This window comes from Maylandia zebra, linkage group LG19 (assembly GCF_041146795.1).
Source record: "Maylandia zebra isolate NMK-2024a linkage group LG19, Mzebra_GT3a, whole genome shotgun sequence".
In the NCBI taxonomy this organism is placed as follows: domain Eukaryota; kingdom Metazoa; phylum Chordata; class Actinopteri; order Cichliformes; family Cichlidae; genus Maylandia; species Maylandia zebra.
The window spans coordinates 25,294,029-25,348,604 of NC_135185.1; the positions used below are offsets into that span (position 1 = coordinate 25,294,029).

General features: G+C 40.9%; 1 protein-coding gene across 1 annotated transcript; it reads right to left on the bottom strand.

Moving 5' to 3' along the window:
• Positions 1–41,459: 41,459 nt before the first annotated feature.
• Positions 41,460–44,666, bottom strand: LOC106675121 (uncharacterized). The gene is made up of 5 exons (XM_024806330.2): positions 44,390–44,666; positions 43,855–43,948; positions 43,571–43,726; positions 42,612–42,704; positions 41,460–42,248 (listed from the first exon to the last, which is right to left on the bottom strand). Exons 2-5 carry the CDS (start codon positions 43,861–43,863, stop codon positions 41,868–41,870), a joined length of 639 nt encoding a protein of 212 aa, XP_024662098.2. The 5' UTR covers positions 43,864–43,948; positions 44,390–44,666; the 3' UTR covers positions 41,460–41,867.
• Between the last annotated feature and the right edge of the window lie 9,910 nt (positions 44,667–54,576).

Below are 54,576 nucleotides of genomic sequence, written 5' to 3' on the forward strand. Positions count from 1 at the left end.
TGAGGTGGAGATGGGAAGACTGAAAGGCTGAATGACAGAAGAGATTTAAAGCACATGGAAGAGAGGCTAAATGGCTCACAGAGGGCAGGCAAGAAAGTGACTGGACCATGGAGAGTGGGAAAAGGTGAAGTGATGTAAAGAGTAGGTTAGCAAAAATTGCACTATGTAGATTTAACCTGATTCTTTTCTGGTTGGCACTTCCTGTGCATAATGTCCACCTTGCAGTAAATGTAATGGGATGCACACTCTTCTTCTTTTCAAAACTAGTGGCTTCCATACTGGACTGGCCCCTGTTTTTAATGCAAGCTCTGAAAAAAAATCAAGAACAACACAATAATGGAAGACTACAGCACAGGGCAGACAACAGATATAAATCTTTAGGAAGTTGATCAAACATGTGGCAAAGAGATAAAGTAGCTGTGAGGAAGATCATGATCTCCTTTGTGCATCCGTATCGCAAAGTTTCTAATTAAATGCATCAGTGCCAGATCATATTGACAGTCTGACTGATGCAGCTCTTCCAGTAGACCATAATAAAGCCATAACCCAAGCAAACAGTTGACCCTGAAATCTTCAGCCTGAAACATTTTAATGAGAGTTTTTGCTTGAAACTGCAGTCATTGTGTGCTGGCTAAATAAATATCAGCAGAAAAGTGATGAATTTGCAGCTAATATGAACCTATCTAATAAAATATACACAATGTAATGAGTGGGAAAGTTATTCACCTGCTTCCTAAACACAGTAACTAATCTAAGCAGCTCCGAGCAGTTCCTCAAATTTCTCCCTATAAAAAGCGACAGTGTTAGCATGTTTATCTTATTTGAATTATTTATATTATGTATTTAAACAAATAGTCCAAAGGGCTTTTTCACAGGAGTATGTGACAGTTTAATAAATGCTTTTTGTATTTATTTAAAAAATGCTACTTTTCAAGTGTGCAGTGTATTAGTACAGCCACAGAGATTATGATTGTGAATGAAAGTAATTAGTCTACATTTATAGTTTTCCAGTAGCCTCATTTTGCCTGTATTGTATGCACGTCAGCAGCTCCAGCAGTATATTAGCCGTCCATTCACACTTTCTGGGTCGTCATAAAAAAAAGAAAGGTTTCATAAAGCCTTTAAAAGCAGGGCTCTAGAGTGCGACCAATTTGGTCGCAAATGCGACCAAATTTTTCAGTGGTGCGACTAAAAATAAATATTTGGTCGCACAGGTGCGACCAACTGTTCCGGTAACAAAAAAAAAAATCTCTGTAACTCTCCGTGTGGTCAACAACAGACACACATTATGCCCCTATCGTGGACTAAACCAATCAGAGATAGTCAGGGGCGGGACCTCTCTGATTGGCCGTGGTCCAGTTGAAAGTGCAGGTGGAAGAGAGAGGTGAGTAGCTTGAATAAAGCGATATCAATTCATTAACGGATTCCACACAAAGACCTAAACACGGAGCGGACCCAACACATCAGAATCAGCTTCGTCTTTCTCGGCTTTCTCACCCGACGGCCTGAACACGGACACGCTGTCGGAGCTTAGTGATTCTTCGGGTCCGCGCTGTGTTTACGTCTTTTTGCGCTGATTCTGAGCTGCAGGTTTTGCCTCTCTCCAACCAAAATTCACCGAGCCTGCAGCAAAAGAAGCAGCAAACTGCGCTTCACATTTGATCAATGTCGTCATGAATTGCCTCTGACTTTTGCTGTTTTGCTTCCACCACGATAAAAATCACACTTCCTGCACAGCTCTCTCTCTCTCTGTACTTCAGGAACAGTTTCCCGTCTCAAATCTGTTTTCTGCATTATTCATTCGCTTATTACCCACCAGTCTAGCGTTGTTTACAGCGCTTTTTCTTTTTTCACTTAAATGACCTCGGACAAGAAAGCCTAATTTCTGCTGTTCAATACTGAAGAAATTTAAATTTCTTAAAATTATGCAAAATTGCAGAATATTTTTAAGGTTATCTGCTATAAAAAGCCAGACCAGGAAAATCTCCTTCATGTTTTCCTGTGTTTTATTCTCAGTTACTTTCACACAAAGGCATCTGCTGTGATTTTCACAATTCTGATGAAGTCTCATGTGTATCAGTACTGATAAATGATCAGAATTATAATATTTCTGACTGTCTGAGGCTAAATTGAATCAAATCAGGACTTTGAGAACCGGAATTGAATGGATTATAGAAATCAGTGATGATACTCAGCCCTAGTGAGCAGCCTAGGCCTGAGAGAAGTGGATGTACTGTAGCTGTGGGTAATAAGAAAAGATGAAAAGAACTATTGATAACTTTTTTGTTAAGTTAAGGCCTGATCTGTCTGAAATTCATAGCCAGTGCTCTGACACGGTGCCATCAATATTTGAATGCTGAAAAAGCACAGTGTATCCAGAAAACACATTATATGCTGCAGTAAATGCACTGCCCAAGTGTCCCCTCTCCCCACGGCCTTTCAGCAGCAGACAGCAGCAAACAGGTCGTCAGAGGAGGCCAAGATGATGATTAAGTTTTTAACATTTTCTACAATATTGACAAAGCACTTTAAGCACAAGTTTGTTAGTTAATAATTTAGAAATTAATATTGTCTGTATGGACTTCCCCCCCCCAAAGAAAGTGCACATGTAAAACTGCGGTGTTAAGCGATGCGGTTGAAAAATTTGAGTGCGCCTAACTTTTGTGCCGGTACGCCTAAATTTTTAAAGTTAGGCGTACCGGTGCGCCCATGTCAAAAAGTTAGTCTAGAGCCCTGCTTTAAAAGGCAGATCTCCAGGGTTTTGCTAGCTCATGAAGAGCAGGATGGAGTCCCGCCTGTGCAGCAGCACAGGAGCGAGCCTGCACCGCTTCTCTTCAGGGTGTTAATCTTTCACTGTCCTTGCTATTGTTGCTGTTTGAGAAAGGCTCTCATGACTTCAGCCATGGGAGGCTGAATATCAGGAAAAGCAATCACCATGAAAACAGACGCACCAACACTCACAGTTTTAACTTTGCCTGTTTTGTTTTTCTTTTGTTTTGTTTTTTACAGAAGCATTGAAGGGAGTTAACCTTCCTCCGATTCTGCTCCCCTGTGGCTAGACCACTGGACATGCCTGCCCTGTAAACACTACCTCCACACATTCATACATAAACACACACACAATCAGAAACTGGGAGGAAAATGAAACCACCTCCCTTCCTCTTCTTCCTTGTCTTGTGTCTGATTCATGCTGAAAGTCTTTGTCTCAATATAAAAATAGCTCCTAATCCTGTTTATCTGGAAAGTGTGTGAGTTAATGTTTGTGCACATACTGTACAGGGTGTGTGTGTGTTTGTGTGTTGCTTATGCATATCATGTGCAGGTGTGTTTTCATCAAGGTTCACTTTGAAACAGCTCAGTTCTGTTAGTGTGTGTGTGTGTGTGTGTGTGTGTGTGTGTGTGTGTGTGTGTGTGTGTGTGTGTGAGTGTGTGTGAGCGTTCACCCTGGGAAATGAAAACGCTGACCCAATTTAATACACCTGTTTTTACTTAAAAATCTGAAAATATTTAATTTGAAGCAGGGCATGCGAGAAGTTTCTTTGGGCTGATGCTTCCAAATCAGATTACAGTTTGCATAATTGTGCACAAAACTTGTTTACATTTCATAATGTCAAGTCATTTAAACAAAACGATTCATCTCCAAGCGTGCCCGGGCACAGTAAAGATATTTAATAATGCAGCGTGTATTAACAGTGTACATAAATATATAGCAGAATTAGCAGGTTTAAATGATTGTGGGAACATTTGTTTTCAGATTTATGCTGTTTTATGCGTCTGCTGTTAGGGACGCGCCTCCGTACTGGGTGTGTTTCCCCTCAGGCGGAGCTCCCAGCATACCGAGGAGGTCCCGATGAGATGCTCCTTGCCGGGTGGCCTCACGCTGAGTGGTAAAGCGGTAATGAACTTCCTTCCATACCGCTTTCACTCATCCACGTACGCAGGCATAATCTCATCCACATCCCCGAGGCACAGAGAGATGCCACATTAGCATGGTGCTATCTTTTCTTGAGAGTGTGTGTGCGCGATCGTGCGTGTGTGTGAGAGGAGAGACAAATGACTGCATTGTCCCTGGATTTGTACTTCCTGAGTGTGTCTGTAATTAATATGGGCACGCAGCGGGTGTAAACATTAAAAAGGGCAATCCCCCCCTCCTTTATTTTTTTTCCCTGGGATTAATCTGTCTTGTCAGATCTGCGTCTGCATTAAATCTCAAAACTCTGGCCTGGCAGCAGTCCCATCAGCACACACTTACACACAATAAAGAAGAGATTTAGTGTTTTGCTTTACATCACTTGGTGTCTATGTTTGCCATGTTCTTAGTCATAGTGTCAGACCTCATGGCTTTGTGATAAAGTTGCACTTTTTTCAGTAATTTCTGTAATTTTTGTTAAGAAAATGTTTGCCCTTTTTTTTTAGCTGCCTTTAACTGAATGCACCAAAAGAGGATGTGCGAGTACTCCTTAATTACTCAAGCACGAGTCATACTGGCACTGTGTAAAATGTAAATGGAGGGCCAGTTCAGCACCCGGACTCTTCTTGTCTTCTTGAAATATGCAAGACCTTTCCTGAAAGTAACGTCTGAACAGGGAGTGTATGTTGCTCTGAAACCTGTACATGCTTTTCAGCATTGATGGTCGTTTCCAGATGTGCAATTTGCCTTTACCCATCAGTTGCACTCCCACACCATGAGAAATGCAGGCTTTTGAAGTGTTACAAAGGGCTGAGTCCCATTCCTCTTTAGGTCAGTGGATGTGGGATCCATGTTTTCCTAAAAGAATTTCAAATTTCCATTCATAGAGTCAAAGTGGAAAACTGTTCTGTCTCTGAGCACTTGACAGTTGTTCACTTTGCCTCTGGTTTTAATGCAGCGAGGGTCCAAAGATCACAAGCTGATTGTTAGCCTTGTACTTGCGTACAGAAATTTCTCTAAAATTACTGAATCTGTTGATGACGTTATGTACTGTAACTGATGAAAAAGTCAAAGTCTTCCCAATTTTGCACTGAGAAACTTTTCTGAAATTGAGACCTCTGCCTCGCTAAGATGCTCTCTTTTTAGTTGCCAGTCATGTTATGGACCTGTTAACATTTAACCTAATTATTTGCAAAATCTTCATCCAGCAGTTTCTTTTTAGTGCCACTTACTTTTCCAGGCTTTTGTTGCCACATTCCCAACTTTTAAACACATGTTGCTGCCATCAACGTCAAATTAAGCTATTTTATTTTATCTTTCATGAAATTGTAAAATGTCTCAGTTTAAAGTTTTACATTAATGGGACTGTACTATGATTGCATTTCATTGGCTCTTTTCACCTAACATGGTATCTTTCCTGTATCCTACACTACATACATAACTGCTCTTTTCACTCCCAGTATTTTAGCAAAACCAGTGGAGGGAAACAGGGATACAGCCACAGAGAGGCTGCAGACACTTTTCTGTCTGCAGTCACGTGTACTTTTAACTCTTCCCCCAACCCTTTAGTCCCCGTTTTGCCTAATTTTACCTCTAACTAAGCTCTTCTCTCTAAACGTTCACCTGTCCACAGCTACTCTCTTAACCTCCTCTCACCAGCCATCACACTCTGGCCTTTCCTTCCCCCTAAGCTGCTGCCCTTCAGCCCAAGCGACAACATTTCCTCCCCGTGACCCTCTTCCTCTCCTTTGCCCTTTCTCCAGGCCAGTCTCACTCCTCTGTTCTGAAACATTGTGTCTCTTAATTGAAGCTGACAACCACATCAGTTTCACAGGCTGGTGTAATGTAGCAACAGGCTGCCACTAAACAGGTGAAGCCTCCTAGTGAGTGCATGGAAATGTGTAATATTACCCAGTTAATTATTAGGATCTGGGGTCTAAATCAATACAGCTGTAATTAGCGCAGGAGGGACAAATAATTGTGGCGTAATTAGTGAAATGAGGGAATTTGGAGCTTCATACCTCTTGCTGCGACGGTATTAGGAGGTACTCTGTGATCAGCTTTGATGTCATGGTAACTAATGAAGCATCCATGCTGCATTACCTACGTGTAACATCTGGACGAACTGCTCGGATATTAGCTGGCAGAGACAGAAGCAATGAGACATATTTGAACAAATGGGACAGGAGTTTAGAGAATTGTATTCAATACATCAACATCATAGGAACTATAGTTTACTGATTAGCAAATATAACGTGATTTCAGAGGTTTACTCACATCTGCACAACGTCTCCAGGAATAATAGATTAGTAAAAAAGCAAAAGAAAGAAATTTCCATTAAAACTAATATGTGTTGTCTTTAAACAATCCTAAGTGCATTAAATCAGATCTCACATTACACAAAGACATTATTTGCTTTATGTGCCGGTAAGAAAGGCCAAACCCCGTCCCCTTGGATGCATCAGCAGGGATGATGAGACAGAGTACCGGGCTGTGGTCGACTCCTTTGTCACGTGGTGTGAGCAGAATCATCTGCAGCTCAACGTGGCAAAGACCAAGGAACTGATCGTGGACTTCAGGAAGACCAGGAAACACTTGACCCCTGTTTCAATCCAGGGGGTCAGTGTTGACATTGTGGAGGACTATAAATACCTTGGAGTTCACATTGACAATAAACTGGACTGGGCTAAAAACACCACAGCACTTTACAGGAAGGGCCAGAGTCGTCTCTATTTTTTGAGGCGACTGAGGTCCTTCAACATCTGCCAGAAAATGCTGAGGATTTTCTATGAGTCTGTGGTGGCCAGTGCGATCCTCTATGCTGTTGCATGCTGGGGGAGCAGGCTGAGGGTCGCAGATGCCAACAGACTTAATAAACTGATCCGTAAGGCCAGCAATGTTGTGGGGATGGAGCTGGACTCCCTCAAGGTGGTGTCGGAGAGGCGGATGCTGTAAAGATAAAGACAATGTTGGATAACACCTCCCACCCACTCCATGACATGTTGGTCAGTCACAGGAGCTCGTTCAGTGAGAGACTGAGATTACCGAAAAGCACCACTGAACGACACAGGAAATCATTCCTGCCTGTGGCCATCTCCCTGTACAACGCATCCACTTAACACACTGTTTGCTGCTACAACTACACATGTTTCTTTTCCAAATATTTATTTATAAGTGACTTATGTATGTATGTATGTATATATATGTATATATTGTACTATTCTTAGTTAGCGTATTGTCTGTCTTGTCTTAATGTTGGTTTAAAATGGAGCACTGTAACAAAAAATAATTTCCCCCAGGGATCAATAAAGTATTCTGATTCTGATTCTGATTCTGATTCTAACTCCACTATCAGGTCCTGTAGTGGTATAAAAGTACACATGGAAAGCTGAAACCATGTAGACATAACATGCTGAGTCTGTGTGTATCGATACACATTTCCATGACACCATATAGCGTCAGATGTATTGATTTGTTTGTCAGTTTGAATCTAAATTTGTTGCTTTTTTAATAATTACCATAGTAACAGTTGGAAGTAATTTATTTAACCATTAAGAAATGAAAGACCTCATTTTATGACCTTAGGAGAGACACTTTTATTGCCTGGGAATAAACAAAAACATTACATTTCTTTAAAAAACACGCCCCCAGAGTACTCCGCTGAGCAAAACAGGATATTTGCACCTATTTCCTTTCTCTCGTGATTGTTGGAAGTAAGTCTGGGTTTTCGTCACCTGGGAGACTGAGGCCACAGTGAGCCTTGTACATGTCTGCTCTTATCACAGTCTGCATCTCTGTCTGTCTCCCATTTTGCCCATATCTGCCAATCCAGCTCTTTTTATATCTGCTACAGTACAGCCTGTACAGCAGCTCGGTCTCCCCTCGCTCCTCGACTCCTTTCATATTTTCCACTTCTACACTGTATCACTTTGTCTAATGGAAAGAAGAGGGGAAGACAGACACCACTCCTCCATAAGGGGTGTTTGCTGTCTGTCTGGTTATTCATTTTAAGGCCAAGGATGAAAAAATTGCTTTGATTAATTGGCACTGCTCTGCTTAAAAGAGTGCCAGAGAGTGCATGCACATGTAAACTGGTATTTAGTGCCCAAGGTTAGCTGATTTTATATTACGAAGGCGAGCTTGAGAAATAAAAGGATGAGTCAACCTTGTTCGCACTTCTTGATATATAAACCTCCTGACAGTGTAAGAGAAATTCTTTGGATAAGGCGTATATGGTGTACAGTCTCTTTGGTTTAGCAAAAAAAACCCAAACCCCCCAACAAAACATAAAAATAGGACTCGTCTGAGGCGTGTTTTTGCTGTTCTGCATTATAATAGCCACTCCATCCTATGTATATATATGGATGAATAAATTAGCTACACCCCTCAGGAATTCCCTCTGTTGCTTTATCTGGCATTGCAATAAGGCTACGCTTTAATAATAAAAATCTACAGATGAGGTGAGCTGCGCAAGTGGAAAAAAATCTCTGCGTGAGCACCTCAACAACAGATATTCTTAAGTAGTCTGGAGAAATATTGCCACTTACTAGCTGAGCAGCATCGAAAAGCGTCGTCAAGGTCACGAGAAACCACGTGCGGACGACTGTTTTGCACCAGAAGACATAAAAGAGTTTAATTAATTCTATATTCCTGCTTTGTCTTTGAACAAACTGAATGAAAGATTAATCACATACACAAGATAAGCAGACTTGAGCAATGCCGTGCGTCAGTCTGGATACGGCCTCTGCATCCACGTTGATGTGTAGCTCATAACAAAACACACACACCCAGCGACAAGTAATGATGAATAACTGCAGAAAATAATCAGAACTGACAAAAAGGTAAACAAAAACAAGCAAAGAGGATAGCATCCAGCTCAGAGAGCTTTGTTAAGCACAATATATCGGCCGCCGCCCCCCACAGCCACATGGGCTCAGGACAACTTTTTATTATTGTCTGGGTATTACTTCAAACCCATTAAAATAGGCCTCTCCTAATCTAAATCCAATAATTTGTGCACTTCTCCCTCCCTATACTGGCATCATGCTTTCCTCTGTCTAACCCAACACTAAAAGAAAGGATTCATTATCTCTTGTTTGGACAGGGATTATGCTGATCGGAGCGGCTTAAGGCAGAAGATATAAAGACTCTTAATAAAATTCTTCAGCCGTTGCAGCAATGTGCCATCTAATTTAAAGCCGTCAGACCCCTTAACTCTCTCTCACACACGATCACACATACACACACGCCCCTTTCCATCACCTTCCCCTTGTTTCCTAAATCTCAACATCTCTTCTCATCTCCGTTTCCATCCCGCTCAGATCATCCTCATCATTTGTTACTAAAACCTGCATCGCAATATTAGTCACGAGCAGATTTTGTAATCATGCTGGCTTTCTGCTGTCTGCACACAAATTTTGGTATCAATCTGATACCAAGTGAATGCAGAGCCAATATTGCCGATACCAGAGCCGAGGTGCTTTAGGCTATCAATAAAATAACCATGTCAACACCAAAAGGTCCCACCGCACAAATAAAACAAACAGAACACAATTCAGTGGGCTACTCACCGAACGAAAAGTATCGATCCTATTGCGCTACTGTTGATCCGATACCAATACCAGCATAGGTATCGATATTTAGATCGAACAGCCCACCTCTACCGTTAATCTGCACTTCCCTGTTTTGAAATTAATAAAGACAAAGATGACCATAAAGGCTGTTTGGTGTTTGCTTAAAGCTTCACAGCGCTAATAAACTGATGTTTGAGCTGAAAGCAAGCATATTTATCTTAGCATAGAAACTCAGGGTCAAGGTGCACATGTGATGTTGAACGTTTTTTTAAAGAAAACAAGCTAAAATGAAGATGAGTGCGAGACTGATTCCTTTTATTGTCGTGTAGTTACTGTAGTTCAGGAGCAGCTGGAGTGCCTTTTATTGGTTTCTTTCACTGAGGAGCTGGAGTTAAGGCGTGTGGAATTCAAATGAAGAGTTCATTTCTAAAAACCCTTCAGCACCTGAACTTCATCAGTCAGCGCACAAGTGTTGAACACTCGAAACTGTAGCTTTCGAAAAAACTCTTTTCACTTAGTTAGCAAGAGCCTCGTGTTTAAAGAGTGCCACAGTTTTATTCCACGCAGTCAGTCATTTTTAAAGGTTAGCAGGCACTCTTTTTCAAACGTGCCTATAGGAAAAGAAAAAAAAAAGAAAAAGAAAAAGCAATTTTTTTGTATTATTTTCAAATTGTTGCCAGCAGAGCTCTGAAAGACACCTGCGCTGCTTTTAGATGTGGCCCATTAAGTCCCGAGAGTCGGTATGGATCAACCTATAGAGCGGCACAGCCAGGCAATGGGGCTGGCGGCTCTGCAGATGTTTTCACTGTCATGTAATATAGAAGCAGAGATGAGTCGAGAGAAATGCAAAGTACTTGCATGAAGCATGAGGACAGCTCAGAACGGAGGCTCCGGGGGACGTAGTGCATCCACCCATCCATCAGTGGTCCTCCTCCTCCTCAGAGGGGTAACGATCACAGACCTCAGCACATTGCAGTCCTTTGTAATTCAAACTCCGGTTAATTTCCTGCTGCTGTTTATGTGGCAGCGAAGTTTTTTTTTATGAAGGTATCTGTCTTCTTGATGTCCTCACCCTTTGACAATTCATTGTCACTTCAATTGGTTGCTGAGTGACTGTTATCCATGGTGCTTTACAGAAATAATATCGGAGGATATAATTTTTTTCTGCCTGGCTTTCCCCCCTCCCTCACCTTTATTCACTTGTTATTTACTTGTATGCCATTATGGAAAATAATCTGCTTCATAAATATCTGAGAGTAACAGAGGTGATGCATATATTTGGATTTCCTGCGTATTTAAAGTTTAAGTACAGGAGTAAAATGCAGATGGGGATAAACAAAAGTTATTACTGGAAAACATCATACGGCAGTTTGCAGGCAGCAAATCAGACACACACGCACGCACACACAAACCTGTCCAATTAAGATTTATTAAGTGAGCAGGTTTCTGAGGTGAGCAGGCAGCAGGTGCGCTGTATATCTACTTCAGTCATCATTAATGTTCATTTAAGGGGCAGTCCTCGCTCGAAAACCTGACGAGCGCTGCAGCACAATATCGAAATCTTTAAAACAAATACATAAAATATGACCTGTTCAGAAAGGGAATCAATATTGCATGTTTGTCTGGAGGAAAAGCTGCTGATGCATTTGCTGTGCTGACTTTTCCAATTTCTACATCTGAGATTACCATCGCTTTCGAGTATGCTGCTCATTTTGAAAAACAGAATTTCATTCAGTCGCTGCTGTAGCTCTATGCCCCGAGGCGCTGTGAGAGAGGGAAAGTGTATTAATGAAATGAGAGACAGACAGTGTTATTTAAATCACCTCAACAGCATAACCTGAGGCCTAACACAGGCTCTCTGCTGCTTTCCAGACCTGTTTTCATACCTCAGCCAACTGAACTAAGCTTAATCATACCTAAATAAACTCTGACAAAGACGACCGAACGAAAAGACGGTCACAGTCTTGGCCACACTGAATCCAACCAGACACCATGCCACTCCTGCAAACAGTGAAGGCTTGGTCAGGAACCCCTTCTTGTGATATAACGGTTAACGCTTTGGGATTATTTTTCAATGGATCCAATAAGATTACAGTTCAGGTCCTTTGGTACTCAAACTGTTGGGTAGGCTTGTCTTGGTGAAGAGAGAGCTGATCCTGACCTTATGGTCATTAACTTTAGTTAATCGTGACTAATAGGGTTGCAAATGTATGTTGAGGAATTTGATGTCCTCTATATGGTTAGGTGTTCGGAGACCTGACAGTCCTTCCTGATGAGAGAAGTCATTTGAGATAGTTTTTTAAATCGGCCTCTGAAACAAGATTTTTGTTTCCACCTATTTGGGTGGAGACCAAATCAGGGGCATCCTGATTAGATACCCAGTGTTTGTAATTTTGCCTCTGTACACCAACACACTGGTTTAAATCAAGCAATCAAGATGTGTTCACAGTGCAAACTTTCAGCTTCAACAAAAGTGCTACATTAACCGTTTAGGACACTTTTATAGCATATTTTTTTATACACAGGCCATGATTGTTGGATTTAAATTCCACTCCCAAAATTATAAAAAATGCATCATTCATTCATTCATTCATTCATTTATTTATTCATTTTCAGGCACAACAAATACCTATATTGAACATAAAATACACAAAACAAAAAACAAAACTTGCCTGAAAAAGGAGTGGGACGAAGAAAACTTATTAAATCCCACCCCTATACTCACTCATCAACAAAAAAAAAACAATAAACTTCCCGCAGCTACGCCCATCATTGCATACAGACCCATCAACAGCCCTGGGCAGATACAAGCATCTAAGCGGCAGCTCGCAACCAACAATTAGAGCCTTCATAACTGAATACAGAATATATAAATTATAAATTGCATTACCACAGGTAACAGGCAGTAATAACTACAAGTAACAGACACACATACATATACATACATATATATCTACACACACAAGTACATATATGTACATACATACGCACACTTTATTTTTTATTTTTTATTTTGGAATCCATACCAGCAATGGTAAGAGGACAGACATTACAGAGCACACTAAAACCCATCATTGAGTATACTGTGACCAGACCAACTGTTTGTCCAAAATACTTAGAGATAATAGTATTTATCACATCCGAGAGCTGCACTATGACGTTACTGGGGAGAAAAACATCTGGAATAGCCTGCATAGCCTGCTGCCATGACGACCCAACTTCAGATAATGGAAGAAGATGGATGGATGGGGTGGATGTGTATCTATTTCAGACCTTGAGCGACTGCTATTAAACTTTCTTGGACTACTCTGTATTTTTTTTTAAACTAAACTAAAAATATGTTTAGAATAATTTCCTTTAAGCCAGTTTGTGCTGTTATAACAATATGTCAGACCCACAGTGTGTGTCTGACAAGGTGATTAGCAACACAGGGGCACCACAGGGGACTGTCCTCTCCCCCTTCCTCTTCACCCTCTACACCACAGACTTCAGCCACTGCACAGAGACCTGCCATCTTCAGAAGTTTTCTGATGACTCTGCGGTGGTTGGATGCATCAGCAGGGATGATGAGACAGAGTACCGGGCTGTGGTCGACTCCTTTGTCACGTGGTGTGAGCAGAATCATCTGCAGCTCAACGTGGCAAAGACCAAGGAACTGATCGTGGACTTCAGGAAGACCAGGAAACACTTGACCCCTGTTTCAATCCAGGGGGTCAGTGTTGACATTGTGGAGGACTATAAATAACTTGGAGTACACATTGACAATAAACTGGACTGGGCTAAAAACACCACAGCACTTTACAGGAAGGGCCAGAGTCGTCTCTATTTTTTGAGGCGACTGAGGTCCTTCAACATCTGCCAGAAAATGCTGAGGATTTTCTATGAGTCTGTTGTGGCCAGTGCGATCCTCTATGCTGTTGCATGCTGGGGGAGCAGGCTGAGGGTCGCAGATGCCAACAGACTTAATAAACTGATCCGTAAGGCCAGCAATGTTGTGGGGATGGAGCTGGACTCCCTCAAGGTGGTGTCGGAGAGGCGGATGCTGTCCAAGATAAAGACAATGTTGGATAACACCTCCCACCCACTCCATGACATGTTGGTCAGTCACAGGAGCTCGTTCAGTGAGAGACTGAGATTACCGAAAAGCACCACTGAACGACACAGGAAATCATTCCTGCCTGTGGCCATCTCCCTGTACAACGCATCCACTTAACACACTGTTTGCTGCTACAACTACACGTTTCTTTTCCAAATATTTATTTATAAGTGACTTATGTATGTATGTATGTATATATATGTATATATTGTACTATTCTTAGTTAGCGTATTGTCTGTCTTGTCTTAATGTTGGTTTAAAATGGAGCACTGTAACAAAAAATAATTTCCCCCAGGGATCAATAAAGTATTCTGATTCTGATTCTGATTCTGATGTTTTCCTTCAGATTTTAAAATATTGTGCCACTACTTTTCAAGCTTTTTTGGTTTTAAGAAGAAAAGCAAAGCGGAAATTTCTATTTGATAATATAGATTTAAGGACTATTTTATTTCTGCTTCTGCTTCTCAGACTGTGAGACAAAAATGTGGAAGAACACGCAAAATCCACAGAGCATGGTGCCAGCCAGCCGGCTGGTGGATTTTAAACCCAGGACATTCTTGCTGTGGGGTGACAGTTCTAACCATTGCAAGCAGTGAGCCACCCATGACTAGTTTTAAAATAAAAACCCCCAAAACACACAGATGAGAAGATCTACAGCATTGTAATCTCTGCTCTTTAGCTGTGAGTCACTATTTGGTGACTACAGCCATAAAACTTTTAACTACATATAGATTTAAATTAGCTTTGTCGCCTCATCGGAATGCATCCATGCACCATTCCCAGCAATCCTGCTAAATTTAGATGCTCTGGATCTCGTGTATGACACTTCACAGTAATCTCAAACTTGTGCAGAGAGAACAGCCATAAACTTCTGTCTCGAGCTGGTAAAAACTTTGTGTTATTGCCAAAAAGCTGTGTGACACAGAAGATGTAAATTTGGTCTACAACTTAGAGATCAATCACCAGATTTCAACGGAGGATAACAGCAGATTTTGACACATACTTGTAAATGCATTTAATATAATATGACTCACTGTGTGGATGGCACATGTCTGCAAACTGTGTCGCCTGGATGGTCAGACTTTACAGAGTGACTCAGCTGTGGATCGAGAATCTCTTTGGGCAATTAACAGGAAATCTCAAAGATCTCATCTGGTAAAAGCACATTTTAAAAAGGCACAATATTTGTGTGTGTGTCTTTGTTTGTGTGTGTCTGTGCACGCCTTATGCCAAGGCTTCAGAAGCTACCTGTTCTCCCAGAACAATTAAGCCAAGCCTCTTTACAGTATCTCCACTCCAATTAATTTTAATATTTAAACAGCCATGCAGAGACTTCTGAACCCACTAACGCAAGATTAGAGTAAACTCAATTAAATATTGATGGCCATAAATAAACATTCTAATTTGGAGAGCTGCCATGGTGTGCAGTAAATCAAGAGAAAAAATGGTTTCGGCTGAACCGCTATGCTTATTAGCTGAGCAAATGTTGAACTGGTGGGGGTCACGAAATCCGGTGAAAGGAAGGACAAAGGATTAATGTAGGAGGACGTCGTAGAGAACAAGTGGGAAGGAAAACAGAAGGAGAAGTGCAGGTGTTTTTTGTCTTTATTGAAAATTCACATCAGCTGAATTTGTGTGTATAAACATGACGACTGACTTTCTATAAAAGATTAGCTAATGCTACAGTCTACTGCTTTGCACTGGCAGTAATTTGTAATAACAGCAAACTACCGGAAGCATTGGTCAAATAAAGAATTCTTCTGGAGTTTTCAATATTTGCAGTGACCTTCAAAATCAGCTGAGGGACTCTCTGAAGGGCGGTTTACACTCTTCTGCAACCCCTACTGGCCTTGAGGTGATAGTACAATTCAAAGTCCATTAAAAGCTCCATTTTGCTGCACATAAATTACATAGATGCAGCAGCCAGTTGTGTATTTTTGATCTGGATGGGTCTATAACATGTTGCTGTTGACGCAAAGTACAAGAATGCGTTCACAATCAAAGCTAATATAGGAGCTAATGAGCTAACTAATCAAATGTAGTCAAGATTAGGTTATTATAATATCTTATTAGATTAATATAACCGGAAGTTATTTTCATTGTCAGTTTAAAGGATATGCTGTGCTGCTGCAGAGACGGAAGAATGGTGCAATCTGGACGCTGCGTGTACGCAACTTGTTCATATTTAGTTATGAACAAGTGCCATTAATGCATCCAATTGAACAATTATCCAGCATTTAGCTTAGCAAACCTGGTAAAAATAAACATCAGATAGCAGAAAAAAGCCTTGTTTTCCCTTTCAGGTGGATCCACTTATAATGATGTGATGTCATGTGAACACTAGAGTGTCCACTACTGAGATGGTGCGGATAAAAGCATGCATGGAAGTGGTTTGTGATTCCCCCCACACTTTCCGAGTTGTGCTTTTTTGTTTTCAACTAGATTGAAAGAAATTGATATGAACTCAAATGCTGTTTTTGCAAACTCTGGCGCTGATCTTCATTTTATTTTAAGGCCCACGAGTCAGGCTGTAACAACAACTCATCCATGCCGATGATGTAGGGGATACGTTTGCAAGGTGAAATCTCTTTGCAGACTGCCCAACATCCATGCCTGAAAAATGTTTGGGGCTTCTTTTTTTGAAAAAGTTTTGTTAGTGTGAGCAGAAACAGCATTTGATTTGGAATAAATGGAAAATTTTATGTTTTTCTTCTGTTGATGATCATAAAGCTTACTTGAATCTTTAGAAGGTTTAACAGCAGAACTCGGCTCTTTCGTCTTCAACTGTCAGTGACCTGCAGAGCAGCACCATGGCGAAGGTTTATCAGAGAGAAGTCTTCTGTGATATTATAATATGCCCCCTTCATCTCTCGAGCTCCCGGAATAATTTTGTTTCATCTTAAAAGGCTGGAAGACGTTACAGAACTTCTAGACAGAAAACAAGTCCTTGAGAGGCTGTCCACGTGCTCAGATCTGACTGACAGTGAATCATTCATGGAGCGCAGGAAACATGATGAGAGCCTGATTAAGGACAGGGAGAGATGGGCTCCGATGTTAAATCAGCACAGACTGAGGGCTGATTAGACCAAAACCTTTACATGAAAAAGCGAAGAAACTTAAGAATCTTCTCTGGCTGGTGAATTGGGGTCTTTTTATGTGGTTAAAGTCACATCATGCACATGCTGGCTGCATGTTTATATATCAACTAAAAATTGCACAGACTTGTAAAGATCATTTCTCATCGGTGCCTATTTTCATTTTTGCAGTGTTGTGCTTAACATGTCATCAAAGCTGTGCCACCTACATGCAAATGTATAATCAAAGGTAAACGTGTGTACACACAGACGGCTACACGCACAGTTTTACAGAGATTTTTCTACTTCAAGCTCATGAATTCATAAGACAGTGTGTATGCCAGGCAGAGCAGACTAACATGACAGCCTCCTGACAGCTCCCGTACACAGGCAGCCTGCTTTGTGTTTTAGATATACAGTATATTTTGAAAGTTATTCAAGAGCAAGGGGGCGGAGGGAGCAGAAACACCACATGAATAAATAGAAATCAAACACTCACCGGCTGAGGTTTTGGCACTTTGAGCAGAGATATGGGGGAAGGTGTCAAGGGGTATGGCAACAGGGTTTGACAAGGGGGCCACGACGGGCAGCAGACGCTGTCAGAGAGCCAGGTGGTGATGCGTGAACTGGGGGAAAGGAGATTTTACGCTGTGGATTCCTCTGCCGATTGGTGGGCAGCACCGCAGGCTGCAAAATGCGCTTTTAACACACGTCCACCTGTCAGAGCTCTGTCTGGATTCTCACACGCTCATGCATGTGTGATAGCGGGCATGAAAACTTTGATTGTTGTGGAGGCATAACCGTGCAAGTCATTTGGTAAGCTGTGGTTAAACCGAGCACAGATTCCCAAGGTGTCGTTATGCATACTGGGGAATTGTGCAGCCTGTGATATACAGTACACACGTTCAGCCAACAGGTGTCTCTATATGTAGTGTGGCAGAAATTAGGGGTGCGGCTGTAAGTTAGACCACCTCCCTGTCTGATGTGCTTCCGAAAGGCCAGATTTTATGTCCAGTCAGAAACCTTAAACTTGTATTTTTGCACAAGTGTCAAATACATTTTAGTTGCCTAATCATTTCCTTTGAATTAAAGGACCTGAATTAGATTAAACCTACTGTAGTTACAGTTCTGTGGAAAAGTTTCAAGCAACCACTCATTTCTTTATATTTTGTTTCAGTGAGCTAGACTTTCTTTTACTTTGTAAAACGTCTTTGTCCAATCATGTTCAGTCCAGCCTTTGTTACTGACCTGTGAATCAGTCAAGCATGGAAAAAAGGCACCTACAGAAAACCTAGCAAAGAAACACACTTAAATTGTATCTTTAAGCACATTTTAACGTCTTTCTTTGTGAAAAATGTCAACAATAACACGTTGATAGTATTTTTGCAACAACAAGGTGATTCCCAACAGGCTATTAGACAAAAACTAGAGAAATATACAGTAGGCAAAACCTATGTCTAAGTCACGTCATTAAGAAATAGGAAAAACAATCCAGCAAAGCTGGCATGGGACCTGAGAGATATATCTGGACCTTCAGCTGATCCACCTACTGTTTGCCAAAGCCTCATCAGAAATGATCTCAGCCGATAGGTAGCTGTCAAGAAGCCATTCGTAATGAAGGGAAACAGTGAGAAAAGGCTGAGGTATGCCAAATTACACAAGAGTACTGAGAATCAGTGACAACAGGTCTGACAGAGTGATTAATCCAAATTTTTAAGATTTGGCTGAATACGTACAGACGAGGTCAGCAGACAGATCCAACAGTGAGTGTCTACAGCCATCTGTGAAACAGGATAGAGGCTCTGTCATGGTTCAGGGCTGCATTTCAGTCTGTGGTGTTGGTCATGTTGTTAAAATTGATTCAGTTATGAACACAGAAAGGTCCCACAAGATTTTGATCCATCAAGCAAAACCTTTTGAAAGCCACCTGATTGGCAGTGGCTTCATTTCTCAGCACGATAATGATCCCGAACACTCTGCCAATTCAGTAAAACCATACCTGGATAAAAAAAAAACACGCAGTGGAACACAAACACACATCAGTCATGGATCGGCCCGAACCTGAACATTATTTTAATGGATGAAAAGGCAGCCAACAACCGAAGAAGAAGTTTTGAATGTCCTTCAAGAAGCCTGGAGAACTATTTCTGGAGACCACTTAACCTTTACTTCCATCTGTGTTTGCACACGTTTGAATAAACCGCTGCACCTATTTCCCACCTTTGTCGCATAATATAAAGAAATGAGGGGTGACTCATGACTTTTGAACAGTGCTGTGCATTTGCATGTGAACTAATTCTTTCTTGGGCCCATTGCTGAAACACTGGATTACTATTAAAAATAAGGCCTTCCTTTTTGAGGCAATAAGAAGACTGACAGATGGTTTTTAAAGTAGCACAATTTCTTAAATTGAGAAATATTAAGAAATGAGGGATGACTTCTTAGTGGAAAAATATTTTGTTTTTACACATAATTACATTAGTTTAATTTCATGTTTAGGGAACATTTCACCAAAGGACACTTTGCTGTATCTATAGAGTGGCAGAGGAATCTGACAGAATGACAGTATTCATAATAGGGACAATAGCACATTGGTGTAGTATAGTGCTGCTTTCTTAAGTCTTTGGTTTGGTAACCCAAATAGCAAGGAGGTCTGGCCCGGATCTGGTATCAAGTATCAAGGTCTGGCAATGATGCCACTGTTTATGCAATGGCATGCCATATCTGGCCCGATTATGGTTTGGTGTGGCCCAGGCCATAGAAAACAGGTCTTCCTTGGATCCGGCATCAAGCTGGCACTTCTGACTGACCGGTGTTATGGCAGGGTGTATGTCAACCAGATGTGGACCAGGTCTGGCAATGATGGCACTATTTATGCTCCTATTTTCTTATTTTAGTTAGAAGACCCAAATACCATGTTGCAATACTATACAGCTATGGTTGCCAATGTTTTGACAGGTTTGTGAGCGTACACTTTATCCAAAACCTAGTAACGGTTTACTCATCTTTGCTGTAATCATGTTGTAACATCATGTTGTGGCACATGTTGTTATTACATGGCTTGATTTAGGTACACATTAGGCTGACATCTGGGGCCAGAGCTGAAACTGTTCTGGGCCAGCACAGGGCCAGCAGTGTGTCTATAACTGGCCCGTGGCTGCACACAACTTACACATGGCCCACATACTGCAAAGAATGATGGCCCTTTGGTGGCCCAGATCAGTTTTGTCAGAGTTAATCCACACATGGGCCAGCACAGGACCACCAGTGTGTCTGCAACTAGCCTTGTGCTGGCCCATGTGTGGGCCAGGTCTGGCAAATTAATTCTGGGCCACCAAAGGGCTGTCATTTTTTGCGGTATGTGGGCCATGTGTAAGCACACTGTGTGGGCCAGATCTGGGCCATACCAATTTTGCTATGTGGAAAGGAGTAGATTTGACCAAAATAACCAGATCGGCTCAGATTAAGGTATAAAAAAGACAGTGATAGTGAGATTTTTGTACTTGTATATAACTAATTTCTATAAACATTTTTATTTTTTCAGCACTAAGTTTGTGAAACACGTATAAATTAAAGGAAAAATTCATTTATGTGGCAGGGGTCCTATCACTCCCCCCCTCTCTGTCTCTCTCCATCTGTCTCTCTTTGCATTTCCCGAGGGAAAAGCCGGACAGTGGGCAGAGTGTTTTCTCGGATCTGGCACTGGGAAGCAAAGGCAAAAAGGCAGAGAGTTGGGAGAAAAGCTCCCATTCACATCCCCATAATACTCTATTCATGAAACCCCATGTGCTTTTATTATTTAAGTCTTTCTCCCAGCACAGAGAGCTCCATCCTGTCTTATTGTGAAGCCATCATCTAAGGAGCTATTTCCACAGAAGCAAAAAATAGTCCTATTTGTGAAATACTGATTATCTAAAATGGGACCCCAGGGCCTCGATGGAAGGGAATACCGGATTCCACAGGCTTCCTCATCCCGCTGGTGGATTATGTTTTTTTTCTTAGCTCTTCTTTCCCTCATTCTAACTCGGCTTGATATCATTACACAGGCGTTGGATACCAACTGTCACAGGGTACAGACTGTAATGCATCACTTGTCTGCATGAAAATATATAATTATGCTCATCTAACAAGTTTTCAAGGCCAAATGGAGGTAATATCTCTTGTGTGAAACAATAATCTTGCAATGCATCAGTATAATTGAAAAGAAAAAAACTTGCTCCATTTGCTTATTTGTCACCTTGCAGGAAATGCGCTGCGTGCTGACAGCTGAAAAAAGTAGAAAGGATACCAGTAATTAGCTTTGTGTGGGTGGACTTGTGTAGATGCTGCGCATGAGCACGAGTTTGTGCTTGTGTGTCTTATGTGTATTTGTCCAGCTCACTTGGATTACAGTGTTCTGTCGTACCTGCCTGTATTTGTTTAGTGAACACTCCAATCAACACCCACGCCTATTGTTTCCATAATCAAATCACATGAAAGCCATACTAATTGAACAGGTATTGATGGAAACACTTTGATTCTCCCTTTCTGTAGCCCTGGAGATGACAGCTTCATCATCATGCAGGGCACAGCAGGATGATGAGACACTAAATACACACTGAAAGACAAATTTGGAGATGAAGACAGACAGAAATCTTTGCAAAAAAAGAAAGAAAGAAGAAGATTGATGAACATTAAGTTAGGGCTTTACAAGGAAACAAAGAGAGATATATGCTATGAGAGAAAGACCTGAACTGTCACATGTACAGTATGTGTGCAATCAGGACGATGGTGCTAAATACTGGCAATCAAGGCAGATTCATCAGAGCCTTCTTTTTCTGCCAAGGAAAGCAGCACACTGTAATTATGTAGACATCAGCCTTTGCGACAGCCACCCGCGCTAGTTGTAATTTTGCCCAATTTGCGTTCGAAAGCTTCAAACGGCCTATAATTTGAATCCCTTCAGCTTTATGGTAATGTGTTAGCATTGACTGTCGCACCTTTGTGCTCTCTTAAAATGAGCATATGTGTTAAAAGATGCGCTGGAGGGAATTTTGTGAGGACAAGATTGTTGACTTAAGAGAAGACTTAAGCTTTATGGACCTGTATCTCATTTTATTTGTTTATGCCAAAAAAAAAAAAGAACAAAAAACCAAAAACAAAAAGAACCAAACTTTATCTGGGGATTTTCTGGTACCTTTTGAGAATTTAACACATTTCTGTCTCCACATCATTTTAATCTGTTTTTAGAGTTATTTGAAGCACATTAGAACGTTAAAATGTTCTATAATTCATAAAAAAAAGAAAAGTTGTTATGAAAATGTATTTTTTGCTTCTGTAGATCAGCACTCATGCTATTTTTAGATTGGTTGGAGTTCTATTGCAGTGTCCTCATGTATCTAAAGGAGAACATTTCCTACATGATGTACGTGCTACCACACAGCACACTAAAAAATGTGTTTCTTATCATCCTATTTCCTAAAATGAAGGCAAAGTAGGAGATCCACGGTGTGGTCAGAACGTTGACTCATTCAAATAAAAATAAGAGAAGATATGACACACAAATGTCATGAACCCTGTATGACCTATGCCCTCTATATTTCCGTCCATATGGTCAGTAAGAAGGTGTTAATGATGCAATCAGAATACAATAATGTCTTTAGAGTCAGAGGTCAACACTGACAAAGTGACATTTATAAGTGAAATCTGCTCATTGTGGATCAAACCTGAAACAGCTACCAGTAGATGAGCGGGGAGAAAACAGGATGTTGGGGTCAAAGGTTCCTCTGCTTCACATTGCATGGGACCTCATAACAAGCCTGCAATGCTTGTTATGAGCAATGCTGCTCCGTCTCTCTCCTACCCCGCCCACCCGCCGCCTGCTCAGTGTCTTCTTTCTCTCTGAGGGCTTCTTAATGACTAACCTGTCAGGATTAGCATCTCTCCCTATTTCACACTATGGTATCCAGCTTCCTCCTCATCCTCTAATGAACAGCTCCAGCTCCAAGGACAGAGCAGACAGGGGTGAAGACAGATGAAAAGCTCAAAAGCTCACATCACAGCCCAGCTTCACATTTCAGGGCTCCACACCACCCGCGTTGAGCCAAGCTGGCTTTTTTCTTCTCTTTCGCCCCCTTTTAACATCCTCTGTCATTCCCTGCTTCCGATGGTTAAGACAACTTAATTAATCACTGTACAGCTCTAATGAATTGACCAGCCAGGGTGTATTGATCCCTGGGGTATCAACGGCTCGCCTTTGTGAAGTTTAATACCCTCTTCTGAGCTCAGAGATCAAACGTCTTGAGAAAAAGTGGGAAGGAATATCACGCTGAAACCTTTTTTTTAAAGGAGTGATAGGAGGTCGGTTCCAAAGACACTGGCTAAAGCCACTTCAGCAAATATGTGCATTAGACCGAAAGCAAATCCTCCTCTTCTCTCCTCCTCTCGCCTCAGCTTGTGTTACATGTGTCACATTTATAGAAATAACATTCCTTTCATCAAGGGAATTAGTGTTATTTCAGGTTGTCTCAAATCAGAAGAAGAGCTTACAGCTTATTAAAGTGCACCACTACTGAGGATGCTGGGGGATTTGGCAGTTGTCTTCGAGGCTGGATCGCTTAGATCTTTTTCTGGGCCGAGGTTAGATTAGGCATTGATCTGAAAGGCTAATTTGATGCCACATTACAGCTGTGAAATTACAGCACTGTACGCCTCTCATTTAGGTCTGTGAGCTGGACAACTCCCTCTCCACTTCTCAGAAATCAGTTATGTAAATGCATGCTGAGTAGCAAGTAATAGCTCGGCCAATTATGGCAGCAAAATGGAGGAGCAACTGGAGAATTCAATCGTTAGACGTCAATTGATAATCGAAAACACGTTCCACATCTTTATCCATATCACAGGTCTGTTTTACACTCCTTTAGATCACACCACAGGCCATGCAGGCCATAGTGTGCAATTGACGGTATGCCATAATGCCATACCACAACCCCCAGACAATATCTTAATCAGTGTGTTCAGTAGGTTTGATAAGACTGTAATTACCTGCAGCTACAGCAGTTGTTTTTGTTGTGAACAAGAACAAATGCCAAATTAGAGGAAAGTAAATGCCAAATGCAAAAACCCCCAAATGAGACCATCTACATACAGCTGTAAAACAACTGACTTCTAATACCACATTTGTCCTTGGAGTGGGCCTTCATTTAGATTTTTTTGACTGTATCCTGCAGAATTGTGATGCTCTTGTGATGACAGATCCCAGCCCTGACTTCAGTAGCTACTAAACCCCCTGACTTCAGTAGATACAATTACTGTAAGTGTCGCACGGATGCACAAAGCCACATGATGATGGAGAATATTAACCACGCTGCTGCACCTGGTAACACTCATGAAACCAGTTTTAAGAAGTTCCTCTTACCACTTCCCAAGTGAGGATGAAGATCATTTCTCTAGGGAACTTTTAAGACCTCTGAGGAAGCAGATACTGTATCACTAAGTGTATGCTTTAACACATGCACAGTGTCACACGAGGAGGAAAATACTAACCACACTGTTGCAGCTGGTAACAACCATGACACTAATTTTAAGAAGTTCCTCTTACCACTTTCGAAGTGAGGATGAAGCGCATACCTCTAGGGAACTTTCAAAGTCTTCTGCTTACTTAATGTTTTTGATGATGATTTTGCGATCTCTCCGGTAGAAATCGTGGTAGCACTTTATAATTCAGCCTGTGACAAAGAGTGTAATTCCCCTAGAATTAAATGGAATTTCTATGTATGTACTAAAATTATGACTGAAATACATTTACCTAGACATACATAGCAGAAGATACAATAAAAAAATGGTAAATGGCCTGTATTTATATAGCGCTTTACTAGTCCCTAAGGACCCCAAAGCGCTTTACATATCCAGTCATCCACCCATTCACGCAGACATTCACACACTGGTGATGGCAAGCTACATTGTAGCCACAGCCACCCTGGGGCGCACTGACAGAGGCGAGGCTGCCGGACACTGGCGCCACCGGGCCCTCTGGCCACCATCAGTAGGCAACGGGTGAAGTGTCTTGCCCAAGGACACAACGACCGAGACTATCCAAGCCGGGGCTCGAACCGGCAACCTTCCGATTACAAGGCGAACTCCCAACTCTTGAGCCACGATCGCCCCAATAGAGTAAAGGCTACTAATTCAAGATTTTACATTAAAGAAGAAATAATTATACTGTTAGTTATTGTAAGTAGTGCGTCTGAGCACAATTTCCAAGTATGTTAGTGGAGACCCAAAGCTACATTTCTCCAGAAATGTCCATATCACTTTTTTTTATATGTAATAAAAGAGCATAACTGAGTAGTGAAACATTAATTATGCGTACCAGTATAATACATAATATAAATGTAAAAAGCCCATGCTCCTGAAAGTACAGTGTATTTACAGTGTAAGATGGGGAAAGTTTGTTATGTCATGGAAAAACAACAAAATTTAAGTTGCTGCTTAAAATTACTTATGTGCTAATTACTATTACTTGCAGTATAAATGGTTTTTATCTAAGAACTCGAATTATTATGCCCTTATTCTAGTTTATCTACCACTAAGTATTTGTAAATAAATATAATGACAACATATTTTCAGGTGAAATAGATAAAAATTTATTGAAGTCTATGGGAATTACACACTTAGTACCATGCTATATCTTGCCTTCATAATACAGACGTACAGAGGAGGAAAAATGAAGGGAACCAGAGCACAGCTGAAATGCTGCAACCCTCAAAGTCATTGCTGAACTACAGCTAGGGACACGAAGCAGCTCACATGGCAATATGTGCTGTGGAGACGCTCGAGACCACACGGGATGTACTGAGGTGACAGTATGAAAATGCACATGTTTAACTGACTCCAAAACGGAAGCCCCACCTTCAATGAAAGTTATGGCCCGACCCTTTCATACTGTATGTAGTAAAACCTTGTGGAATAGTTTCTTTACACCAATTTGTATAATTTCTTTTAAAAAATATGTAATATTGCAGTTATATAGGTGCGTACGTCTGTAGATTGTACTTGTCTGTTTCAGGATTTTCAAGGACTACTTTCCTGCACAGCTGTGTTGCATGGTGACTGAGTGAGTGACTGCCTGGTTGGAGATGCCAGCAGATTTAAGCGGAAAGGACACTCTCTCCGTCTCTGATCCACACGCCACAGAGCACTCGCACAATGGAGTTAGTCACTGAAGTCTATCTGCCATAAACTAAATCCCTCTCACTCTCTGCAACTCCCTCCATCCCCCCTCAACTGTCCTGTCCCCATCTCTCTCTTTCTTTGCTTTCAGTCTCTGCCACACACACACACACACACACACACACACACACACACACACACACACACACACACACACACACACACACACACACACACACACACACACACAATAAAATGCTCTTTAACTTTTGCTGAATACCCAAGCGTAATAACCACTCTCTCCTCCTCACCCCCTCCCCCATGCTGATGCATTGGGTGGGATTATGTGCGAAGGCTGTGTGCCATGCCGTCCCCCTACCGCACAGGGCCGTGTGCCGCTGGCCCATGTCTGCATGGCTGACTGTATTAAACATAAGCAGCTTTACTTGATAGGGCTCTATCCAGCTTTAATTACCACAAACTCACAAAGTCTGCGGACAGCACTCCTCGCTCTCGCCACTTTGCAGAACAAACAGGGCAAAAGCCACTCATCTGTAATTCTGCAAAGAGAGAGATGATGTCAGCGCAGGAACAATGGCAGTTCTCATGGTAAAACAAGATATGCGATTTGCGTTTGCCATCTTTAGAAGCATCAGCTGTAATACCGACTGTGATGGTGTGACGATGTTAAAAGGATGCAGTCATTGTTATGGCACTGCTGGAAGGAACGAGTGACCTGGATTTGCTCAGTGCCTCTGCAGTGTAAATACTGAAACTCGTGTCTTGAGCTGGTTTTACACATGTAGTGCAGAACTTAAGATTTTTTTCAGACGTGACCCAGTGTGATGTCCATTTGCAGAGATATGCAGAAATGTAAACACAGCATAGTAACAGAACCCGCAGCTAGACAGCGGACCCTCATCCTGCGGTCTGTCTCCTGTATGTCCTGCAGCCCACTTCCCTAAACAATAATGAAATGAGTATTTCTAGTAACATAGCTAACAATTATTATATATCCTGGCCTTTAGATAAAAACAGAACAACTTGGAACAACTTTCTCAGCACGTTTTTACTGACATCTGTGTGAAGACAACTGTACTGTAGTCGGTCCCAGACTTATATATTTTTGTAATCTAGATTACTTTCCCCCCTTTGGACTCGTGTTATATCAACAAATCGTGATGGGGTGGGATGAGATGGCCTGATTATGAGTCTGCCCCAGGGGTGTGGACCATAACTGGCTTATTTCACACAAGTCCAGATTCAGTCAATTTAATTTAAAGGTTATTAGTCAGGAAATTTGTAGTGACACAAGAATAAACTGTGGAACACATCTGCTCAACAAGAATGTCAAAAGAGATTTGCTTTGGCTTTACAGTTAATAAAGAGGAGTAGCTCAAGTTAATAAACCAGCCTGTTAGAAGTTAGATAACCCAGTCTGTCAAAACAAAGGAGAATAACTACTTACTTTACTTTTTCACAACAGGATCAAAGTGGCACACCATTAAAATATATCCTGCCATTTTTTGGATTAATTTAAGCTCATGGATCAATTGCTTGCTCTTTGATAAATGTTTAGTGATGTTTGGGGACAAGCGCTCCACATGACTCTAAATGGATGTGATATGTGTTTGTTGTGGGCGCCAGCAGATGTGTTTTGACATCGTGAGTGGCACTTTGACCTTAAACACAGAAGGGCCAGTGGAGGTCTTAATCCAGCATGCTGACAGCCTGTCAGCACCAATATGTACATCCCAGTAAACCCACTGTTCTGAAAGAATTAAGGGCATTTAAGTTGTGCTGCTGACAAGACGAATAAGTTGACCACACTGTAATTGCTCAAAGAGGACTTTAGGATGTCACAGTGCCGTGCCATAAATTAATTATCCTAAAGGGCTTAGTGAAAGTCAGTGTGATGGCTTACACTGAACCAAAGAGGTTGAATGGAGGAGAGCGTGCAGCCGTGAGTGCAAAGTTGAGCAACCGTAAATTCAACACAGTAGTTATGAGTCTCATCAAGGCAGCTTGACTGAGTTATGACCTGCTGTGGAAATGCTGTTTGTGTCCTGACTGAGGGGTGCATCATCATCTCACTGAACGCCTCAAGACAGAGGACTGAGAATCAGAAACACGTTGTGCCATTATAATGAAAAAATGCTCACATTTAAGAAAGCTGGTAGAAAGAAAAAAGGGAAAATAGACTCAGTTTGAAGTCTGGTGGTAGGTAACTATCTGTGGTTGTGTGAGTGTTGGTCTGCATGTGTGTGTGTTTATGTCTGTGAAGTTGTCACAGTACCCTTGCAGCCCCCCGGGAACCACCCGGCTGCCTGCTGTCAGTGGAAATCATCCATCTTTCCTCTTATTTTCCCTGCCTCTCTTTTATTCATTCTTCTCTTTCTCTTTTCCTCTTCACGTTAAATCTCTCAGTATTTATTACTTACTAAATTGATCGTTTTAGGCCACTTAGCACGCATTTGAAGACAGCATTAGATATGAAAACCCAGAATGTTTGGTGTATTATCTGAACTGTGCTCTGCATTTTTACTCAAGAATTCTCAAGTTTGAAATCTGTGACTCTAACCAGCACTGGGCTCACTTGACCACGCTCTCCAGTTATGAATCGTGCGTGTCCCCACATCATGTGTAACTCTAAGACAGCTCTGCTTTTCAAGGCTGCTGCTTTAATTTGGCTTCATGCAGAGGACTGTTGGGCCTTGAGAGCATTTGTGCTGTTTGATGTAACAAGCTGACCTAATTACCCACTAACAAGTTACGCCGAGACACAGCTGAGTACCAACTCCAGCATCATCGCTTGTGCTGTAATAGACCGTTGCTAGGTTACCATCAACGGCAACTAAATTCATTGCAATTTAATGTAAAATGTTGCAGTTAGAATGAGGAAATATCAAAAAGGCCAAACTTCTTGCAAGCATTCATAATAATGTTAGATGCTGCTTACCAATTATTTAATTTGTTGTTTACACACAGCAAAGTAAATAAATAAATAAATAAACATGGGTGGTGATCCTGGCAATCACTGACAGGGTACTGTCTGTAAACCTCTTTTTTCTGGTGCATTTTGTGGAGTACACACAAAACCACAAATTATATTTAAAAACTGTGTTTTTCTAATGAACAAAACACATTGTCCTGATAACTGTTTAAAACATATAATTATTTTTAGAAACAAACTCGCTTTCACTTTGAAAAAAGATGGTACAGTCAATAAAATGTAAATAAATATAATGTACAGCTCACACAAACCCATATTGTATTAGATTAGATGAAACTTTATTTATACCTTGGGTGGGTTACTCTGGGAAATTCAGTAATATCTTAGTACTAGTAGTAGTATTTTTTTACAACAGCATGGCTTCACTGTAGAAAAGTCCAGGGGATGGACTGGTCCGCCTGCAGTCCAGAAACATTTTGCCCACTATGAAAGAGAAAAGTATGACAAAGAAGATCCAGAAGAGTGCTGAGCAGCTAGAATCAAATATCACACAAGTACAGGACAACTCTTCCAAATGTCCAGCAGCCGGTTCCCTCAGTTCAGAAGTTTACAGACTGTTGTTAAAAGTATCTGGGATGCCACACAGTGTAAACATGTCCCAACTCTTTTATGTGTTCCTGCCATCAAATTCAAAATGACCTTTTTTTCTTAACATGGTATAACTTCCCAGTTTAAACATTTGATATGCTTTCTGCGTTCTAATGCCAATAGACTATGGATTGAAGAGATTGGCAAACCTTTGTATTCTGTTTTCTGGGTTGTAAATGCACCTGTGTCTTTGTGTCTTTAAACAATGGTTTTCTTTTGGACTACCTACCAGTGTTTTAAACATAGCCATGAACAAGAAAAACATAAAAGGGGAGTCTCTCCAGCAGCGATTTAAGTGTGGAAGGTGGGCTCAAGGGTGTGACCACATGTTCAAAAAGAAAACTCTACTCATTGTAGAGCTGTTGTTGCTCAGGTGAAATTTCCAGACATTGTCTTCTCGCTTAAGCATCTATTTGCATCTATGGTTCCGCCCCTTGCCTCCTATGCTATTTGCTGCTGACAGTTTTGTCTTTATTCTCGGAGGTTTTGCACACTGCTTATTTTTGCAAGACGATGCTGATGTCTTCTTGCAATTCAAAGGGAAAAAGGAAAAAAACAAACAAACTACTTCTTTACTGTCAAATACTGCAAGTTATAATATAAATCAATTAAAAACGTGTGATCACACCCAGTCTGTGCTATAAGGATATTCGGGTAATACTTTCACACAGGGCTCTGGGGACTGAAGGGTAGTGCACTGAGGCTCATCCCAGTTTTTCCTATGTGCTCTCTCATTGTCCTTTTTGAATTCCTAACCCCATCATTCCTTCAATTACTCTCCCCATCTTATAGTGAGGATGCTTCATTTCTTGATTGGCATCCTACCTCATCTTTCACACTCAATCCCAGAAATGCATCTGTCCTGCTCTGTGTTTTTCTCCTCAATTCTCCAGCAGAGCCTATCACTCCCACCTCTACTTTCCCCAGTGGGTTCTTTTTTTCTTGATGAACTGCCACCTCCCAATTGTTTGCCTTCCAGTGCCTCATCTTCATCACTTTCAGGGAATAGAGAAATTCAATATGAATTGCTGTCATTATTGCAAGGACAGACTGAGGGAGAAGGAAGGGGAGAGCAAGAGAGACAGAAAGAGATAAATAGACCAGAGCGTGAAGAAAAAATAAAAAAGATGGGAGGTGGAAAGGATAAAATCTATATTCACTCCCTTTAATGTGCCAGCGATAACCACAGAGGCCAGGCTTCTCTTTTCAAAACCATCTAAACAAGGGCACAACTAAAAGCCCCGAGAGCCTATCAGCCAAGCCTTGCCACTGCTAGCCTGTCAATAGAGCAAAGCCATGAGCTCCGAGAGAATAAAAACACATCTATGCCCTGAGGCCAAGTACATATGTACCATATAGTTTCATTTTCTTCACTATAACAGCATGTGCATATGCAAGTGTTGGCCCATCACTCATTACTTAATTACTGGGATATAAAGCAGAAGCGATACAGGAGTGTGTAGAGGGCTTTTTATTTCTAAAATTACTGATACAGCTTCAAGAAGGAACACAACAGTTTATTTTTTAATTCATGTAATTTTTTAACATAATCATTGCAACCAATAAGGCGTCCAGTGTGAAAGCAGCAAGGGAGGCAAAAAAAGCAAGAGACACAGTGTTTTCAGGAGGAAGCCACTTAAATAGGCACAACCCAGTCTGCCATCAAGGGAGAACCCCAAGATATGAATATCAAAAATAAAATAAATAAATTGCACAATACTTTTAAAAACAATACATTGGGGGAAAAAAACAAAGGAAAAAAATCAAACAAAAAAAAATGCAGACTGCAGGAAATATGACAAAGTACGACCCAAATTAAAACTCTTATATCGAAACAAATATTCAGTTAATGACATTTTTATTTGTGAAAAGGTTTAATAAAAACTCCATTAAAAGAAATACATTATTTTATGGTTCAGATTTTAAGGGGTTAAGGATCATGCTGACAAACAGAAGCAGACAACAGCTGTGATAGTGACCTGTAACATTATACACAGCAAAAAAAAAAAAAAAAAAAAAAAAAAAGCTGAAGGAAGCAATTAAATTATCACAGATTTAACAAGCAACCCATAACGGCAATGCTCAGTGGCTAGTGGATCTGAGGGCAGACCACAGCGACCTCCCTGAACAGGGTCCAGTAACCATCACAGTGGCAGATATCCAAGAAAGGGTCTCCAGTATGAAGAGTTGGACAGCACCAGGGCCCGACATGGTTCACGCCTACTGGCTGAAGAAGCTGACTGCACTCCACGAGCGTCTGGCAGCACAAATGAACCAGCTGCTAGTTAACGAGAGACACCCGGAATGGCTAACTGAAGGCCGGACGGTCCTGATCCCCAAGGACCCCAAGAAGGGACCGGTCCCCTCCAACTACCGACCAATAACCTGCCTCAGTACTACATGGAAGCTCCTGTCAGGCATCATATCGGCTAAGATGAACAGGCACATGGGTCAATACATGAGCGGGACACAGAAAGGAATTGGCAAGAATACCAGAGGCGCAAAACACCAGCTACTGGTAGACAGAACAGTCAGCCGAGACTGCAAGACCAGACTGACCAACCTGTGCACTGCCTGGATTGATTACAAGAAGGCCTATGACTCAATGCCCCACAGCTGGATACTGGAATGCCTAGAATTGTACAAGATCAATGGGACCCTAAGAGCCTTCATCAGGAACTCAATGGGGATGTGGCGTACAACACTAGAGGCCAACTCCAAGCCCATAGCACAAGTCACCATCAAGTGCGGGATCTACCAAGGAGATGCTCTGTCCCCACTGCTGTTCTGCATAGGCCTGAACCCCCTCAGTGAGATCATTAACAAGACTGGCTACGGATACCGACTACGGAACGGAGCAGTTGTCAGCCACCTCCTGTACATGGATGACATCAAGCTGTATGCCAAGAGTGAACGAGACATCGATTCACTGATCCACACTACCAGGCTATACAGCAATGACATTGGAATGTCGTTCGGACTGGAGAAGTGTAGTCGGATGGTAACAAAGAGAGGGAAGGTAGTCAGAACTGAGGGGATTGAACTACCAGAAGGCAACATTGCAGACATAGAGGACAGTTACAAGTACTTGGGGATCCCGCAGGCGAATGGGAACCACGAAGAGGCCGCTAGAAAAGCTGCAACCACCAAGTACCTGCAGAGGGTCAGGCAAGTCCTGAGGAGTCAGCTGAATGGTAAGAACAAGATCCGGGCCATCAACACGTACGCCCTGCCCGTGATCAGGTACCCTGCTGGGGTAATAGGCTGGCCAAAGGAGGAGATAGAAGCCACTGACATAAAGACAAGAAAGCTCCTTACCATGCATGGAGGGTTTCACCCCAAGTCCAGCACCCTGAGGCTATACGCTAAGCGGAAGGAAGGGGGCCGGGGACTGGTGAGTGTCAGCACCACAGTCCAGGATGAGACAAGGAACATCCAAGAATACATTGGGAAGATGGCCCCAACTGACCGAGTGCTCAGTGAATACCTCAGGCAGCAGAAACCCAAGAAAGAGGAGGTAGACGAGGAACCATCATGGAAGGACAGGGCCCTGCACGGTATGTACCACCGGCAGATAGAGGAGGTGGCTGATATCCAGAAATCCTACCAGTGGCTGGACAAAGCTGGACTGAGAGACAGCACAGAGGCACTAATCATGGCAGCACAAGAACAAGCTCTGAGTACAAGATCCATAGAGGCTGGTGTCTATCACACCAGGCAAGACCCCAGGTGCAGGCTGTGTAAAGATGCCCCAGAGACAATCCAGCACATAACAGCAGGGTGCAAGATGCTAGCAGGCAAGGCATACATGGAACGCCATAACCAAGTGGCCGGCATAGTGTACAGGAACATCTGTGCCGAGTATAACCTGGAAGTCCCGAGGTCAAAATGGGAGACGCCCCCAAGGGTGGTGGAGAATGACCGAGCTAAGATCCTGTGGGACTTCCAGATACAGACGGACAAAATGGTGGTGGCTAACCAACCGGACATAGTGTTGGTAGACAAACAGAAGAAGACGGCCGTAGTGATCGATGTAGCAGTTCCGAATGACAGCAATATCAGGAAGAAGGAACACGAGAAGCTGGAGAAATACCAAGGGCTCAGAGAAGAGCTCGAGAGGATGTGGAGGGTGAAGGTAACGGTGGTCCCCGTGGTAATCGGAGCACTAGGTGCGGTGACTCCCAAGCTAGGCGAGTGGCTCCAGCAGATCCCGGGAATAACATCGGAGATCTCTGTCCAGAAGAGCGCAGTCCTGGGAACAGCTAAGATACTGCGCAGGACCCTCAAGCTCCCAGGCCTCTGGTAGAGGACCCGAGCTTGAAGGATAAACCGCCCGCAGGGGCGTGCTGGGTGTTTTATATATATATATATATATGTGTATATATGTATATATGTATATATATATGTATCTATATATATATATATACATACATACATATATAAAGCTCTTTTTACTTCAACTAATTAATAATGCAAGGGGGAAAGAGCTTTCCAAGCAGTCCAGCTTCATCACATACACAAGAAAAATCTTGGTGGGAGAAATCTCTCCTCTTTGCACTTGTTTAAATTGGTGCGATTCGTTCGGATGTTCATTACCTCTAAGAGCAGCTTGTCAGCGAGGAAAGAATTATGATAACTATTGTAATAATAGCACTCTTCATATAATTGAGCAAATTAGTTAGACCGTTAAAACAACGGGAAACATCAAGGCTAAGTCCACAAATGAAGGGAATATGACTTATACTGAGTCTGATAATATATATATATATATATATTATATAAATAAAAACAGCACGAATAACAGAAATTACAAATTTAATTTGAGGTTTTTTTGATGGGTTAGAGTTTTATTTACAGTAATAAAAATGACTTTTCTGCATCTGTTTTAAAACAAAACAAACCAAAATTAAAAAAAAAAAAATCTAAAAAAGATAGGCCCGTAACTATACATGGTTAAACTGTAACTATTCTCTCCCTTCAGGTCATCACTTTCAGTGCTGCTGCGACTTTTATATTGCTCCCTGGAGGCCCTGTATGTGGATTTAAGCATGCGTCCTAACATTACAGAAAGAGCAAACATCAACTTCTGCTTCAAAAAGACAGCCCATGACACTATGAATGCACTAAGATGTCTAACCACCTGCTCCTCTCACTAGATTTGACTTCCAGCAACTTCATCATTCCCCCAAATGAGGTTCAAGTTTGAGGTTCATGTTTCTGACACTTCTTTAGAGGTAAGAACAGGACCTCCATGGAGTGATGGCGAAAAAAACAAAAGAAAAAACACCTAAGCTGGAAGTGGTGCAGCACTACCTCAGGTACAACCAGGTATGGTGTTAAATTTTTATGGGCAAAGGCACAAAACTTTATCATCCCACCTTATAGATATGCCAGTTTGTGTGTTTTGTACAGATAGATACTGTAAAGGGTTTATGTCGAGCACATGTATTGATAAAAGCTTTACGTGATCATTTAAAAGAAGGCTGTATACATCCCGGTGGAGCTCGTGTGCTTGTAGATTAAATAGTCAAACCAGGAGCATGTGTGTCTTTGTTGTCTATTAAAATGCACAAAATTATTACAAGTTTTCCAGCAACAGCAACAAAACAAATTATTCACTATCTCAATGAGGTGCATTTTGAAAAATGTTAATATTATTGCTAATGATAATACTGACTGAGTGAAGACAGCTGAAACACAGTCATAGATGACTGTGCTTGAAGCACTATTGTACAGCCCACACACATAAACATGAGCCAACACTGCTGCGATCACTTGGGAGCCGCGCCGATCAATAAGTAAATGATGAACTGCAAACCTGCTTGAGGATTATGGTATATTTACCGCTGACATTACCCCAAGAATACCTTGTTCAAGTGCCACTGGCAATAAGGTACAGATGGCTGCTGTGGTATACCTTTAAAAACAATATTGTGACAGGGCAGCTGCAGTATGGGTCACTGGTTCTGTGATTCTGCTTCGATCTACAACAGATGGGCCCTGCAGCAGTGTTGGAAATCCCCTGGTATCCCCACAAAAAACAACGCTGAACCCTCTGCCTCCATTTTACATCCAGGAACTGTGTTTATTTGAATAACTCCTCCAAACCCATTATCTAATGACATGACTCAATGAGTCACTATCCCCCAGACACTGCTGAGGGAGAAACATTGGATTTTTGGCAGGGAGCGGCTTGAAAGCGGTGCAAAAAGCAGTTTAAAAATGAATTCCAGTGGCACAGAATATTGGAATGCTTACAGCACATCAGTCTATAGGGAGCATATATGACTCCGTGAGAATTACCTTGACATACTTATTAACTGCCAAGGCTTGTTTCAACAGTAAAGTCAACAGATTTTCATAAAGCTAAACTAGTGCATTTCAGCACAAATGTGTTATGCTCATCAGACCCTGACCACGCCCGGCTGGAATTTACCTTGAACTCGCCAGAGAGCGTAGCTGTTCGGCACAACCCTCCGGGGACCCATAAACAAGCAGATGTGTCTGAGGGAGAGCCTGATGACGAAAGAAGATTAGGAAAATGGATTAAATGTGGCTAAGATCAGTATTTGCCATTCATCATTACTGTGCGCTTTAGCATGTGTGTTTACATTAGGGTGAAAGTGAGTTGTTTTTTTTTTTTAACTCCAAGGAAATACAACCTTTAAAAAGTTCATAAAAAGTGTGAAAGGTATGAGGCAAACTGAAGTACTTTAAATTTAAAAAAATTGCTAAATATCAACTCTTTATTCCAACGTGTTAAATAAGAGTTGATTACTGTGTTTCTTCTGATAAGGACAGTCTTGACTCATCAGTGAAGAAGAGCAATAACAAGAAGAAGCTCAGGCATGCGGTAGATTTAATAACATCTCTCAAAACCAAAATGAATTTAATCAGAAATGTTTATTTCAAGGATGTGAATTCAGTGTGAAGAAGTTGGAGTGTCAGCGTTGCCAGATTCCACTCAGCTGGCTTACTTAGTGAGGTAAAAACATTGTGGCTACTACTACTTTTTGTAGGCTTCACACTGTTCTTATTAAGACATCAAATAATGTGCAAGTGACTCTGTTCTTGGGGACACTTTAATAGTTTAGAGGTGCTGACTGGGGTATTAAGGTTTCAGATCACTGGGCAAGGGTATCAACCAGAAACAATTTGAAATACCAAAGGGTGCACAGCCTGTTTTAGATGACACACAAAAACTAATATGGGTCAGTGCACCTCATTTTAACAGGGATTGGTTGATGTTTGTGGACAGCCAAACACCAAAGGATGGTTCCCATCACAATTGCCATCTGTTAAACATGGAGGAACTGCAGTGTTTTTGCAGGCATCAGGTTCAGTGATTGCTCTGCAGGGTCACATAACAACATAGCAATATGAGTCCATTTTATGAGACCAGATGCACGCCATGGAGCTATCACAGTTTGTCCATGAGGTTCGTCATATTCTCACATGATAATGGTGCCACACCTACTCTTCAGCAAGTGCGGCTTAATTTCAATCACCTTACACTCCTCTGAAAGCTCTATGTCTATGGTTTCCTAATCCCTGCAAAAAACAAGGGGCCCCAGAAACAGTTTAGGCCAGGTGCAAATGCAGAGTACTGTTGCTAAAGTCTTGATGCACTCTTCATTTTGTTAAGTTTATATTTGGTGACGACCCCCTTTATACTTCAATGCAGCCTGAACTCTCTTTGTCAAGCTTTCTCGTAATTTCTTTAAGCCTCTTCGGGAATAGTTCTCCAGGTTTCTTGAAGGACATTCAAAGCTCTTCTTCTTTTGTTCTGTTCTCTGTCAAGATGATCCAACACTACTTTAATAATGCTGAGGTCAGGCATATGGGGAGGCCAATCCACAAATGATAGTGTTCAATTGTATTTTTTTCTAAATTTGACACTTCTTCTTTGGCCTTCCACTTGTGTGTCCTTCCCCAAAGGACAAGCTTTTCTCTGTACAGAGATGTGTCAGGTTTTTAGCAAACGGCTCTTTGGCAATCATCTTGTTGGTGCAAAACTATTACTTTATGAATGTCAAAGCCTGAAGATACAATTTAAAATTGGTTCTGTGCTAAGTTGTCTGTTCTCTGTAGGCATAACACTGATTCATCTCTTGAGTTTGATGCACTTTTATGCTTGGAATTAATGGGTCAGTGTCTTTTGGAATACCTTCAGAAAGCCTGGAGAATTACTGCACCAGGCTAACTACAATGAAGCAAAATAAAAGGAATGAGAGGTGGTTCATTACTTTTGCACTGTGGTATGTTAGTGAGCTTAAATAGTTTTTTCAGGCATTTGAATAGAGAAAAAAAAACACCCATTTGTTTGTTTGTTTGTTTCTTTCTCCTGAGTTCAGTGGAGTAAGATTGAAAAAATATGAAGGGATAAAACAAAGAAGTCCTACACGTTGTGTGAACATGGCACCTTGACCTCCCAAGAACAAAACTACTACCGCAAGTCCTGAGATTAGTCATTTTCAGTGGGAAGAAGGGCAGTACATGTTACAATCGATGAAAATGTCATCAGGGACAAACCTATTTTCCTCAGCTCCATTGTAGATAAACATTGTCCAATCCTGACTGTCAATCTCTCTCTGCTTTCAAATTGAGGGACCACCCCACCTCCACTTCAACTCCACAAACACACCCCCACACAAAAATCCCACTGTAGATTTCATCTGAACTGAAACACGCACACAAACACACAAAAGAAAAAAAAAGAAACAAGAAAGGTGTACCTGCTACTGATGGGGTTTGTGTCAGATATGGATTTGTCAAATGCTGATGAATTACATGCTTTGAAATGGTAACCTCCATCAATCTTCTCAGCTCACATGCCAAAACACACAAAATCAATAACACAAAACTCCGACGCACACATCAGAAAGATGCTGACAGAAATAGATATAAAGGGAGAGTGAGATATGGTTTATAATTCCTGCCTCGCACCAAATAGCAACCTATCTTATAATAACTGTCATCAGCGATAGAGTTTTGACCCAACCTCCTACCCGTCCTGTTCCCAAAGAGCAACTGGCATATTAGCGAATGATTTCAGATCTCTGAAACATACAAACAACATGACATTTGGTGCCAAATGAAAATTGACGCTTGGCGCATAGTGCTAGAGCTACTTATTGAAGAAATGCATGATTAGCATTCAGTGGTGAATAGAAATAAAGTACTGCTAGTAATGGGGTGTGTAAAATAGAAGCACTTCTCCAGTTCTTTGGTCAACGGCTGCTGTTGGTTAAGGTTTGTTAACTTCTAAGCTTTACGAAGCTTTGGTCCTGCAGAGCTGATTACAAGAAACCTCTCCACAAAGATGCCTTTTTTTATCTTCTGTATCAGATTAAAATGAAGAAGTTTCTCCTTCAAGTGCTGCTGATGAAAAAGGCAAAAAGTTGAGCCTGTCAGTCAAATTACTTTCAATCAAGCGAGTTTTCATAGTTTCCAATGTCAGTTTTATTGGTAATAAAACAATTTGGTGTGTGTTTGTGAGGGCAAATTATCTTGATTTATTCTCTTCTGCACTGTAACAGTGTGCATCTGTCCTCCCAGTACCACACAGTGACATAAATGTGGGGCCTCAGCTGTAGCGAGCTTCACAATGATCCTATGTATCACTCATAGTGGAGTCATGGCTCGACCAGCGCTGTGCGTGTGTGTGTGTGTGTGAGGGGAAACGAGGGACTTCAGCTGCAGATGTAGGCATAGATGTGTGTGTGTGTGTGTGTGTGCTTACAGTATGCATTATTTTCTATGTTTGCGTCCATGTTTGTGTGTAAATCAGGCAGTTGGCCATCACTGGCAGTCTTTTCGAGGATGTGCCTGAATATAGAGGGCTGTTGTTATTGGAGGGTCTGTCTCTGTACTCCACATCTAAGGGTCCATACAGACCTCCACAGGCGCTCGCTCCACAGAGTGTGTTGGCAAGACATTTAGTCCCATCACACTGAGACTCTCTTCCTCTCTAGCAACAGGGCGTCAGGGCTTTCACACCAGAGATCAGTGTCTAAGCCAAGAGGAAGAATAGGAGGAGGTAAGAGGAGTGTATGGACTGAGAAAATGATATCTGTATGAATACATGGCTGAAGAAAACATCAGAGCTTTGGAGAAAAACATAATACCATGGGAGGTAGTAAACTGGTCATTCTAACACTGTCTGCCCATTTTAGTTATTAAATTAGTTATTTGAGGCATGGTGGTTAGCACTGTGGCCGCACAGCAAGAAGGTCCTGAGTTCAATTCCACCATCAGGCTGGGGTCTTTCTGTGTGGAGTTTGCATGTTCTCCCCGTGTTTGCGTGGGTTCTCTCCGGGTACTCCGGCTTCCTCCCACCGTCCAAAGACATGCAGCTTGTGGGGATAGGTTAATTGGAAAATCCAAATTGCCACTAGGTGTGAATGTGAGTGTGAATGGTTGTCTGTCCCTGTGTGTTGGCCCTGTGACAGACTGGCGACCTGTCCAGGGTGTACCCCGCCTTTCGCCCTATGACAGCTGGGATAGGCTCCAGCGCCCCCCGCGACCCTGAGAAGGATAAGCGGAAGCGAATGGATGGATGGAATTAGTTATTGAATTGTCACTCACTGGATCACTGAAGCCAAAGGAAGAATAAATCGCAGTTACTGTTTATATTTGTGATACTGCGTCCTTTCACATGCAAGCTTGGAGAGCAGGAGCAAGATCCCGCAGAGAAGAGCGACATCAGCAACATCAGCATAATAGAGTATGTGAGGTGAAAGTGGGTTGCAAAGCGACTTGCAGATGCATGTCACATGCAGGCGGGGGTAAAGCAACTTAAATTGTGTTTCTCAAAGGGATTCTGTCAGGACAAGCATGGAAATCAGTGTTTTCCTCTAAAAACAGACAAACATTTAAATGTACCAAAGTAAAGTAATCTCTCTCCTTTCATCTTAGACAGCACTGTCATAAAGACCTGTTTGCATCCATCCTTTACATTACTGCCATCTTGTGGCTGCAGTCTGTTATGTTTATTGAAAGGTCTGCTTGTTTTGTGCCCATAGGAAAGTGTAGCCGTCTCTGTTTAATATGTGTGCCCATCTCCTGTTAACAATGACAAGCTAAGACGCCAGCAGCCTTTTTTTTGGTGGTTTGTGAATGTGCATTGTGGATAAGCCTGTGGTGTTTGACAGTGAATGTATAGGATAAGTCTTTGTTTTCTGAGCATGAATTAAAAGACTGAAGAAGAATGTTTGAGTTTTTAATCTTCCATCCATCCATCTACCCATCCATCTTCTTCTGCTTATCCAATTCAGGATTACTAGGAGGGTTGGAGCTTATTTCAATTGGCGAGAGGCAGTGTACAACCTCGCCAGTCCATCACAGGGTAAACACATGGAGACAAACAACTATTCATGCTCACATTCACGCCTATGCTCAATTTAAAATCACTGATTAAATTAACCCCATTCATGTCTTTGGATTGGGGGATGGAGTCCCATGTAGACACAAAGAAATTATGCAAATTCCACACAGAAAGACCCAAGACTGGATATGAACCTAGGATCTTCTTTCTGTGAGGCAAAAGAGCTAAACACTTTCAGAGCTCCATAGATGTGATCCGGACTGAAAATCCCCTGAAAATGTGGACGCAAATAACAATAACAATCACCATGTCAATCTATACACTTTAAAACTTAACCGAACAATGCTTTACCTAGCACTAAGACACAACATTACACTGTAAAAAGAATAACCCTATTCAAATTAAAAAAAATGATGTCCAATTGTCACATCCAAAATATTTGACTTCATAGAATCCAAAATGAGTCACTTGATATGACCTGATACTTTTATGTTGATATAAACAATATTACTAGACTTGACTGAAACTTTAAATTTTGCATTGATCCAAATTGATTTTTTTACATAGAACCATATTTTAATTATTGAACCAAGCTAATATATTGAAATTTAACCAACCTAATGTATTCACATCGAACCAAATTAACATGAACTAATATGTTTGTGTTGAAGCCAGGTAATTGATTTACATATATTCAAACTATATTTTTTACATTTCATTTTATTTCAGTTCAAAAATGCTCTGCATTTCCTATAAAAAAGACAGTTGGCCAACCAATTATTTCTAAATTGTTTATTGTTCCAAACCATTTTAACTATAATCAATAGAGAGGATTAGTAATATACAGATTTAGTGCTACGGCAGAAATGATTAGAGAAATGTTTGTTTTATAAAACCTACAACCTTTTGAAAACCAGTATAAAACCTGCAACCTGTCTAAAACTGCAACCTGTCTAAAACTGGCATAAAACCATTATAAAAACTCTTTTTAAACCAATTTGCCAGTACTCAAAAATGTTTATATGTGCACTGTGCCTGTACAATGTAAAAAAAAAAAAAAATCTACACATGTATCAATGAAATCAACTTAAATCTCCCTTTCAAATGGGTGTTCTTATAATTTTTGAATGTAGAATATCACTGCAGGCCAACCAAGAAAAATAACCAAGCACACATGCACATGCACATACACATGCATGTGCACATACACATGCACACATGCATGCAAATGCGAATCTTAGAGGTCATCTTGTTAAAGTCAAGCTCCATCATAATCTTTTGAAGAGCCTCAAAGGTGAACCTGAATCCTCGTGGATATTCCATATTAAGAGCATAACAGAGTCCAAAGACCTTTGCCACTCCAGCTGCCACAGAAGGCAACTCATTCAGGACTTCCACACCATCAATGATTATCCCGATGTCTCGAGGCTGATGTAGGAGGCTTGAGTTGTCCCTGAAGACGAAGAGTGCCATGGTGGTACTCTGCAGCTCTTCCTCAGCTTCATCTTTCTGGGATATCTTGAGGTAAAATATGGAACAAAATGTACAAGTGAAGAACTGAAGTCTGGCACACCTGATAAATCTTTGACCATAATAACTACTATTTTGATAGTTGTTTGGTCACAGACTATTAGAACAATTATTTGACTAATCAGATTGTGAATTGCATAATCATTAAATTAAATCAATGGCGGAACATTTTCATAAATGTTCCACAAAGCCCAAGAAAAAAAAGAAAACAATACAGAACCCTAAGATATTAACTTGATGAGTTGATTAATCATTGCTGTCCTACATTAATCACTGCATTTAATAGCAGAGTTGTCAAATTTACATCAAGAGACTGCATCTCATGTAGAGACAGAACAGATATGGACATACCGTGTATTCTTTTATCAAGTCCTCAACACGTTCTCCAAGGTAGATAATGAGAGATTTAAGTATACACTCCCTCCTAATGTCAGCATCAGCATCCTGCAGGAACAGTTAAAATTGTTACTATGCAATATGGAGAGTATGCTGCGTGAGAGGAATTTTTTTTCACCTCTCTATCCTCATGAGGTGACTAATGCCCCTTTTCCACCGACAAATCGGCACGGTGCGCTTGAGAGCAGTTCAGTTTAGCGCGGATGAACTCGCTTGTTGTGGTGGAAACATAAAGCAGACGTAACTGGGAACAGGGGTGAACCCATCTGGCTATGAAAAGTCGTGTGCAAAAGTCTTTGTCCGCAACGTCACAGCCCGAAGAACAACAACAATCGCAATATATGTGTGTTTTTGTACTTTGCTCCGTCTGTGGTTCATTTTGATTGGTTTGATTTTTGGTTCTTGTGGAGGAAGTGGCCATGGTCCAAAGTCAATGGAGTATGGTTGCTGGGAGTTTTTTTTTAAAGCCTTTTGTGGGAGCGCTTCTATATCACATCACGTGGGCACCACACACACCCGGGCCAATCAGGTGTAAAGGCGGTGGAAAAGCGTCCGCAGGGGGCTAAAGCGAACTGAGCCACACCGTGTTCTGTCGGTGTAAAAGCGGCATATGCTTTCTTGTCCCTAAATAAAAGTTTATACGTATATATGTATGTATGTGTATCTGGCGAGTGAGAGTGAAAATGTGTCTCCAAAATAAATTTTGTTGTAGTTGTGCTCTGTACTTGTATAATGACAATAAATCTCTTCATTCATTCAAGAACAAAGCCCACACTTCCTTTCAACATTTTAAAAGGTCACAGCCATAATCACTGACGTTACCAAAATAAAACTGTAACAGGATACAAATTCTCATTAGATACAGCGGTTAAAATGCTAACTGTCATGTTAATAGTTAATTATATACACCCTACCTGATCAAGAAACTCTAGGATTATGGCAGTTTTTGCTTTGGTTGTCCCTCCTTTCTTTCTGATTATTTTAAGTAGCTGTGGGGAGTGCTTGTCCAGCTGGACCATGAATCTGGTTAGCAGGGGAACTGCAGTAACCCGCAGAAACTCTGCATTAATCTGTACATGAGTAGACAGTGTACAATACATTTTTTTAAAGACCAACTTCCAACAAGAAAAAGTCAAAACATAATTCCAATTTCCAAACTATGATAAAAGGCATTAGTATAAAAAAGTTAAAGTTATACCTCTTCCATCTGAAATAGACCTGGCCATCTTTCCAAGAGGTTCTTGATGTCAGGCTTCTTATCCACAACCTCTTTCCTCCTGAATTCGAAGGTCCTGGCCATCAACACACAGATATTTATATGAAGAGAGACAGAGACAAACGTGCGCGCACAAACACAAGCTTGTGTCTAGAAACCGCGAGCTCACCAGAAAAATTCAAACGAAGCGGAGCACGGAGTTATACTATGAATGTTATGAACTATGAACTTATGCTAGCTAGCTGTATCCACCACCGATGCATCGTGGTAACGCTAGGTAGTTAGTTAGTATACTGGTAAAAAACGGCTTTTTGCCTAACTTGCATTCCCGACTGTGATGGTCGGTTGCTGGTAACCAGTTCTACCGTCGCGCCGGATAGCTAGCTAGCTTGTAGCTAGCAGCTACAATCATGCAAAAATTGGGGGTGGCTGTCGACCCAGCTTAAATAGGGTTATTTTCTGCAATTTTGGTAATACAAATTATAAAAGCTTTTGTAACACACTTGGCTTTACTTACGTTTATTTTCAGATGAAATTAATCAAAGATGTGACATGATGTTTCCAGCAGCCATGCAGAATAAAAATGGGTCCCGGTCTATTTCTGGTGGGCGTGTTCAAGTGCAAATCACTTTGACTCAAATTAAAGATATTATCTGTTCAACATGAAAAGAAATATATGTTTTGAGAGAAATCAAAAACTTTGCGTTGTGTCCTTTGTACAGATATTTAGTTTCATCCAAATCAAAAGTGGTATTTTAAAATGCAAAAAGAAAGGGTTTCACAATCAAATCAATGATTTTATTCTGTTTTGAATGGCAGTTATTAGATTGAATGAATGACTGCATGTTAGACTTTTTTCAGTGTAGCTTGCAAAATGTTTTTGGAAAAAGGAATAAAAAAACAGTTTGAAGAGTGTGGGGTGACCGCTGGTGAATCAGCACTTATTTTATTATCTCCTGCATCTGTTTTCCCCTTTCCACTCTGTTGGTATGAGTCGCAGGCTGACTCAATTGAAGAAAAGGACACTGAGTAATATTGGAAAGTAAACAATAAGTCACAGAACTCAGTAAATCAAAACCTGCAGTACGTGTTTTCAGTTAATCTTCCACTCAGCTCAAGTAATGTTCATCAGAGAGATGAAATCACAAAAGTTTAATTATTCTTAGCGGCCTGTGATCGCTTCCAATTGTGTGGCTCAGTCAGATGAAGAGTCAGAGCTACTCCTTTCATCACTTCTTGCTAGTCTGTGGGTGCAAAAGACCAAGTGCTTTTATAAAACAAGTATTTGATGATTAGAGTAGTTTTGGTTGAAAATTTATTAAATAAAAGAACTTTGAATTACAATCTGGAAAAGAAGCAGCTCTGCAAAAGGCATTATTTAAACATTCAAAGCGTCACATAACAGTGCCCTGTAGGTCATCTGGCCAGGGAGGATATGCAGGAAAGTTTTAGAATATTAACAATGGCAGACACTTGGCTCCTTAATTTGTAAGCTTGTAAGCAAGTTAGCTTACCAGACCTCATAGAGAAAAAAAAAAGAAAAATTCTCTCTCCGGCCAGATTTTTAATTAAGAAGCGAGCCAGAGGGGTTATTGTTTTCACCGCGTGGCTGAAAATAAGTTGAAACTTTTCCATGTTCCCTTCATTATCCCAGCCCTGTGAACCTGTTTGTAAATTAATCTGGAACATTTTTCCCATTTTTGTTCTAATTTATAGCGTCAGATTGAATTGACCAATGTGCCCATATGATTTGGCACACGAGGTTCGAGTTCCCCTGCTGTGTGATGAAAGTGCAGAATGATCCAGGAATCTGGATCCAGGAATGGTCTCTAAACACATTACTTATTACCAGCGATATTTCTCAAAGTAATTATGATTGGCACCAAGATTAAGAAATATGAAAATATAAACAAATATGGTGCAAAAACATCAGCCTGCAAAGAGTGTCAGATGAATCTGGGACAAATCAGACACATCCCAGCTGGCACAGATAAAAAATTTATGTACCTTAAAACTATGCAAAGCACTTTATGTCAATCAATATACAGTAAGTAAATTTTAATCCCAAAAGTTAAAAATAGTGTGTGATGTTGTAACATCCTTACATTGGTGGCCTATCTATCTATCTATCTATCTATCTATCTATCTATCTATCTATCTATCTATCTATCTATCTATCTATCTATCTATCTATCTATCTATCTATCTATCTATCTATCTATCTATCTATCTGATAATCAGCAAGTGTGAGGAGCATGTTTTGCTGGTCTGGAGCATTCAGGTGTGTTAGCACAATGCCATCCCAGGAGTGGCAGTCCCAGCAAAATCACCCCAAGGTCAGACCATGCAATACTCAAAGAAACGGCAAAACACCCTAAAGAGCTATAATTCATGACAGCATAATTAGAAAAAGGCTGAACAAGTATGGCTTGTTTGGAAGGGCTCCCAATAGGATACCTCTTCTCTCTGAAAAGAACATGGCAGCACAGCTTAGGCTTGCAAAGTTACACCTGAACAAACCACAAGACTTCTGAAATAGTGTCCTTTGTACAGACAAAAGCAAAGTGGAGATGTTTGCCTATAATGCATAGGGAAAATTAATCACAGTACATCATTATAGACACCTCATACAAACTCTCAAGTGCAGTGGCGGAGGGATAGTGATTTGGGCTTGTTTTGCAGCCATGGGATCTAAACAGTCATTGAGTCGACTATGAACTCATGTGCATATCAAAGTACTCTATAGTAAAATGTTAGGCCATCTGTCTGACAGCTAAAGCTTGGTCCAATTTGGGTCATACAGGAGGACAATGATCATGAGCACAACAGTACATCTACAAAAGAATGGCTGAAAAAGAAAAGAATCAAAGTCCAGACCTCAGCCTGATTGAAATGCTGTGCTGGGATCTCAGCAGACAAACAAATGTCTGCAAACCTCAATGAGCTGAAGCAATGTTGTAGAGAAAAGTGGACTAAAATGTAAGCCTGTTTCACTACAGCATAATATTCACTTTATATTTTATAATTGCCCAATTTACATTAAAACAGATTATTAAACAGGGTATGTATTCAGTATTCAGTGCATGGCTAACCTATGAATGACAAGTCATTACCATATAGGTCTGTAAAGAGTCCAACCAGTTCTCAGTCACAGCCACTCCTCACTTTAAGTTTAAAAAAAGAAAGAAAAAAAAAACAGACTGCCAATGTGAATCACAGTATGCTTCAAAACAGATGCCCATAAACCAACTAGTGAGCTTACAGTGACCATGCCCATTTTTTATGTACAGTGTACAGGCCTCCCAAGTCTAAATCAGCAAAGCTGGGCCCATGGAAAGAGAGAAGAGTAACACTGGTTACGTTCCCCTCTTTTCTGAACACAGAAATATACAGGAGTGCTGCCAAAATCACAGTAGATATTGATATAATGTGACTGAACTGTAACATATAGTCAATTAATTGTCAGTGTTAGCAAGCTAAGCCAAAGAGCTTCCGCTATCTGGGTGAAATACAAGCTTATCAGCACAATGGACCTCCAGAATGCTGAACAGTGAAACATAACCATGCCGGGTGTTCTGCAGTGTTATGATGTTCACAGTGCACCAAAGAAGCTGACGGTGTGTCTTTGAAGAAGCCATCTTTCAGATTCCTGTCAAGAAATGCCACAGAAGGTGTTGTGCCGTTTTCATTTTTTTCAAAGTTAAAGCTCACCCAACATGGCATAGATGCAGACTGGTCTGGGCCTTGCTGGCATGTGCTTTGTGGTCGTGCTCTAATTTCCGTATGCATCGGGAGTTCTACCTTTAAAGCGTGGTTGAAATGACTATTCAACCAGATCCACTTGTGAGAATGACAAGAATATCTCTGGAATCAAGCTCAAAATAACAAATGTTTTTCACTCTATTAGCACAGAGATTGATTCTCCCAAGTTGGAAGAACCTTCACCTGCTGAATTGGACTCGGCGGCTGAATGAGAATTAGGTAATGCAACCTTGAACTCATCAAACATGATAAAAGTGTATGTGGCTTCTCTGAAAGACTGGAAAACCTTTAAGAGAAACTGAGAAACTGATTTAATAATCAGTATTCTGAATGATATATAACCTGGATTTAATAAGATCTATTAACTGTATTGCCTGATTTAGGAACTCATTGCAATAGGACTAAAGAATATCGTCCAGCTTGGTAAAATATAGCTTTTTGTGCTGTGTGTTTTGTGTGAAGCCTCATTGCTGCCAAAAAATTTTTTTTTTCAGGATGGCAACATTTGCTCAGTATTACAGTTTTTCACTTTAGTGAAATCTCTCAGTTTGTCATTCTGATCTCTTGTAAATCAAGTTTTTTTATCTTTGTAATTTTATATTTCTGCAAAATCTTTCTTCAGACACAACTTGATTTACCTTTTATGATACTATCAAAGTGCTGCAGGGAGAAACAGTTAAATTTCCTTTTTGTAAGCTCCACCCCACCAGCTCTCGACTCACCTCTAGCCTCCTTTGACCATCTCTTCTCATTAAATGCTCGTCCCCATTTTACTGACAGTTTGTCGTGCACTTGTTAAAACAAGATCTCCCGCTGCTTGAACGAGGTTTACCGGTGTGATGCAACATTGTTTCAAAACACTAATCATCAGGTTCAATTGATTAGCACATTAATCAGAGGAGATAATTGGACCTGCACATGAATGCTAATAAACGTCTGGTTTGACAGACGCAGAAATCTCTTATTAGACTCTGCTGTACATCGTCATTACCCACAAGCTACCTTTCCCCATGTGAAAGTGCGAATATATAATCTCTTGCATTTCTCGGATAGATTAAGTTCCTCATAATTAAGCTTTAATTGGAAGTATATCACTGAGAATTAGACAATTAGGAGTAGGAGTAAGTGGTGCAAACGTAACCTTAGTTAATATGAAACTGGAGTTCAAGGGTAGGGAAAGGTGTGTGTGATTGTTTTATTTCTTTTTTTAGTTTGGTTTGTGTCAGCATTTTCTCCAGCTGGCTTTACTTGGGCACTTAGCGACATCATTAGCAAGAGATTTGGACAGTGTCTGACCTTTTCACCCCTTAGCAAACACATCCTGAATCATTTTCTGCAGACTACCAAGTTTGGTTAGTCCCCTGTGGTATTCGACAACTTCATTAGTAAGGTGATGTGACAGCACAGCAATTGGGTTTTTCCAAGATGTTGTTTACAAAAAAATATGTCTTTATATGGAGAAAGTAGCTTTCAGCGTTTGTGGGTAAGTATAGTAATATAGTGTAGTGTAGTCAAAGGAGCTTGCAAAGAAAAGCGTCTGGACTTCTTTAAGTTACTTGAAGACGTTCCACCTCTCATCCGAGAAGCTTCTTCAGTTCTAAGGGCAAATGGTGGAGAGTCCCAGATATAAACCTAGTGGGAGTATCCCCCCACAGAGGGACAAAAGAACCCCCTGATGATCCTCTAATCTGAGCCAAGGTGTGAAACTGGGTAAGAGAAGTCCAGACGCTTTTCTTTGCAAGCTCCTTTGACTACGATGACCTGGATGACTGAGAACCTTCACAGACATAGTGTAGTGTAAAAGTATATAAGTACAGTGGACCAAAACCTATACTGTAGTTCAACTTTCTGGATTTCTCCCTTTCCTTTTAGCGTGTAGCATCTTTTTGTGCTTGTAAAAGGTTTGTAAAGGTGCAAAGCCCCTGCCAAGGAGCTATTTTCTTCCATTACTTATCAGTGTCACTTTGTAACATATTTGCATAATGCCCACCTAGTTTGGGGTGGGCATTATGAATGGGCAGCTGCCACGATTATTATCTTGATAAAGCCATGGTGGACAGGTGCATGTTTGATGTGTTCCTAAGATATCACACCTTCTCAGTCCATTAACGGGTCTGGAGAATGGAGGTCTGACTTGTGAGTTTTATTTTGCTTTTCTAGTGTTCACTTCACTGTTTATGCGCTGACTTCTGTGTCTACGTCTATGTCTGCCAGTTGATTCTCAGCGCCGTGTGGCCAACATGACTCAGTTTATTTATAGCAACAAAACATCATTCTAATGCCAATGTAAAGGGCAGATGCTTTGAAAGGTGAGGCAGTTGTATTCTGAGCAAGAATATTATCAGCAAGTTGAGGGAAGAAAGAGAAGAGGGCGACTTCAGGAGACAGTCGAAAAGAGGACATAAATAGCATTTAGGGTAAATACATAGCCACTCTTTCCAGATTGCTTAATTCAGCTGTTGTCTGGACCCACACAGAGATATAAAGTACAGTATATACTGAGACAGAGTCTGGGCATAACTGCAGGTGCTTTAATTAGAAACTAAATAATGCAACAGAATGGATGAGTGAGCCTAAAGCGGGAAAACGGACTGGTGGTCAGACTGAGGGGGGAAGAAATGTTTCTTAATCATAGCTTTGTGCCTTGGAGCATGGTAAGTTTTTAATGAATGATTGAAAACCAATCATCAATGGTGGTATATTAATACTGCAGGATGCCAGATGACCTTTTCCTTTGAACTGAGTGAAAAATGACATTCCAGCAGAAAAATTTGACGGCTTTTTTCTTCTTTTTTTTTTACTTATTATATTTTTCTCCCCTCCTATAGGTTTCAATTAAATTGCCCTACTGAGTTCTTCACTTAATCTCTCTCTTGGCTTGTGGCAAAGTGTGAATTTGTTTTTTTCTGGATGCCATTTTCCAATTTAATAGAAGTGCATTTATGTTCGCCTGTGTTATGAATTAAAATGGAGTTTTTTATGGGCAGGGGTGCATGCTGCCATGGTTGAGCACCTCTTCATTTAAGCGCTCTGTACCTTGAAGGTGAAGAGTGCAGAGCCTTTGTGAACTCCATAAAGTGAGTTGCAAGAGTTCTGCCTTCGGTGTTGTTGAAGGTAAGGTTCCAAACTTGCCCTTGAAGAGGTGCTGGCTCCTGGTGAATTATGGATACAGTTAGTAGTTCACTGAGAGGGTTATATTTTTTCAGGAGACATTAGAGTCTCCGTGATGAGTATTATCTCCATTAGGAGAGACAATATCAGGGCCTATTATATGATTCATTTTATGAAAATCCAAATTAAAACCCGGCCTTTTGATGCAACTGCCTTGGTAATGATATAAACAAAATAACATAATCATCCCTCATATATTTTATGACTCGAGAATGAGTCATGGCAGCTGACAGATCAGAAATCTTTTAGATTTTTTTTCAGCGAGGCCTTGTGGATCTGGCCTTCCCATTCGGAGACATTAGAGGCTCTAATGAGGACAACCCAGTGATCTGTGGACCATACAACCCATCCTCTCATTTCTCCACAACATGAAAAGACAAGCAGAGAACCGCCTACAACACTTCCCCACATAAGCACTGTTGTGGCTGTAACACTTTTTTGGAACGACCCAACATTCCCTGGGAGACAAGGCAATCTTTCACATCAAAAGATGTTTTGTTCATGCTGCCCCTGAAATTATTCCCAGCTGACACATAGCTTGTTAGCCCCCAGAAGCCTTTCCTGGGACATTTGGCATGAAGAGAGACTGTTACGTAAAGGCTAATGAGTGCTTGGCAATGGATTGACAGAGCCCATGGGAGTCCTCGGCTGATGGTTTTGTAAATGTGTCAGTGCGTAGATACACAAGTGTAACATTATTGTCTAAAATTAGTGCATTCATGTGTCAGTCTTCAGCCCTGTGCTGATGGCTTGTCAGTCATGGTTGGTTAAATAAGGCTGGTCAGTCAATCTGTGCCTTCTAGTTAGAGTCTTAAAGAGTCTTACGTTTAGTCACTTCTGCCTGTGGGTAACACGCTGCCACCCTCTGCTGTCTACAGGCAGGTTCAAGGCCCTGACAGGACCCAGTCATGCTTTGTTATTTGTTATCCAAGAAGATTATTGAAACTTCCATTGGACTGTTCTACAAATAGTTGAATGTCATGAGAACACAGAGGAGGGGTGCTGAATATGTATTTGATGGCTATATATCAGTTGTAGTCTGGTTAATTATATATCAGAGGCTAGTCAACCTTCAATACCGTGCAAAAGTCTTGAGTCAACCTCATTTCTTCAACACTTTCTAGGATAATGAGAAGTAGATGAAGAGATGTATTGAAATGTATTGTGTAACCATGTATGGAAACACAGTATACAAGGCACAATTAGCTTGAAAGTCAAATGTTTAGTTTCACTGCCTTTATTTTTCAAGACAGCCCGAACTTTCTTAATCACGGTTTGTTATAATTTAAGTAGTCTTCAGGAATACTTCTCCAGGCTTCTTGCAGGACATTCAAAGCTCTTCTTTGGATGTTGGCTGCCTTTTTTTTTCATTATTTGTCCAAATTAATCCCACACTGCTTCAGTAATGTTGAGGTCTTGATGCTGGGGAGGCTAGTGCATGACTGATAGTGTGCCACTGTATGTTTTGTTTCTACCCAGGTAGGATTTATGGTATTTGTTGTGTGTTTGGGATCATTGTCGTGTTAAAAAATAAAGCTATTGGTATTGCAACAAGATCTCCAACACTACTGGTTAATATGCAGCCCCAAAACATGACAGTCACAATCTTGACAATTTTTTTACAGACAGTGTTTTACCTCTCTCCTGACCTCCTCCATCCATAATAACAATTATTTGAAGCAAAATTTTTAAATTTGGATTAATCGCTGTATACTATACTTTTTTCCTACTTATTTTTTGGGCCAGTTCTTGTTATTTGGCATACCTCAGGCTTTTCTCTCTGTTTCCTTTCCTTTCCAACAATGGGTTCTTGACAGCCACCTTTCCACTGAGACCGTTTCTGATGAGGCTTTAGTCAACAGTAGGTAGAACAGCTGAAGGGTGGGAGGGAGGTGCATCTTTCAGGTCCTCTGTTGGGTCCTTCCTGTTTGGTAAGGACATGACTTTCAGATACTGTGCATCTGCTGTAAATAGATTTTTGACTTGCAAGTTCTTCTTTTGTCTTCCACTTTTCTCAGTATTTTCAAGGACACACTACACTCTATATTAGAGATATGCCAGGTTCCCAGATAATAGGTCTTTGGGAATCACCTTGTTGGTGCAAAAATACTATTTTATTATTATATTTTATTTTTATACCTTTGGTAAATTCTGTATATTGGAACAAATTCTCTGTTTGTGCAACAGTCTGCTAGTAGACACTATCTCTACTTTCAAGATTAGGCTTAAAATTTTCCTTTTTGCTAAAGCATACAGTTAGGGCTGGACCAGGTGACCCTGAATCCTCCCTTAGTTATGCTGCAATAGACGTAGGCTGCCGGGGATTCCCATGATACATTGAGTTTTTCCTTTCCAGTCACCTTTCTCACTCACTAGGTGTTAATAGACCTCTCTGCATTGAATCATATCTGTTATTAACCTCTGTCTCTCTTCCACAGCATGTCTTCTATCCTGTCTTCCTTCTCTCACCCCAACCGGTCGCAGCAGATGGCCCCGCCCCTCCCTGAGCCTGGTTCTGCCAGAGGTTTCTTCCTGTTAAAAGGGAGTTTTTCCTTCCCACTGTCGCCAAAGTGCTTGCTCATAGGGGGTCATATGATTGGTGGGTTTTTCTCTGTATCTATGAAGCGCCTTGAGGCGCCTTTTGTTGAGATTTGGCGCTATATAAATAAAAATTGAATTGAATAGTAACAAAGTGCATAAAAATGCAGTTTAAATTTTATTCACTGCGAAGTTATCTGTTATGTATAGACACAAAACTGATTCATTCCTGGAGTAGGTGCCTTTTTATGCTTGAATGATTCTTAAGTCACTGTTAAATAGCTTAACAAACAGTGATGGGAATAACGGCGTTACAAGTAACGGCGTTACAAGTAACGGCGTTACTAACGGCGTTACTTTTTTCAGTAACGAGTAATCTAACTAATTACTATTCCTTTCGTTACAACGGCGTTACAGTTACTAACAAGAAAATGCGGTCCGTTACTATTTTTCAACAAACAGACAGTTGAAGCTGTGTTCAGCTCACCGCATCTTATATCAGTTGCACAGAAGTAGCAACGTAACGTCACACGTTGGGGTGTGTAGTTAAAGTGTTGTCTTGTGTAGTTAGTGTGTAGTGTTGTGGATAGTTTTGTGTTGTGTGTCAGAACAATGAGGCGACTACTGTCTCCAGGTAGAAACCTGCTGCTGTCAGACCTGCAGGTATCAGGCTGTGATGTTCTCCTTTATAGTTGACAGAAAAATTTTTTTTGGAGTGGCACAAATAATTTGTGTGGCATCTTAATGAATGCAGAACAGCTGATTGTTCTGTAAATAGTTTGAAATGGTTATTTAAAAAATCAACGGATGCAAATAACATTGTTGTTTGCAAAACCTGTGCATAGGATTTTAAAATCGTCCATTTATATTTGCATTTAAAGTTATGAAATATATATTTCATAACTTTAAATCATATAATTCATATATCATATAATTCATTAAACATGTTTGTGGTTGTTACAGTAAAAAATATAACTTTTTCTACTCTGATTTTATGTTTTTTGTCTGATTTTAGATCAATTGTGTTAATACAGTATGTAAAAAATGAAAACATGACTGTAAATTCAGACACGTGAGGTTGTGCTGAAAAGAATGATCCCAAACAAGGCAAAGTAAATCGTTTTTAAAGGTGAAATGTGGAGGGAAAATCAAAAGTAGTTAAAAAATGGCCAAAGTGAGAAACCAAAGACATTACTCATACAGTGTGACTTCACAATAACAAGGTAGTCACAC

Coding starts and splice junctions, on each gene's coding strand:
- LOC106675121 (XM_024806330.2), bottom strand. Junction 42,705..43,570: donor TCCTAGAGTTTCTTGATCAG/GTAGGGTGTATA, acceptor CTGTTCCTGCAG/GATGCTGATGCTGACATTAG. Junction 42,249..42,611: donor ACTTGATAAAAGAATACACG/GTATGTCCATAT, acceptor TTTTACCTCAAG/ATATCCCAGAAAGATGAAGC.